Source organism: Eublepharis macularius, chromosome 6 (assembly GCF_028583425.1).
Source record: "Eublepharis macularius isolate TG4126 chromosome 6, MPM_Emac_v1.0, whole genome shotgun sequence".
Taxonomy (NCBI): Eukaryota; Metazoa; Chordata; class Lepidosauria; order Squamata; family Eublepharidae; genus Eublepharis; species Eublepharis macularius.
The window spans coordinates 97,240,215-97,312,303 of NC_072795.1; the positions used below are offsets into that span (position 1 = coordinate 97,240,215).

The following is a 72,089-nucleotide window of genomic DNA, read 5'->3' on the forward strand; positions in this document are numbered from 1 at the left end:
TGATGGCCTGTGGCCTAATGATGTTCAGCAGCTCTTTTTAAGAGATATAATCCTACATAAACTGAAACATGAGAGGAAGAAATTATCTGAAACTATGTTGCCCTATGATTAACATTCAATATAAGCAGAAATCTTACATAGGAATACTGTTGACTCGATCACTGGGACTGTTGATAAAGGTACAGTTAGTTCAATACACGTCTTTTGTATCGACTACACGCTGTGACCCACACAGCACCAGCATCAAAGTGAGATGAAATGGGCCACGCAAGAGACAAAGTGGCATAAGTGACAGCAATGGGAATTCTCCCCTAGGTGGGTTGTCTCTTTGAGCTCTGGCGGCGCGGCCGCTTCAGCACCAGATCCCTTGGACAGCTCCTTGCCAGGCGGGCGGACGCAGGAGACCCACGGTGCTACTCGTCCAGCGAGTCCGGGCAAGGAGTTCGCACGCGTCAGCCTGGGAGAAGTGAAGTCAGGCCGAGCTTTTCGGGACACCCCCCTCCCCACCCAGGGCTACTTCGACAGCCCTCCGGGAGGGCAACGCTTCAGTCCCCTCTCAGGTCCCCAGCAATCCAAACTATGGCCGGGAAGAGGGAGCAGCAGCCGGAGCAGAGAGACGAGGAACTGCCCGCTTACTTTGCCGCCCTCGGCACCGGCAGCCCCAAGCCGCGGCAGAAATACGGGGGCATGTTTTGCAATGTGGAAGGCGCCTTTGAAAACAAAACGCTGGACTTCGAGTCTCTCCGCGGAGCAAAGCGAGAGAGCCTGCAGCAGTCCCGCCGCGCAGAACTGCCTCAGCTCTCCAGCGACTCGGAAGGGCAGAGCGAAGCCAGCAGCGAGAGCCAAAGCGCTCCTCTCCTCACGCCCGTGGGGCCCCAGGCTTGCCCCCCTTTCTTTGGAGTTGCAGAGGAATTGCCCAATGGATGCCATCAGGTAACGGGGGAAAGACAACACTGGGGACGGTCATTGGAAGAAGTCGGTAAAGGACCTAAACTTTAGAGCTTCTCGAGAAAGTAGCGCCCCAGCCGTGACTTCCCTTCCCCGTCGTATTTGTCCTCTCCTGCTTTAAAAACGCCAGTTCCCACTCCCCTCCCCAACCTTCGGGAGTGTATTTCATGCCACCCGGCGCTTTTGAGTAACTCTGAGGCAAGCAGGGGGCAGGAAGGGAGCAGGATTTCGCTTCTGGATCAGAGGCACTGCACTGCTTCCGCTGTGCGCATGCTCAGCACCAGGGAGAGCGACACGGCCAGGAATTTAGTCCTAGCAATAAACTCTCGGCATCCACACAAGCCCCACGAAAGAAGGACGACCCACGAACTTCGGGGCCGCGGGAGCAGACGATAAGTTGCATATCCTGAACAGCGATGGGATTCTGAAATTAATACAGATTAATCCTGTATTTAATTGCATCTCGCTTCAGAGAATCAATGGCAGTCCCAAGAGGGCTGGGGATTGATTTGAGCGCCGCTTTAAAAGGGTGTCTGGGTAGGATTCCCTAGTGATACTTCGCATGTGGCTTTTGAGAGCAGCTTTCACGGAGCCTCGCTAGAGTTCGCTGTCCCATTGGTAGGAGTGAGCAATTATTTATTAGGCAACTGAGAAGCACCGGGGATTTTTGCTTTAGTCCCAGTCACCTGCATGCTCAGTGGAGCCCCCCCACCCGCTCACGCGTCCAAACAATGCTACTTCTACCTTTAAAGCCAATGGGAGCAATTTCAAAGTTTTAAAGACATGTGAATGGAAAAGACACCCCCTAAAATGTGCGGGAGAGGATGGAAAGGGTATGAAATAATACGGGTTGGATCTAGTAGTAGACGATTCTACTCTACTTGGCTAAGCGACAAGGATGCGGTCCTTCACAGACCCACCTCCCCTTCTGCATCCCAAAGGAACCGGAGCGCTTAGCGGCGCGCCTGCCTCTGTATTCTGATAAACGATTCTTAATAAAGAGCTGAACAAAGGGGAGTGGGCGCCGTTCTTAAGAAACCGCTCCTAGGAATTTGAACAGAAGGATTTTTAGAAGTGACCCACTATCCATTTATCTGGTGGGTGGGTGGCCACCCTGCAAGATCACTTACAGTCCCGGTTCAGGGAGATTCTACCTCAGGTAAAGAGCACCGCTGCCTTATCTCTAGGGTCCCTCCAGGCCAGCACCCCGTTTCCAACAGAGGGCAGTCAGATGCCTCTGGAAAGCATTCGCTCCAGCACGAAGACCTCCACAGGATCTTACCAGCAACTGGTCCTTAGAACAATTCCAGAGGTTTCCCTAACTTTTTTTGGCCAAGCCATCAGAACTAAAGGTCATTATCATATCTTGTGGCGTTGAATTCCGTAAATCAGTCGTGTGAAACAGGCAAGGGAGTTTTTCAGCGGATTGAACCCAAGTGTCCGTATTGTATTCCCAGTGGTGCTCAGGAGGGAAGCTGAGCTTCCGTACCTTCCGTCAACTCCCGCCAGGGCAAACCAGTCCCTCAAAGTTTACTTGGGCACACGAGGTGGAGCTTCTCGGTAAATGTGTATAGGACCGGGCGGCAAAGCACGCGACACCTCGGCGGGGTTGCAGATTATCAAGCTAGTCGGGGGAGGGCGGCGGTGGGGAGCCGAAACCCCGTTTCTCGGAGGCAACCCCCGCCTCAGAACCTGAGGCGGCGAACGGTCAGCGACGATTTGGCTCCGAAACGGAGGTTAGCGACCACAACCCACCGCCCATAAAACCGCCGGCTGAGTCCCGACCGGGGGCGAAGGACAGCCCAGTGCCCGGGAATCCGCCCGGCCAGAGCCCCGCGGACACTCTCTGCCCCGGCCACGTGCCCTTTGTCTGCCGGCGAGGGGCGGCGCAGGGGAGCCCCGGCAGAACCGCCTGCCCGCCCGCCCGCCGTCTGGGGCTCTGTCTGCCGCCGCACGCCGGCCGCATGCTAATCAGGCTGTGCGGGGCGGCCAGGCCAGGGGGAGCCACCGAGCCGCTCTCGCTCGCTCCCTGCCAGAATCATCCGCCGGGCGGCGAAGTGCGCACGCACACGCGGCCCCGCGCCAGCCAGCCACCAGCCAGCCAGCCAGCCGCTGCTTCCCCGGCCGGAGCCCCGCCGAGCGCCCCTCGCCCCACGGCTCGAACCCTCCCGGCCTCACTCGGCCCGGCCCGCAGGGAAGATGTCGTACCAAGGCAAGAAGAGCACCCCTCGGGTCACGGTGAGAGAGGCCAAGCGAGCCCCTGCGGGTTGCTGTCCTGCAGCTGCCAGGCCGGGCGAGGGAGGCGGATGAGGAGGAGGACGGGCGCGGGCTGGGCCGCGGGCAGCCGGGAGGGGTGGAGCGGGCTAGGCCAGGCCAGGCCAGGAGGGGGTGGGGTCGGCGGAGGCTGCGGACAGGAGAGGCCCTCCGCCGCCCCCCTCCTGCTCTCCTTATTGCGAGGCCATTGGGGGTCGTCGCTTAGGCCAGTCCATGCGCTCCCGGGCAAGGGGCTCCTCTCACTAGAAGAAATGGGGTGGTTCCCAGTCTTGTTTATCTCCAGAAGACGCGAAGCATTCGAGTCCCTTCTCGGGGCCTCAGATTCCCATCAGAAAACGACGGTACTGGAAGCCCTGCAAGGCGCCTTTCTTTCTGCTTCGGGGCGGGAGTTCTCTTAGCCCATTGTTTACCCTCCTCAGGCCCCCAGCCCGGCTTCTCTTGAAAGGATTTCTGGCTCCCACGGAAACAGCAGCGTTGGATATCCTTATGATTCTGGGTCACCCTGCAAAGGGCATCTTCTCCTAGCTCCTCTCCAGAATTTAGTTTCCCGGGCATATGTGGGGGCCAAATATATATATATATATATATATATATAAAGAATGTTCGAAGGTCAAGGAGCATAATTTAGTTTTAGTGCCTGGAGTGTCTCTCACTGGCAGCAGTCAAGACAGGTTATTAGGGCAGGATTTTAATAGAGGAGTCTTACTCTTCTGTAAGACCTCTGGGATCTCTTCAGCTATCATGGGCCGTGGATTTCATTTCTGGCTTGCAATGGAACCTGGGTGGGTGCATGGAAGCAACAGCAGGACAATGCGAGTGTATTCTGGATCTGGCATTAAGTGTTGTGCCCCCCCCCCCGGAAGAGAATTAATGTGCTCTTTTCTTGACTGTAACCTCGTTTGAACCCAAATGGATTTATTTTATCCTCTGTTAGAGGCCCTTCATAACAGCAAGAGTGCTTACCTGTTAATTGAGTATCAAAGGAAAAAGGCAACATATACGTTTTACGTACTTGTAACCCCAGCTAAATCTAAATGTTGTTTTCAAAAGAAGTTGTGTAATGGGACCTTATTCATGAAAGCTTAGTCACATCAAACTCCGTTAACCCACAATAAAGTCTGGCCGTCTGCATCTATTGTCTGCCAAGCTTGTTCTCTGTTATGAGCACTCCATTTTGTCTGAACTTCTGATTGCCACACAAAGATAGCTGGAAGGGGATTTGGGGGGAAATGCCAGAATATTTTCTGCTTACCTGTTAATTGAATTTCAAAGGCAAAGGCAACATGTTCTTTTTACCCATAACCGAAGATAATTTTAAATGTTGCTTTGGAAAGAGATTATTTAATGGATATGAATGAATATTTCCTGCTTCCCTGTGAATGGAAATCTCCGGACACAAATGGTCAGCAGTTGCTGTAACTGTTCAGTTATTTGCCCTTTATCCCACTCAGTTCACACACGCAAAGCTGCATGTGCATGCTTGCACATGTATGTATATGTATATATTTGTTAAGTTATATTAGTGAGTTAAATGAAACAAGCTGGGGGCATTCAAAGACTTGCAGGAGGGCATTGCAATTTGGAAATTCTGCCCCATCACCAAACCTTTACCTGCAGGAGTCTGTAAACTTCCACGGGCTTGTGGGGACTGGTTTTTCCTCCCTCTCTTTTCTTTAAATGACACTAATTTGTTTTCAGCATTCTGTAGGATACTTACAGTTCCATCCAAAGTAGAATTATTCCAGTCTAAGGCCATTGAAATCAATGGCCTTAGACTGGAGTAACTCTGCTTAGGATTGCACTATTAGTCTCATCCAACTTTTTTTTAATTTGAGCTAATTACAAAGTAATATTTTCCTGCATACCTAAGGACTCCCCCCCACAAGTATGTATATGCCCCTACCCTATTTATTTTGTTACTTTCATGATTGAAATGGGGGACGGTCAGTTTCTGTCCAGATGTAGCGATTGTAGCAGTTGGGAAGGGGATAGCTACTGAGATACAAATGTGAAACAGAGTACAGTACATTGGTCAGGCTCCAAAGTACTGTGAAATGAGTTCCATGAACACAAGAGGTTTCAGATGTCTAGCAATTCCACTCCTTTCCCACCCAACTACCCACCTCCAACTCCAACTCCAGCACTGTTTGACAAATAGCTTTGGAAAATGGGGAGGGTTTAAAAAGCAACTTATGATGTGTCATGGAGGGTCAGCTGTTCAAAAAAAAAAAAGTCCAGCCTCCCATGGAACTAAAGCAGGCATCTTGCCTGCACCTGGGTAGCTCTTCAGATGTCACTTAGTTCATGTTGAGTTGATCTCCAAATGAACCATATAATTCAGGAAATGGCAATTGATTCTTGGTTCTTGTGATCCTGTGTTAATGGACTTACCTTGTAAACAGGGGGTGGATTGGGTTGTTAAAAGAGCTTTGGAGGAAGCAGAGCCAAGGGCAGGGCTGGATTTAGAAATGCTTAGTTTCCTAAGCTTTGTCAAGTTGAAAAGGTCCCAAATGGGTCTTGTTCTAGCATGGCAATTGAGTAACATATTTGTTTGTAGAGGCCCCCTGTAATCTGAGGGCCTAGACTGTAGCTTGCTTAGTTTGTGCATGAATCCGGGTCTGTTAGCACTGCAGGAGCCGCTTGGCTTGTGCTCGGGCTGTCGTGACCATGACAATAGTGAGTTCTCATCCATTGTTATGGTCTCTGCAGCCTGGGCCTGAGCCAAGCATTCCCTACAACACTGCCCATAAAGGGCTGCTTGGCTCCTGGTTTCCAATGGCTTACCAGGAAATTTCCCTCAGATACTTCTGTGCACAAGGGTGGTGACACTTTTCTAGCCCTCCACAGCTCCTCATTCAGTGAAAGTTTGGGTAGACTTCACTAAATCTCCACTCTTTCAGTACTATTGTGTTTTATTTTTCATAAAAGCAAATGTGAAGAGAGGAGTGTATCTGGGCAGAGTGGCTTCTCCCCCACTCTCTGACAACTGAAGGGTCTTTAAAATTCTGCTTTGTTTGGCCATGTGGAGCCGGAGCAAACCAGCCATTCAAGCATAGGATGAAAAAACGCCAGTGGAATAAAAGCTGGCTGACCGCATCTGGCATTCTAGGTTGTTATGGGAGAGGGTTTAAGGCGAGTTCGACAATTGCTAGCTCAAGAGGCCTGAGGGGGAGGGGTTGAGAGGTCAGGGAAGCTTTTCACCATTTGTGAAATTGTGAAAATATCCAATTGTTCTCTTTGAAAAATTGATTTAAAGTACATTTTCCATAACAGATTTATTAACACATCCCACAATTGGGGTTTTTAAAACAATTGCCTGTATTTTCCTGAAGCAACCTATAAAAGCCCTAGAGAATCTGATGACATTTCAAGGTGTACTTCTATCCATGCCGCAATCTCCCCAAATCTGGACCTAACATAAAAAGGGATCGCAGGAGGAGTATCAGACATGGTTAGTTTTTTAACTTGAGCAGAAAGTTTAACAAGGGAGGCCGTAGTATATGTTGTAGAACCAGCATGGTGTAGTGGCTGCTGTTGGGCTAGGACCCTGGGAGACCCAGTTTTGAATCCCTGCTGTGCCTTGGAGGCTCACTGGATAACCCTGGACCAGTGAATTTCTCGTCCTACCTACCTCACCAAATTATTTTTAGAAGATAAACTGGAGGAAAAGAGAATAGTGTAAACCACGTTGGGTCCCTATTGGATAGAAAAGAGGGATATGAGGGATATAAATATTTATACAAAGAAATGTGTCTTCAGATGTTTATTTTGGTAAAAATATGCCTTTTGTTACAGGACTTTTGTTTTTTAAAAAGGAAATAATGGGAAAAGGTGATATGGGACTCTCTGACGTTGTATCAAGCAAAGATATTACCAACTCCCTTAATGTTTGTATTTAGCTTGATTTCTTGTTTAATAATTTTTTATGGCAGGCACCTTTTAGATATTGGATCTGGCTTGAATAAGCTCTGGGACAAACAACTGTACAGTTTCTGTTTGGCCAGAAGCAAGTCTTTTTCACGTGTGCCTAGGGATCAGCAATCGTGGTGGGCTATGGTCTATTGCTTGGGTGTGTGTGTGTGATCATATTTTAATTACAACATTGTGAGACCAGTCTTCTCCTCTGTGCTCAGTTTGTATATCTGTAAATAAATAGATACTGTAAAAATCCTGCAAATATTCACGTTATCAATTCTACTGATCTAAGAAAAAATCAGAGTAAGGAGAAAAATTTGGAACATCTATTTTACTGGATCCAATCCATTTTAATGGAATGGATAGGTTGGAGCAGTGTCTTTCTCTGCCTCCTCTTCTTAGCACCAAGCCTTGTCTGCAGTAATTTTGATGGGTATTTCTCTGGAATGGCTAAGAGAGGTTAGCTTCAAAGGAGGCACCTTTAAGCAAATTGTCGGTCTGATTCCTGTGAGGTCCTGGGAGATGCCGGGTGGGGGAGGAGGGAACAAAGCAGTGTTTCAAAGCCATGCTGTTTGATTGGGAGAGTTGAAGGATGTGGGAGTGCACTCTGCCTTTTCATTTTTAGCCATCTGAATTGAGACCCATCTGTCCAGCATCACATTTTAAAAATCAAAATGTTAGTGGGCAGGATTGTTACATCTTCAAATGTTTCAGTCCTTCACATCCTCTTAAAATTATAATTATGTTCTTGGAGAATTGTTTTCTTGCTGTTTCTCTAAGGCCGATGCAATCCACTTTGGGTAGAGGTCATGAACTCCCCTCCTCTTATGCTCATAAGGCACTGTAAGGGCTTTGCCTGTACATTTCTCATAGACCCAATTCCTGTGATTCTATCCTTGTTAAAAAGGGATGAAAACTAGTGCCCATCAAACCTACTCACATATGGCAAAATCCACCAAACATCACACTACTTTAAGAGGACACAAGCTACTGCAGAAACTGGGTTTGTGGCTTGGGCATCTCTGACCTGCTTTTTTTTATGGTCAAAGTACAATTGATCCTCAGTTGCATGTAGTTACCTCCTTTTTTAAAAAAAAAAATCAGCTGTGAAGGGAGCAAAATTTCAGTCTCCAGGAGCCCCTCTGTTTTATCCCCTGCAAGAAAAAACATCCTTAAATAGGGCCAGAGGGAAAAGGGTTGTACTGGTCTTTTACTTCCTGTTGCAGCCTGCTGCATTTAGTGAAAGTAAAATAAATGTCAGGGAGAAATGGCATATGTGTCATTTGGCCTTCAGAGTAATGCAGTTCTATATCATGGAGGCAGAAGTATTCAATGAAAGCAAAATGGGTCACAGAAGACACATTGCAATTTTCCTTTGATTCATTTCCTCTGTGGACTTATTCTCCACTCAATGAACACTTTTTAAGTGTTTATCTTTGCGCTGGTATAGTTAACTTTTACGTAGGAATTAGCAAAATTCAAATGTTGCTGCAGAACTTGAAATCTACATGCTTTAGATCAATACTAACAGCTGTTCTAATCTACATTCTTATTTCATCAGGCATTTATAATAACATGTTTCTGAATAAATGTAAAACGGCAGGTTAATGAATTCTAGAACAAAAGTCATGTGACACCTTTTATTAAGAGCACCAAAAATATCTCCAAACAGTGCACATCACAAAATAGTGTGCAAGCTTTAGAGTCCTTTCGAATTCTTCAGAAGGCTAGGTGTTCGGTACAGAAGGGCGGAGTTCTTTCAAGGCATGATGGCAAGACCCAGAGTCTGAATTGTAGTATTAAGTTGGAAAACAAGATACAATCCGTATCTTGAAACTTTGATTTTGCTACTGTGTCTTGAAACAACTTATTTTCTCTCCCTGACTCCCTTCTTTGTATCAAACAAACACCCTGATGCTTGCTGTTCTGATATTTTAGTCGGTCCCAATAAAAGGTGTTACATGACTTCTGTTTTCCTTAACTTTTCTGTGTGCCAGCATAGCTGCTTGAGAGCTCTGTCTATCATGTGCAGGAAATCTCTAAGTTATCTTGGAAAACATTTTTGTCTTTTATTAGAGCGATCGGTTGCTCATCAAAGGAGGGAAGATTGTCAATGATGACCAGTCATTTTATGCAGATATCTATGTGGAAGATGGCTTGATTAAGTAAGTTGATGGAAAATATTCTGTAGTACAGTTTTGTATATTTTCATGTCACATGAATTGAGGAACTTTTTCTAAACCCAATTTAATATTTATTACATCCATCCAAACAATCCTAAGCAGAGTTACACCCTTTTAAGCCCATGGACTCTAACTCAACACAACTCAAACACTGGATGTCTGTAGGTTATTTTAAAAGAAGTCAATAGGAATAGGTTGCTGGTAGTATTCATTGAAAAGCAAGTCGAAGTGCAAGTCACACTGGGGAACTTCAGTGTTGAAGTATGACCCACAATCCACAAAACACTTTCCAGCATTCAGTTCCTGAAAACAAAGTCAAAAGTTATCTTTGGCTCAGGTATCAAAATTACTTGCCCCATTGTAGTCACATTTGGCCCAACCCAGTGAATGGAAGGGATATTGTGTGCATGGAACTGCTTTTCTCTTCTTGTGGTTCTCTACCAGATTGGGCTGTGCATGCCCAATCCGGTAGTAGCATCAACTTCCTTCCACATGCAGAAAGTCCTCCAGGATCCTGCTGGACATGGGTAAAGGTATTGTTATCCACATGTACTCCCCTTTACATGTATTCTTAGACACATGCAGGCTCTTTAAATTAGGTTCAGCACTCACACCTAGAACCACAACCAATGTGGGGAAATTTAAGTTCATTGACAGGGGAAAAGCTTTACCCATTTCGGCAGCCTGACTAGCTTGGAAAACTGACACATTTGTCAGTTAGGGAAAGCAGAATGTATGATTTTGGGATCTTTACTTAGATAATGCACAAATAAACTCAGAGTGCCACTAACCCCCAAACAACCAGATATTTTCCCAAAGAAGTGTTAGAATTTATTGAGGAAAATATAGGGGCACAGGAATTGAAAGGTACTTAAGCATAAGAATAGTGAAATTGTTGTGTTCAGAAGGACATGTGTATGAAGAGTTACATGAGAGGAGTAAAAGTGAAAGACAGCCAAGTGTCCGGACTGAGAGGGAATTCTTCATTGGGGAATAGCCACAAGGAAGAGTGGGAGAATGAAGGATTTAAAGAAGGGGAAAGGAGAGTCTTTAAAAGAAAAGAATGAACAGAGGAGTTTAATCTGCCCTCAGTCTGCTGAGCTGGGTAGAGTATGTTGTTTGCTTCAGTGACTCAGAGACTGAGAGTGGGAAATTTTAGGCAGTTTCCAAAGGTAGATAAGGCAGTGTGGTAAAGACACTCCGATGTGGTAAAGAGACATCTTACCATCCCAAAGAAACAGCAGTGGAGTTGGCAGTCTCTGTTCAAATGGAAAGGGGAAAAAATATCACCACTCAGGCTGGCAAAGCGGTGACAGTTATAAGAGCCAGCACAAAGGAATACAAAGAAATAAGTGTGACGTCCAGAATGAACCTCTGTGAATTTCTTGGCTGTGACTGAGTTGTGTGTGTGTGGGGGGGGGGCTTCCTAGAAAGGCAAAAAAAAAGAACCCATGAGGAGTTGTCATAAATTGAATGTGACTTTACAGAAATTTGCAGAGCAATCCTAAACAGAATTACAGCCTTCTAAGCTCATTGAAGTCAATACTGTCTTAGAAGCGGTAACTGCTTAGAACTGCACTGTAAATTATGTTATTAAGGGCATGTCCAGATAACTCATTCCATTGTTATGTCTAATTCCATTGTTATCATTGTAATCATCCTGGAGAAAAGAGATCAAATAGGCAAAAAAAGAAGAAGACTTTTTCAAAAGCAGTATCAGAAACAAAACACGCTGACTGTATACCGCCTTGACGGTATCTATTAATACCATTGCCATTGAAAAACTCTCTTAATGTCATTTTCAGACAAATTGGGGAAAATCTGATTGTTCCCGGAGGTATAAAAACATTGGATGCCTATGGCCAACTAGTTATGCCTGGTGGAATAGATGTACACACTAGATTACAGATGCCCGTGATGGGAATGACCTCTGCTGATGACTTCTATCAAGGCACAAAAGCTGCTCTAGCAGGAGGAACCACCATGATACGTATGTACCATCTCTGGCACGGGCAGTGTTGAATACTGTCATTAGATGGTCATTGCAGAATGTTTTAATTTTCCATTGCCATATCAGAAAAATCTCATCTATTTCCAGACTATCTGGATAAGCACTTAGAACCACATTTACATGCTGAGTATATTAGCTGAGAACATGTAGATTTAACTCAGTCTACCAGTGACATGGTTATGTGATTGCCTTACAACATGCATTACTCTTTGGGAGTCGAATTAACTGCAAAGAACATAGATCTATTCAAAAACAATTATGAAAAACTATGGACTCAGATAGAGAGAGACTTGATTAAATGGAATAGATTGAATTTGTCATGGTTGGGTAGGATTGCAGCAGTTAAGATGAATGTGTTACCAAGAGTAATGTTTTTGCTACAGACAATACCAATCATCAGAGACTCCAAACAATTTGAAAAATGGCAGAGGAAAATATCAGATTTTGTTTGGGCAGGCAAGAAGCCTCGAGTGAAAGTGAAAGTTTTACAAGATGCAAAGGAAAGAGGCGGAATGCAACTGCCCAATCTGAGACTTTATCATGATGCAATCTGCCTAGTTTGGTTGAAAGAATGGATGACATTAAAGAACAAGAAATTATTAGCCCTAGAGGGATATAAAAAAATATTTGGATGGCACGCATATTTATGGCATGACAAAGTAAAGGTCAACTCGATGTTCCTGCATCACTTTGTTCGGAGAAGTCTATACATAATCTGGAAGAAGTACAGAATTTATCTACAAGAAGGAACCCCTTTGTGGGTGGTTCCATATGAGGTGATAGACCCGAGAGCTGTTGATAATGAACAACAATGTTTAACGTATAAAGAAATAACTAAAACTGAAGCATCCAAACTTAGAATAAAGACACAAGAGGAACTATCACCTAACTACGATTGGTTCCAGTATAGACAGATCAGAGACTTATATAATTCGGACTCTGTAAAGGGAGGTATACGAATAGAGAATTCGGAACTAGAGCAGACCCTTCTTAAAGAAGATAAGAAAAGAATATCCAAGGTATACCAAGTACTGTTGAAGTGGTATACCGAGGATGAGATAGTTAAAACACAAATGGTGAAATGGGCTATAAACTTTAATAAAGAAATAACAATGGAGGCATGGGAATACTTGTGGAAAACTACAATGAAGACAACGACATGTATTAATATCAAAGAGAACATTCATAAAATGATCTATCGTTGGTACATGACACCAAAGAAGATTGCGCTAGGGAATTTGAATACTTCTAATAAATGCTGGAAATGTAAGAAGCATGAGGGCTCCCTCTATCATATGTGGTGGTCGTGTGAGGTAGCCAGGCAGTACTGGGGGGAAATAATAAGAGAAATGAGTGAAATTTTACAATTTCAAATTAATAAGAACCCAGAACTCCTGCTACTGAACTTGGGAATGGAGGGAATTCCAGCCCAACACAGGACGTTGATATTTTATATGACAGCAGCAGCTAGACTTTTGTATGCGCAAAAATGGAAAGTACAAGAAGTGCCAACTATTGAAGATTGGACTTACAAATTGCTGTATATGGCTGAAATGGACAAGATGACAAGAAAATTGAGAGATCTGGACTCAGGGCAGTTCAACACAGATTGGGAGAAGCTGAAACAATACCTGGAGAAGAAATGGGAGGTGGGAGGAAAACTGTGGCAGTTTGAGAACTACTGAAGTATTGAAGTAGAGGGGGGAGACTTTACCGGGGGGAGAAGAGATAAATGTGAATTAATAAGCAGTCAGATTAATAGATTGACATATATATAGATATATATAGGTTAACAAACAGAACATAGAGAAAATAATTAATTATAAGGATTAAATATAAGGAGCGATTAACTAACAATATTTTCTTTTTTTTCTGACAAGTTTTGTACCAAACTGAATGTCTGAAGATATAGATGGGTCAAATTGATTGACTACGTGAGGAGAGATATATAGAACTATTATAAAAAGATAGAATGAGTAATATATATAGAGAATAAGTCAAATTGTTTGATATAAACGAATGTATGATCTATATGGTTTATGATATATAGAAATACCTGAAATTGAAAAATTGGGATAAATTGTTTATCTAAGATAGAAACAAAGGCTTACAGTTTGGGCATATAATGTTAAAAATAGTTAAGGATGTACTGCTTAGAATAATGGAGAATATATATTTGTTTTAGATAGAGGAAGCTAATAAAAGTAAGGGAAAGGGGACAAAGGGTTGGAAAGCTGTTGGAAGTCAACAAAAAGGGGGGGGGGAAAGGGAGGGGGTTAGAGATGAAAAAATTGGGGAAAATTGAATGTAAATGTGGAAATAATGGATTCTAACCCAATAAAAATTTTTCAAAAAAAAAAAAACATGCATTACTCATGACTTACTCATATTGCCATGTGCCCAAGTCAGTCCTGGTACAGTAAACCCATATATGATTGCCCTGCTGTCTTTTTGTCTATCTGTCACATTTTTATCCCACCCTTTCTCTAAGGACTTCAGGATGATGTTCCTGGCTTTCCCAGCTTCCTTTTTATCTCACAACAACCCTGTGGTGTAAATTAAGTGGAGTGACTGACTCAAGGTCACCTTGCAAGCTATCGGGGGGGGGGCTTTAGGGGGAAGGGTTGGATCTTCTCACTCCAGCACAACACTAGCTCATTTGACTTGTCACATGAATGAATTCTCCTTAGTTCATATGTATGTATCACACCCTTCAATAAAATGCGTACTGTTTGGTTATACATAGACATATGTATCTGCATTTCATTATAGCCTCATAAGCAATAAATCCTGTTTCCTGTTTTACAAAACACTACTGGTATATCCATGTCTCTGGACATCATCTGAATAAGAAAGTTGTCCTAAATACCTTAATGGGCATTAGAAAACCCTGATACGTATTTCTTGACTGGACCACTTTTTTTTTAATGCATACCAGGCAGTTAAATTCTTGCTGATGCTTTTGGTTTTCTTCTTCCAGTTGATCATGTGTTTCCTGAATCTGGAGCAAACCTCCTGGCTGCCTATGATCAATGGAGAGAGTGTGCTGACAGTAAGGCCTGCTGTGATTATTCACTGCACATTGATATCACTCGCTGGCACGAGAGCATAAAAGAAGAGCTGGAGGCTCTTGTTAAAGACAAAGGTAGGATCATAATCAGTTTTGTGGGGACTCTGGAGTGAGTACCAGTTGTGGTTGGGTCATAGCTCTCTAGCTGCAAATGAATTAAGCTTAAGGAAACGTTATTGCATAAGCTGATGTTGGATGAGGGGTTATGCTTGGGGTGCGGACTCTTTGTATGCCACTCCACACATTTTCCCAAGTGGAACCTGCTGGGAACCATCACCACTAGGAAGAACTCCAGTTGCTACCTGAAAGCCTTCCAGATAGGCATGCATCTAAGATGGAACTGTTGTATGCAATCCCATGGCTCAGGTACAAGCAGGAACAGAATGAAGTCATGAAGCCAGGGATGACATCTTCTGAAGAAACTGCTAACACCTCTCCCATCAAAATTTAAGTAGCCAAGTTTAACTTAGTGGGTCATTCTGATGTTAGACTTTTCATATTTACTTAATTATTGCAGTAAATTCCAATAACTTGATTAGAAACAGGGTGGAGAGAGGTTGTCCAGTTGAGCAGGATGAGAAATAATACACTGGAAGTAACACAGCTTGAAGGCTGGGTTCTGAGTAAAGTGGTCTACTACATTGCAGTGTGAATTGTCTACACATTGTGATTCCCAACTAATTGCACTATGATACTGGGGAAAAAATTCTTTGTGACAATGGACAGGAGTATTTCATATAGATGGGTCATTCAGATATACTAGTTGGACACAGACCAACATCGCAAATGAATATCAGCCTTGACGATAGGTGAGGTTGGGGTTGGGAAGGAAAGTGGGTATTCAGAGCCACTGCTTCCCATACTGGCTTTTTCATTAGTTGTGATTCCGCCCCTCAGCAGTTGCTAGCAAAATATATGAATGCTGCAGAATTTGTAGGAGATGCTGTTTATATCTCTAAAAGAAGTTTTAATTATCTCTGGCTTTACTCAGATGGTCAAATCTCTGCATGTATTTAGATTACTAATCTTAAATCCACTCCATTGATTTTTAGGTCATTTGCACATGCTGTTAAAGGGATGTCCCATTCACTGAACACTGGTGGCTTTTCCCCAGGAATCCAGACATCTCTGTTTGCAAAACATTTGCGGGCTGTTTGGCTTCCACTTTTTCAGCGCTTTTTCTGGGAATGCATTTTCTGTGGTCACAAAAAAGGTGCCGAAAAAGCAGAAACCAAATGTCCCACAAATGTTTTGCAAATGGATTTCTGGGAAAAAGCTACCGGCATTCCATGAGCGGGCCATCCCTGTAAGGGCATGTGGAAATGGGCTTAGTAAGATTTCCTTCTGAGTAGTGGTGCTTAAGTCACACAGTACAGATTTTATTCAACTTTGTTTTTCTAATCTACGCCTTAACTTTTACCAGCTATGAATATAAATTAGCCAGTACATGTTGCCTGGAAACCAGCAGTCTTTCAGTTGCAGGCATTAATTCACTTCTGCTTTTGTTCAGGTGTGAACTCCTTTCTTGTTTTTATGGCGTATAAAGACAAACTTCAGTGCACTGATGCTCAGGTAACAGAGAGATAAACTAGGATTCAAGTTCCCTTTTGTAGTTAATGCCACCCCCCATCCAAAGACTGAGATTTTTTTCCCCTTTCATTTTTGGCAGATGTATGAGATATTCAGCATCATTCGAGATCTGGGTGCCATTGCGCAAGTACATGCCGAAAATGGAGACATCATTGATGAGGTAGTGTAAATGCTTCAGGACTCACTTAAACTTACAAGAATAGATGGTTTGCATTCTTCTGAGGTAGGGATGGCCTCTTTCTTAAGCCTGAGGAATCGGATGGTGTCGCCTGCAGCTCCCTGGGAGCTGGTTCCTTCATCTCCCCCCTCCTCTGAACCTGGTGGGTCTTAAATATAGATGGTGTCACCCGTGGATGTAACCTGTGTAGGAAGAATCCACTGTGATCATTTTCAGTAGCTCTTAAGATGATGCTGGCTAGATTCAGTAAGTCACTTTGAGAGCAATTGTAAGCAGATGTGCTTAGAAGCAAGTCCCAATTTATTCCATGTGGTTTGCTCCCAGGAAAGTGTTCTGCTCTCAGTTCGTGGTGCTGTGAACTCCGGAATTAATTACCTGGATCCCATAGGTTGTTTCTGAATTAAAAATAGAACCCTTCAAGGGCCCTGTCCCCAGTGTACATTTTAGAGGTTGACAATCCACTTGTGGGATCTATTCCACCATTTGAGAATCAGTGCCATAAAAGGAAATATTGGGCAGTTGCCAGTGGCCTGACAAAAATATCTGGATCTATTTGGCAAGCCCTAATCCAGTGGCTTTTCAAATGGAAGGGAGAGCAGTTAAATGTGGTTGTGCTCATGTGCACCAGCCTTCTGTGTTTAGATCTGGAGTCCTCTGTGTTTTATAACAGGAGGATTTGTGTTTCTTTCTTCCATGTACTTTTACAGAGAGCCTTGATGTTGATGCTCAAGGTGCCCCTACAGCATCAGGCTGCAAACCCGCAAGTTCCTCTGAAGATATTGATTTGTTTAGAATTAGAGAATTTCTGTTCACATCTAGCCAACATGATCCAATTCACATCAGAGGGGTGCCTTCAGAGAGTTTTTAAAATGTTCCACATGACAGCATGCAAGCCTGAAGATGAACTTCAAGAGTATTTGCAGAGAACTAGAAAAATGTTGGACAAGTATCTCCAGAGTGCTTCAAGGACGAAAAGATTAACCCATGCATATAAAAGATAATGTGATTTTGAAACTCAGTCATGGAGATGTATTGCCCGTCAGAGTATTAGCTCTTATGACTGGGAAGAGGCAAGGCACCTTGGCATGTTTGGATGTGAGACATTTGCTTCAAAAACACAAGACCAGATGTCCCTTTTTTTTTGCATCTGGCCCATCCCAGCCTCTGTCCTGCACAGATCTTGGTAAACAAGATTCTGGTCACAGTCTTAGAGAGGCGATGTACCAATTGCAACGGAGACAGCAGTTACAAATCAGGGGATTCATTCCTTCTCATAACGAAGGGAATAACTATATGAGTCTTAATTCCTCCATAAAGATTGGCTGACAGGAGATGATTTCAGCATAGGAGGGGCTTGAATGATGCTGTTCACTGGACTAGAAGAGATGTTAGGATGTTGTGGTGTCATGTCCCAAATTCATTAGAAATTGGTATTACCCAGGGCTCGGAAACTCTAACAGAAAGTAGGGTGATGTAGCTGATTTCCCACTATTGCTGCAGGCCTCTGCCTCTCCCCTAATTCTGTTCTGAGGGGGGCAGTCCCCCTGTGTAACTCTGTTCTGTCATTCACAAGCTGCAATCCTGAGAGAAGAGTTTTCAAACAGCATTGGTGTCCTTACGGAATTCTGATGTGGAAGATCAAGACGGATGTTAGAAAGACAGCTCTTTATACATAATTAACCAGGCAGAGCTGGCTACAGAGTTACTTGACAAAATACATTTCTCTTATAGCAGCCTTATTTTTCTTTTCTTAGTTTCATGGCCAACCTTTTGCCCTAAGACAAGGATTCCTGTAGCAACTTTGCAGGTTGCCTGTTTAGCCTTTTGGTGTTAAACTAGCAAGGCATAAAAATGCAATGGTTAGACGGAGATCCCCCAAGACAGTTTACTCTTGCCAAGTTGCTCATACAATGAGGAATCATAAATCTTTCTAATTGTCATGGATGTAAATAGCATGTTTTGTATTCTGATAGTTTCAGGTAGGCAACTGTGTTGGTAGAACAGCAGGATTTGAGCCCAGTGGCACCTTAGAGACCAACAAGATTTTCGGGGTATAAGTTTTCAAGAGAAAGGAGCTTTGACTCTCGAAGATTATACCCTGGAAGTCTTGCTGGTCTCTAAGGTGCCGCTGGGCTCAAATCCTTGTATTCTGATCTTTCATGTTACAGTTTAGTATACTTTAGGATATACTGGCAATAACACTGCTTAACTATTGCTTCTCCTGTGTGTCTTTATAAATATAGGAGCAAAAAAGACTGTTGGATCTTGGGATCACTGGTCCAGAGGGTCATGTGCTTAGTCATCCAGAAGAGGTAATGTTAAGTTAGTATCATGGAATTGCTTATACAGTACAGGGAAATTCCATTTTCACTCCCACTTCTTTCTGTTTCCTCCCTGCTCTGGCCTCTTTCCCTTTTCTGCTGTTCCACCCCCTAGTCATCTCCTTCCGCCTGGCTTTTATAGCCCAGTGCAGCCCAGTACTTCCCAGTCTGCTTTCAACTGACCCATTAAGGCCCTCTAGGGCTTCCCAGTCTGGACATGGAGCTGCAGCCTGAGCAGGGGCAGCTCCCTAGGCCTGGGCCACATACAGCTTCCTCTGTACTATTGCTGAAGTCAGCTGCTTTTCAGCCACACCCATCCCCAGGTAAGGTTGGTCATTTGATGCTGCTTCTGCAGGGCTGACAAATGCCAGGTGGCATCTTGGGGGTGGGGGGGGGACTAATTGAAATTCAGCTTAATGTAATAGTTGTCTGATTTTAAATTTTTTATGACTGTAAAAGTCAGTAATATGATAAAAGTAATGCTAATGTTTCCATATTTTTCCTGTAAGTGCAATTGTTTTTTTTAAATTTTTTTTATTAGATTAGATGTCATTAAATTGTACATTACAATCAATTTCCCTTAATTTTTCCAATTCTAACCCCCTCCCTTTCCCCCCTTTTGTTGACTTCCAACAGTTTTCCAACCCCTTGTCCCTTTTCCCTTACTCATTTTAAATTTATTCTATCTGTCAAACGTAAACTTTCACTTTCTTCTAAGCTTATCTATATAACACAGTGCTCCTTCTGTCTTCCTACTTACTTTAACAACTAAATAATACATAACTAAATAATACATTCTTGGCATATTTTCTTTTGATAATAATCATTTAGCTAATTTTGGTACTCTATACTCTATCTTATAATCTCATCTTCAATATGGGACAAACAATTTATCCCTCATTTAGCATAATTTTAGATACTTCTATAAACAGTACATTCAATATAAGTCAACCAATTTAACTTATACTCTATATATTACTTTTTCTACATATCTTATCTTCATACTGTTTTAATTATATAATTATATTATTCTTTCATTATGCAACTATCCACCAAAAATAGTCAACCAATTTGACCCATATATACCTCCAAACCAATTCAATCAATTTAATACATGATCTATACATTAATATATATTTTCCCACCTTACTTAAATTCCTTCATTGCAATTATAAAATTATCTCCATTATACAATTATTGCCAGAAATGAAATTAATTAGTTTCTATCCTTATAATTAGTTAATTTCTATCATTATAATTCTTGTAATAACACCTATAATACTTAATGCTATATATAATAGTCTAATAAAATAGTTGCTTAGAAATTCTCATTTACCTCTCCACCCCCCGGTAAAGTCACCTCCCTCTACTTTTATTGTATTTCAGTAATTTTCAAACTGCCACAGTTCTCCTGCCACCTCCCATTTCTTCACTAAATATTGTTTCAGCTTCTCCCAATCCGTGTTGAACTGTCCTGGATCAAGGTCTCTCAGTTTCCTTGTCATTTTGTCCATTTCCGCCATGTACAGCAATTTATATATCCAGTCCTCAATAGTTGGCACTTCTTGCACTTTCCACTTTTGCGTGTACAAAAGTCTAGCCGCTGCTGTCATGTAAAATAGCAATGTCCTATATTGTGCTGGAATATCCTCCATTCCCAAGTTCAGTAGCAGGAGTTCTGGGTTCTTATTAATTTGAAATTGTAAAATCTCGCTTATTACTCTTATTATTTCCCCCCAGTACTGCCTAGCTACCTCACAAGTCCACCACATATGATACAAAGATCCCTCATGCTTTTTACATTTCCAGCATTTATTAGACGTGTTCAAATTCCCTAGCGCAATTTTCTTTGGTGTCATATACCAACGATAAATCATTTTGTAGACATTCTCTTTAATATTGGTGCATGTCGTGATCTTCACTGTATTCTTCCACAAGTATTCCCACGCCTCCATTGTTATTTCCTTATTAAAGTTTATAGCCCACTTCACCATTTGCACTTTAACTGTTTCATCTTCAGTATACTATTTCAGCAGCACTTTGTATACCTTAGAGATTTCCTTTTTATCCTCTTGTAAAAGTGCCTGTTCTAATTCCGAATTCTCCATTCTTATCCCTCCCTTCACACAGTCCGAATTATAAAGATCTCTGATCTGTCTGTACTGAAACCAATCGTAACTTGGAGACAACTCGTCCTGCGTCTTTATTTTGGGTTTAGAAAATTCCATTCGGGTTATCTCCTTGTATGTTAAACGCTGTTGTTCATTATCGACAGTTCTCGGATCTATTACTTCATATGGAACCACCCATGAGGGGATTCCATCTTGTAGGTAATTTCTGTACTTCTTCCAAGTTGTGAATAGGCTTCTCCGAATATAATGATGTAAGAACATAGAGTCCGCTTTTACTTTATCATACCATAAATATGCATGCCATCCGAATATTTTTTTATATCCTTCTAAGGCCAGTAATTTCCGGTTTTTCAGCATCATCCAATCTTTCAACCACACTAAACAAATTGCGTCATAATAAAGTCTTAGGTTGGGCAGTTGCATTCCGCCTCTTTCTTTTGCATCATGTAACACTTTCATTTTCACTCGAGGCTTTTTGCCTGCCCAAACAAAATCTGATATTTTCCTCTGCCATTTTTCAAACTGCTTAGAGTCTCGGATAATTGGTATTGTCTGGAACAGAAACATCACTCTTGGCAACACATTCATCTTAATTACTGCAATTCTTCCCAACCATGACAAGTTCAGTCTGTTCCATTTAATCAAGTCTTGCTCTATCTGAGTCCACAGTTTCTCATAGTTGTTTTTAAATAAATCTATATTCTTTGCAGTCAGTTCAATTCCCAGATATTTCACCTTACTTGTTACTTCGCAGTCTGTTATTTCCATTAATAGTGGTTGTTTTTGTTTAGTCATATTTTTACATAATATCTTTGACTTCTTTTTGTTTACATAAAATCCTGCCAAATCTCCAAACTCCTTAATCTTCTCTATTACTTTTGGCATATTCTCCATTGGATCTTCCACAATTAGCATTATATCGTCCGCAAATGCTCTGACCTTATAGGAAAAGTCCTTTATTTTTATTCCACGGATTGCATTGTCTTCTCGTATCTGTATCATCAGTATTTCCAAAACCAAAATAAACAACAGTGGAGACAACGGGCAACCTTGTCTTGTTCCTTTACCTATAGTCAATTTCTTGGTCACCTCGTCATTCACCACAATTGCTGCACTCTGGTCTCTGTAAATTTCCTTTACTGCTCTTATGAATCTTTCTCCCATTTGTAGCTTTTCCATGGTGGCAAACATAAAGTCCCAGTTCAAATTGTCAAACGCTTTTTCAGCGTCCACGAAGAAGAAACCAACCTCCTTGTCACAACGTTTGTCATAGTATTCAATAGCATTTATAACTGTCCTTAAATTGTCTTTGATTTGTCTATTTGGCAAAAAACCAGCTTGCTCCTCCTCAATAACTTCAGAAAGCCATCCCTTCACTCTTTCCGCCAGTATCTTCGCAAAAATTTTATAATCATTATTAAGTAACGATATAGGTCTATAGTTTTTCACGTTAGTCAGATCTTGCCCCTCTTTGGGGATCAGTGATATATTAGCTTCACTCCAAGTGTCTGGGATCCGTTGATCCTTTAAAACACCATTAATCACATCTTTTAGGAATGGTGCCAGTTCATTAGCCATTACCTTATAAAATTTGGCTGTAAGTCCATCCGGTCCTGGCGCCTTTCCCAAGTTTGTTGACTGTATTGCCTTTCTTATTTCTTCCTCCGTTACTTCATTGTTCAATTTGTCTCTCCAAGCTTCCGAAATTACTGGGAGCTTCATTTTCTCCAAATATGTCGCTATTGAGTCTTTATTCACCTCTTTTTTATTATACAATTTGGCATAAAATTTATAAAAGGCTCTGCTAATAGCTGTCTGTTCCAGGTACACTTTATTGTCCTCACAGATTTTATTTAATATTTTCTTCTCCTTTCTCTTCTTCAATTGCCATGCCAAATATTTCCCAGGTTTATTTGCGCCTTCGAACGCCTTTTGATTCATTCTCTTAAGATTCCATTCCAATTCTTTGTTATTCATTGCTGTCAGCTGTTCTTGAAGAATTTTAATGTCCTGGTAGATTTTCTTTTTCCCTGGTCTTTTCTTTAACTGTATTTCTTTGGCTTTTATTTTCTCCGTGATCTCCTGTCTCTTCTCCTCTTTTTTTCCCCTGGCTCTTCCATTTAAGTCCATTAATATGCCCCTAATTACTGCCTTGTAGGTATCCCATACATTGTTGGTTGGTACTTCTCTATTCATGTTATATTGTATGAAAAACTTTGTTTCTCTTCTCAACATCTCCATATTTTCTCCCTCTTGCAGCAAATCCTCATTTATTCTCCATCCTTTCCTTTTACTCCTTTTCCCCAACTTCCACATAATTGGATTATGATCTGAGCCTACTATAGGTATTATTTCCACATCCTTAGTCCAAAGCGCTAAGTCTTTTGAGGCCCAGATCATATCGATTCTTGATAGCGTAGAGTGTCTCGCGGAGAAAAACGTATATTGTCTGCCTTTGGGATTTTGTCTTCTCCATACATCTAAAGTTCCCTGTTGCGTCAATACAAAGAACGTCTTTGGTAATAGTCCTCTTTTCTTTTGTGCAGTTGCTGACTTTGTATCTAGTTCCAAGTTTGTCACTCCATTGAAGTCTCCTGCAAGAATTATCTGGTCATAAGAAAGTTCATCTAATTGCTTCCTCAAGTCCTCAAAGAAGCTTTCTTTTGCTCCGTTAGGTGCATAGATTCCAATCACCAATACTCTCTTTAAATTCCATATACATTCCACTGCTAAAAATCTGGCTTCTGCATCTTTCATCACTAACTTGGGCTGTAGCTCCTCTTTTATATACAATACCACTCCCCTTTTTTTCTTATTAGAGGCCGCTACAAAATCACTGCCCAATTTATTCAATTTTAGATACTTTGCATCCTGTTTTCTAATATGAGTCTCTTGCAAACATACAATATCACATTTTTGTTTTAATAGCCAGTGGAAAATACTTTTTCTCTTATTCGGTGAATTAAGTCCATTTACATTCCAAGATAAAACTTTGCACTCCATATTCATAATCTTGTTGCTGGTAAGTCCTTTTCATTGTCCCTTATAAACTGCTCCATCTCTGATTCAGATCTAATGCGCTTTTTCGCTCCTCCAAATTCAAAGGACACTCCTTCTGGTAGTTCCCATCTGTACCTTATTTTCATGTCCTTCAGAATCTGAATTAGAGCTTTATATTTTTTTCGATCTAGCAACACCGATCTGGGTAATTCCTTCATGATAATAATCGTCTTGCCATCAATCTCCAATGGATCTTGAAACTGTTTAGTCACAATCTTCTCTTTTATATTTCTGGTCATGAATTGCACAATCACATCTCTTGGTAGTTTCCTCTGGGTTGCGATTCTTGAATTTACACGATATACCACATCTAGGATAGCCACAACTTCCTCCTCCTCCTTCCCCAGGTATTCAGCTAACACCTCAGTGATCTGTTCTTGAGCTGTCTTTCCTTCCACTTCCGGCAAGCCGCGAAACCTCAGCTGCTTCTCCATATGTTTACTTTCCGCAACCGCCATTCTCCCCCTCATCACCCTCATCTCTGTTCGTTGCGTATCTGCTAAGTTCTCCACCGCGCTTTCCACTACCTTGACTCTTTGCTGTGTTCCCTGCAGGTCATTTTGCATTGTTTCCATACCTTTCTTCACTTCTGCCAGCTCATTTTTCACTGTCTCTTTAACCTCTTTAACCTCTTTCACCAACTCCGGTTTCATGTCCTTGAGCTCTTTAATCACTTCTAAAAGTTTTTTATCCAAATTCTCTATCGCCGATTGCCACTCTTTTTTCGACATCGTGGGGCTTGCTTTGGCTCGCTCCCACGAGTCCGCTCTCTTCCTTAGCTCCGTGGCGTTTAATTTAATGTCCTTTTAGTTTAAATGTCCCGGTCTTTCCAAAAAAAAACTTTTAAAGAGTCCAAAATGTCGGGCGTCTTTTCTCTATGGTTCCTCTATGATTTTTGTAATCCAATATGGCTTACTTCCTCTTTCGCTGAAGCCGCGGCTCTTCCCCTTTCAAAAATGGCGATTCCCTACTTCCTGCCCTCTGGCAAGGGCCGCCTCTCTCCAGCAACTCTATTGTTGTTACGTACTTCCTGTTTCCCGACTTCCCACAGCAATTCTCGCGATGGTGAAACTTTCTCACAGCCTGATATCTCCTTATAGCCACAGGTATTCAAAACAATAGTCCAATTTCTTTAATAACTTCGTTTAACTTAGTCCTTTTTCTAATATAATTCTTGCCGGGTCCTCCCCTCCTTATACTTAGTCTGTTGCAGTTTAAAAGTCTACTTTAATTCTTCTTTACTTTAAGTAATCTGTCCCGTTTCAAGAGATAGTGATCTTTACCTTCTCATTCACTTTCCTTGGGTTGTAATCGCTGTTTCAATCTTAGATTCCCATCCACTCTTCCTTCCCCTGTTGAAGCTTGGGCATGTAGGTCTTATGCCAACCGCATTGGCACCAGGACTGCCGCAGAGATTATAGCCGACCTGTCTTAGGGTGGGACCTCAAGGGTCGGGAGAGGATCCGTTGCGTAGGACCCCCCCTCGCCCGAGATCGACGCGCCCTGAGGTGCTTGAGCGTTCTATGCCTGTTCTCCGCCTGAGAACAGTCGGCCGCGGGCTTGATTTTGCCCCGCCGGCCGCTTAAACGGCAGCCCGGTCAGCTCCACGATTAGAGCTGCGTTAGACCTTCATGGATCCCAAACCGGAAGTCTGTAAGTGCAATTGTGTTGTAAGTTCAGTTAGACAGAGAAAAGTCATATAAATAGTGTATAATGCAATGTATCAACAATTAGTTATACCACTGCTAGTTGGAGTATAGTGTCTGGGTCTGCCCCTTCAGCTAATAAGTGACATAGAATCACAGAATCACACAAAGTTGGAAGGGGCCATACAGACCTTCTAGTCCAACCCCCTGCCCAATGTAGGATGAGCCTAAAGCATCCCTGACAAATATTCATCCAGCCTCTTTTTGAAAACTGCCAGTGAAGGGGAGCTCACCACCTCCCTAGGCAGCTGATTCCACCTTTGAACTACTCTGACTGTGAAAAAGTTTTCCCTAATATCCAGCCGGTACCTTTCTGCATGTAATTTAAGCCCGTTGCTTCAAGTTCTATCCTCTGCTGCCAACTGGAACAGCTCCCTGCCCTCCTCCAAATGACAGCCTTTCAAATATTTAGAGAGAGCAATCATGTCCTCCCTCAATCTCCTCTTCTCCAAACTAAACATTCCCAAGGCCCTCAGCCTTTCCTCGTAGGGCTGTCTCCAGACCCTTGATCATTCTCGTCACTCTCTTCTGCACCCTCTCAATTTTGTCCACATCCTTTTTGTAGTGAGGCCTCCAAAACTGCACACAGTACTCCAGGTGTGGCCTGACCAAGGCAGTATAGAGAGGGACTATGACCTCCTGTGATTTCAGTGCAATGGCCCTTTTGATACAACCCAAGACTGGGTTTGCCTTTTTTGCCACCACATCACACTGACCGCTCATATTTAGTTTACAGTCCACTCTTACTCCAAGATCTCTTTCGCATACACTACTACCCAGAAGTGTATCCCCCATCCTGTATTTGTGCTTCACATTTTTGTGGCCCAGTTGTAGTACTGTGCACTTATCTATGTTGAATTGCATCCAGTTCGCAACCGCCCACTTCTCCAGAGTATTCAGGTCTTGTTGGAATTTAACTCTATCTTCTTGGGTGTTGACATCTTGAACACAAAGTCTTGAGTGTCTTTCTGTTTCCGCAGGTTGAAATTGAGGCTGTGTACCGTGCTATTATAATAGCAAAACAAGCAAATTGCCCTTTATATGTCACAAAAGTCATGAGCAAAGGGGCTGCAGATGTTATAGCTCAAGCCAAGCGAAAAGGTAAGCACCCTTTCCTACTTTGATACTAGTAAGGACTATTGGCTCTAGATACTCTGTTTGCACAAATGATTTCCAGCAGGCTTGAAGATGATCAAAATATGACATTTGTCTTTGGTTATTAGTCTCTGCTGAACAGGAGTGGAGCTAAGTTAAATCCAAAGGGGCTGGCACACTGATAGGCAAGATCATGCCCTCCCATCTGCACATCAAAGCTGCTTCACACATGATGTTTTCCCAGTATCAATATGGAATCTATGTTAGTTGAGGAAATGGCTCATATGGCTTGATCCTCAGATGCAACCCCATTAAAACTCCTTTTAATGAAACCCTGGGTGTGCTTCTCCTGCTTTTTTGTGTTTTGTGCTTACTTACTTAAATGATATCGCTTTAATAGGCAACTGGCCACAAGCAGCATCACACTTAATAAAACTTAGCAGCCCCTCATTAATCATAAGCATCTTTTGATATAGCAGAAATTATCTTTGCTATGCTAAAGCTGCCAAAGATTTCTAATTTAGCTCCACTTTGAGGACTTTCCCAGAGACACAATTTGGCATGCTTGATATTCTGCGGAGAAATTGTGTTAGTAGTTGGTCAATTGATTCATCTACCACCTCAATCAAAACCCCAATTGCATATAATATTTGGGGAGTTACTGTGGCTTTAAATGCTTTAATTGCTCCGAGCATAAAATTCCCACCCCAAGTATGAAAAAGGTGAATTAAGGCATTGGTGAATACTTTCACTTTGTGTTTAATACTTTTTAGATGTAATTTCCAGCAGAGATTTGCTTGAAATATAATAAATACTCAGATAATCAAATTGTCTAACTTGATCAATTGTCTTTCCATTAACTTACCATTTGTATTCAGGAATATTTCTTGCTTTGGAAAAGACTATGATTTTACATTTCTGTGTATTTATAGAAAGTCGCTCATTTAAACAATATTCAGAGAAGGCCTTAAGTAATTTATGAAGGCCTATTGGGAAGTAAAAAAACATTTTCAAGTGAGGGTGCTGTCATTATTGGTGACATCACAGCACCTTCCCTTCTTTTCCTATAACATAATTGAGAAAGCGGGTTTCCAACGACTCACATGGATTCCACTGCGCAGGCTCCCTCTCGCGCGCCCCTAGTGGGGATAAGAGTCTCGGCAACAGGGCTCACCGAGGAGGCAGGAGCAGGAGCGTGCCCCACTGCCTGCTCTCCTCTCTCCCTGCGCCTCCAGCCAACAGTGAAGCACCCTTCCACCAGACAAGCCCCAGCTGGGCTGCAGGAAGGGCTGGCATGCTTCTCAGCTATTCCCCACCAGGATTGGCAGTGGAGCGCCCTCCCATGTGACAAGCCCCAGCCGGGCTGCAGGAAGGGCTGGTGCGTTTCTCAGCTATTCCCCGCCAGGATCAGCGGCGGCAGAGCACCCTACAGCCTGACAAGCCCCGGCTGGGCTGCAGGCAGCGCCCTCCTGCCTGTCAAGCCCCAGCCACAGGAAGGGCGGGCGGGATTGGTGGGGGCGAAGCGCCCTCCCACCTGACAAGCCCCAGCTGGGCTGCAGGAAGGGTGGGCATGCTTCTCTGCCATTCCCCACCAGGATAGGCAGTGGCGAAGCACCCTCCCACCTTACAAGCCCCAGCCAGGCTGCAGGAAGGGCAGGCACGCTTCTCAGCTGTTCCTCACCAGGATTGGCAGTGGTGAAGTGCTCTCCTTCGTCTCTCTGCTTGATTTCTCCCCTCTCCCTCCCCCATTGCAAGCCCAGCGCTTGCCAGCCTGCTCCTACCTGAGTCTCCTTGCTTGTCTTCTCCCCTCTCCCACCCCCGCCAGGCCCCCGTGTCTGCCAGGCACCTGGTTCAGCCCCCAAAGGGTATGAATCTGGTGGCTAAAAGCTGCATCTGGCTCCAACCTAGGGATTGCCAGCTTCCTGGTGGTGGCTGGAGATCTCCAGGAATTGGAAGAGATCTCCAGGCCACAGAGATCAGTTGCTCTGGAGAAAATGGCTATTTGGAAAGGTGGACTCTGTGGCATTATATTGAGGGGCCTCCTCTCCTCAAACCCTGACTTCTCTAGACTCCACTCCCCCAAATCTCCAGGAATTTCACAACCTGGAGCTGGCAATCCTATTCCAGCCGCCCGGTTCGACCCCAATGGGGCCAAACCAGGTACCTGCCAGCTGCACGAGCGTGCCAGGCTGCTTGCCTCTCCCCCACCCCCTGTAGTGCTTCTGCAGCTCCAGCCACCTGGTTTGGCCCCAATAGAGCTGAACCAGGTGGCTGCCAGGTGCAGGAGTTCTCCAGGACTCCTGCCCCCCCCATTGGGGCGCTGGGAAGTGGGCAATGCCAGGCCTGGCCACCCTGCCCTCCTCTGTCTCAATCGGGGCATTGGGGAGGGGGCAATGCCTGGTCCGGCTGTCCTGCCATCCCCCTGCCCGATGAGGCAGGGCAGAGACAGCAATGCCTGGCCCACTTGCCCTGTCCTTTCTAGAGTCCGTTGTATTGTTTCCCTACAACGGGCTTTGTTACTAGTTTAGTATAAGTTTATAGATTGATATAAGGGCTGAATTTTTTAACTTACTTATAATAAAAAATGAAAACTAGGTATCCAGTTTCTTTTATTACAACATTAGGTCAATCTATCAATATGAAATTGATTATTTAAAAAAAATCAAAATAAAACTGGGAAAGGATGGGGGGGAAGGAGGGGTTTGAAAGTGATAACATCCACTCATCAAAAAGTGGGTTGAAAGTGGGTGGGAACAGAGGGGACAAATAAAACTGAAAGAAACATTGCTCATGAGGGAAAAGATTGGGCTAAAAGTTGTCTGAAAACAAGTGAGGAAAAAACGGGGAAACCAAAAAACTTAAAGTCAAAAATCAAGGTGAAAAAATCCATGCAGAACTTAGGGGATAAATTGAGATAGTATGGCACCAGAACCAATGGGAAAAAACCATGCAAAAAACCTCTATAATTAGATGTTACTACATATGTGTAGCTGCTGTTTAAAACAGCAGACCTGTCTCTCTTTCTCTCTCTCAACAACACTTAGTATACCAAATATATACCATGACATTACAGCATGTAAATTTTCCCATTCCTTCATTGGCTAATACTTGAGAGGATGGGGAAACTCAGTGTGATGCTGCCAGATCATATGATTTGTATTGTAATTATTACTGGGGAAGAGTGAAGGTGGAAACATGGGACTGCCATTTTCAGGGCCAGCGACTCATGTGCCATAAACTCTAGTTCTTGCCCACGTTCTAGTATTTGCCTCTTGAATCATTTTTTCAACAGTGGAATTCTTTTTAATGTATTTCCATGGAGTCTCATGATTGCTGTTTCTTGATTTAGGAACAGTTGTGTATGGAGAACCAATCACAGCCAGCCTTGGCATTGATGGCTCACATTACTGGAGTAAGAACTGGGCAAAAGCTGCAGCTTTCATTACATCTCCTCCCATTAGCCCAGACCCTACAACCCCCGATTATCTGACTTCACTGCTATCATGGTAAGTTACCCAAGGTGAAACATCCGTTCATGGAATTTTCAAATAAAAGGCAGTGGCTCTAACACAGAGATTAGAGGAACTAGTGGCTGTTCATGGCCGGAACCCTCCAGGTGGCCCTCACAACTCTTTGGGTTTGGTTTCCTTGTGTGCCAGTCTTCTTTTGTGTTTTGATTATAGCAACTTCAGAGAAGAGGTTGTCCTCTGGAGAAGGCATATTGGGTTAGATCTGCAGTCAGTCTTTAGATATGGTCACAGTTGAAGCCACCAACTATGGCTTGCATTCTGGTGTTCATGGGGTCACCATTTTGAAAGGTGGCTTTTTGTACAGCTGTGGTTGGGGAAACCATAAAGGGGAGCAGGGCCCCCAGGGTCTTTCCTCACAATAGCAGGTGTCTCTTGCTCTGAGTGTTTCTCACTGAAACCCATTTTCCCTACAAGTTAAAGTGTGAATGTATTCTATTCAAGTGACCAATGACTGGTCACTTGAAAGGTCCCTGGTGGCCACTTTTGAGACACCAGAGATATGTGCAGTGCTGGCTATACAGGCTGTTAACTGTAACACCAATGCATCTTTCAAATACTGTAGTGTTAATAGGAGAGGTGCATCTTGGTATGACAGAGAGATGGATTTTTTAATATATGGCCTGTTAATCCGCAGTAGAGTGGGAGGTACCAGAATGTTATCGAGTTCAACTGACCACTGAATACATCAGGCACTTACGGAGCAGCCTGCATAATCCCTAGACAAGCGGTTGGGACCCTCCAGTAGGCTGTGAATCCCCATCTGCTGAGTCCTGAGCCACTATAGAGCTGCCATTTTTGTTGCTTTTTGAAGATCTGTTGCTAGTGTGCTTGCATAAAGAGCAAGAGCACCTTGTCTCCTGCATTTCTTTGCACTCGGGCAAATGATCAGATTATCCATCAACAACCATTACCTATCAGGAATTATGAGAATTACTTTTCTTAGCCTTCAGTTCAATTAATTTTATTTAATGAATGCACCCTTTCTGCTAGTTATCACCCTTGCCCCTTACATTATTGCTCATGAAAAGGAACATCATAAGGGAGAAAAATCTAAAAGAGTCCAGTAGCACCTTTAAGACTAACCAACTTTACTGTAGCATAAACTTTCGAGAATCACAGTTCTCTTCATCAGATGCGTCATCTGACGAAGAGAACTGTGATTCTCGAAAGCTTATGCTACAGTAAAGTTGGTTAGACTTAAAGGTGCTACTGGACTCTTTTCAATTTTGCTACTACAGACTAACACGGCTAACTCCTCTGGATAAGGGAGAGAGTGGGTTCCTGTGGGGTTGTTTTGCAAGCACCTTTGTTGAGTGCTTGCAAAAAACCCAACAGGGATTTTCAAATATCCAGTGGACAAAACATTGGTAAAGATGGGGACTGGACTAGGGAGAATGTTGCCTACTGCTAGTTTGTGGGACTTTCCCAAACCACTGCTTCTAGCAGTGCATTGTGAGCAACTTTTAAAATTATGGTAATTTTCAATGGCTTTGGCACTGTGATTGTAAAGTGCAGTTCCTCCTCTGTCTGACAAAGCAAGCAGTGACTCATGAAAGCTCGTTTTGAAATAAATGTTGTTAGTCTTCAAGGTTCCACTGGACTTCTGTTTTATTTTGGCACTGGGGCCCGTGGCAGGGAGAGTCCATTAAAAGCATGGGTAGTTGAGTGGCTTTCTCCTCCCCTAACTTTGTATAGCAGCCCTGACAGACACAGGCTACCTTTTTTTTTCCTTTTCAGACTTCAAAGCACTGTGACATTCACCTTGTCGCTTTATGTTGCTAAAGTCTACATGACAGTGTATGTGACAGAGTCAAAGTTGATGATGAATGTAAATTTGCCAACCTGTTTCCCTTGGCACTGCTTCCATTGTCTTCTCTTATAAACTGTACAAACGTTGTATTGCCGTCTGTTGTTACATACAAGAAGCAGAAGCAACGTCTAGTGTTTGTGGCTTGGCACAAGGCTGGTTATGTAATGAAGAGCCCTGTTGATTCTAATGGATGGTTTGTTTTCATCAGTGGAGATCTTCAAGTAGCAGGGAGTGCTCACTGCACCTTCACCACAGCACAGAAGGCAGTGGGGAAGGATAACTTCACCCTCATTCCAGAAGGAACAAATGGCATCGAAGAGAGAATGTCCATCATCTGGGAAAAATGTGTGGTGAGTTCCACAAAATTCAGTGTCTTGTGGAATGCATGGCTGAAGAATGTTGGCATTCCTTCATGCTGGGGTTCATCTCAGAGGCTTCTACAAAAAATTAAAGCATTTCAAAGCACGCTTGCCGTGCTTGGGTGGGGAAACCTTTCCTCTGCTTTTTTTCCAAAGCAAGCTGCTTCCCAGAACTGTAATAATGGAAAAAATGCATTGGAAAAAATTGCAATGCAATGGGGAAAATCCTCTGTGTTTTCCCTGGAAGAGGCAAATAGGAGCTTTGACATAAGGGGAAAGAGCCAATAGGATGCTAGAGCAAAGCAGTGTGTGCGCGCCATGCATGAAGGAAGAGGAGAAGAGGTAGATGGGAGCTGGTGCTGGTGCTGTTGTTTTCCCACTCAGAGGAAAGGTGGGTACATGTGTGCATGCACCACCTTCTCCTTTTCACTGAAGAGAAAGTGGGGAGAAGCTCCTGTGGCAGCATTAAAGGGAAAGATTAGAAAGTTATTACAGCAGCACTGGAGGAGCTATGGAGAGCATCTTTTAACTGAAGAGTGATTGGTCACTCTCCAGTGACCTTCTGCTCCCCTCTGAGTTAGAGTATGTAAAATCAGACTCTGAAACCCTGCTTTGAAGTTGGGTTTATTATTAGTCATACAAATATGGTGCAGACATCCTGACTTAATTGTGGTTTGTTCCCCCTCCGCACAATACAAGCTGGAATACCAGCTGGGTCTCTATAGGAGAGAGAGCAAAAATGATGGATCCTACCTTTGTTGAGACAAACCAGGATTTGAATGATCACTGCAAGCCAAATCCTGGTTTCACAAACTAAACATAGTTAAAATAAATCCTGATTAAACATTATGAGTAGCTCTCCACAATACTTTTGACACGGGTTCGGGTTCTTCACATGTCAGGAGATGCAATGTTAGCTGGGAACTGTAGTTTTAAAAGACAGAGCCTGCAGAGATTGCTCTGGAGGGGATGGATTATCTCACAGTCCTCCGCTGCCTCTGGCATCTCCCCTTCCAGAGCCTTTGCCCTGCTGAGGCTCGGTTAATTCAAAGGTTTAAGCAGCAAGGGTGGCAGGGTAGAAGCTCTGGATGGGGGAGACAGTCCAGCACGTCAGAGGCAGTGGAGGACTGTGAGAGAATCCATCTCCTCCAGTGCGATCTCCACCATCTCTGTCTTTCAAAACTATACTTCCCAGCAAACATTGCATCTCCCAACACTTGATGGACACGTGCCCTGGCATCTGGTCTGAATCGTTAGGTGGCATTAGCTACTTTTTCTTTCTTTCTGGGAGCTTTTTCCATATTGACTCATCTGTCATAGAATCTTGAATGTCTGCCAGGGAGAACATTACATAAGATTCTAGGGCATGTTCATGCATAGCACAGGCCAAACATGTTTGGCCTCTTCACTGTCTGCATAAATTGGGAGTGTGATCAAGAATAGGGGTGTGCACCCCCAAAAGATTCGAGTTTCCTGCTTAGGGTTTACTGAAGCAGGAAAAAGATCTGGAAAAACTCAATTCCCGAAGCAGCAAGTCGCTTCGGGATTCAGGTATCTAAACCGCTTTGGAAAGCTTTGGGTAGAGCTCAGAGCAGCACTTTTCTTGGTGTTTGCAAACAGCAAGAAGAGTGCTGCTTTCAAGCTTCCCACCACCTTTTTTTACCCGATGGCAGGGGGAGGAGGGAACTCCCTCCTCTCATCGGGTAAAAAAAAAGCAGCAGGGGAAGGTCTCCCTAAAGCTCTCCCTAAAGCTTTTGAAGCATTCCGAAGGGCTTTGGAAAGCTTTGCTTCGGTATTTCCGAATTGGCTCAGCAATACTGGGGCTGATTTGAAAATACTGAATCATTCTGAATGGGGCCTGAATCGGGTCGTTAACTCAAGTCAGAAACCAAAAGTGAACACCCCTAATCGATAACAATGACTTGAGAACATGATATAGAAGATATAATTTGGGAACATGCTCTAGAACATACTCATTTTTAAGTTTTCATTTTCTGAAGTCCATGTTCTCTAATTTCTAGGCAACAGGGAAGATGGATGAAAATGAATTTGTTGCAGTGACCAGTACAAATGCAGCAAAGATTTTCAATTTTTACCCCAGGAAAGGACGGATTGCTGTTGGTTCTGATGCTGATTTGGTTATTTGGAATCCAAAAGCTACAAAGATTATCTCTGCAAAAACTCACAACTTGGTAAAAAAAATTTTTTTTCTGTCTTCACCAAATTAAAGTTACAAGTGGAGAACTTGCAATGACTTGCAGGAGGCATCTCATTTTCACCTCCCCCACAATTTCCCTTCCTTTAAAACCGCCATAGCCTTCCCCTTTTCCTGCCTCCTTCTTCCCAGCCACCACCCAACTTTTATTTATTTTCTCTCCTGTCTTCAGTTTTACTCTTTCTCTTCACCAGCAGCCTCTATATGAGAAAACTATAGCTCTTCCTTCCTTCCTTTGACCTATAGGTCTTAAGTAGTATTTATCAAACATAACTGGGAATATGAGGAAGAAAGGAAGAATTCTTCAGCATGGTGCCTGTGGCTGGGCACTGTTGCACGGCAGGTAACCTGAAAGGACTTGAAGGGGGTACCTCATTTCCCCCTATATCTCCTTCCAAATGCTATTTACTCTTTCCCTCCTCTTGGCACCTCCATATCCTCACCTTTCCCAGTTTCCTTCTCTCCTTCCTGCCCACCCACCTACCTTTTACCTGCCCCCGTTTTCAGCTATATTTGTTTATTTACTTCATTTATACCCTACCTTTCTCCACAATTGGGAACCAAAGGAGCTTACATCATTCTCCTCTCATTATTTTTATCATGACAACAACCCTGTGAGGTAAGTTAGGCTGAGAACGTCACTGGTGCAAGGTCACTCAGTGAACTTCCATAGCAGAGTGGTGATTCAGCCCTGGGTCTCCCAGATTCTAGTCTGAAACTTGAAGCACTGCACCACACTGTCTTTTGTGGGGTAGCTCCAGTTGAACAGTAGCAAACAGCCAGTCTGGTTGAGTTATGAAAGTCATGTGGTAGCAAGTCACCTGTTGGTAGGGCTGCCAGACCCCCAGTGGGGGCGGGGGATCCCCCATCCCCACCCTGCCACCCCCGCCTCTCCCTACCTGGCCAGCGGGGGGGGGGGGCACGCACCTTCCATGCGCGCCCCCCTGCGGTGCTGCAAGCCCCCACGCACAGCAACCGGCAGGATAAGGCCTGTTTTGGCCTGGATCGGGGCCCCTGTAGAGCGCGGGAGCGTTCCTGCACTCCGCAGGGGCCCACAATGGGCCCGATCTGCACCTAAACGGGCCCAATCCGCGCCCATTTTGGTGTGGATCAGGTCCGTTTCAGTGCGGATCGGGCCCGTTTTGGCACGGATTGGGCCTGTTGTGGGCCCCTGTGGAGCGCAGGAACGCTCCCGCGCTCCACAGGGGCCTAAAACGGGCCCGATCCATGCCGAAATGGACCCGATCTGTGCCAAAACGGGCGCGGATTGGGCCTGTTTGGGCACAGATCAGGCCCGTTGTGGGCCCCTGCAGAGCGCAGGAACGCTCCTGTGCTCCACAGGGGCCCACAACGGGCCTGATCCATGCCCAAACAGGCTGCGTGGTGACATCACTGATGTCATCACACTTGCAGGAGTGCACCCCCCCCTCCAGGTAAGAGCTGGGCCCCAATCTCCCGCTGGGAGATCGAGGGGGCCTGGCAACCCTACCTGTTGGTTGCTGCTGGGCCTGGTTTTCCCTTAAAGGCCAGAACAGCCCTGCACAGGACCTAGCCCCCTTCTCCATGCCTTTTACTGACAGAATCCCAAACTTAAGCTAGCAGTACTGTTGTGGTTGCCTAGAAATGACCGTAGAACATTTGTTTCTTAAAGCTACAGTTGCTGCTTCTATTCTTTTGGGGGCATTTAACACCTCCACCCCATACATTTTGCTTTAGATTGCAGATTTTTCTACAAATCTGGTATGTTTTTCATGCTTGTAGAAAGATTTGTCTTGTTTGTTCATGGCTGCAGTCTCTGGATTTAGTAGCCACAGATTTTGGCCATGTTAAGACTTATATATATTACTAGTTTGTTTTAATGGAATATGATCTAGTTAGGGTAACCAGTTTTTCAACCACTTTCTGTAGTTGTGCATTTAGGAGAAGCTTGGTCTGCAGAATTTAGTAGGTGATAACAAATATTTCTCTGCTTGTGCTGACAAGCTTCACATGCCTGGTGCTGCATGTACTGACTTAACAGTGGCTGAAATGGATTTGTTCATGCTTCAGATGATATTTAATGTCCTGGAATGATTTAAAATCATTTCTTGTGAGCTTACCAAACTAATAGCCCAATCCTGGTAAGGCCGTCAAATCTCATTTTTATTTTTAAAAACCCTAATTGTTCATATTAACTTTTTCTTACAAGCCAATAAATATATAGATTTCTAATAATGGGTATGTTGGGCTAAGTGTGAGTAGACGTGAAAATACATAACCACTGAAGGAGAATATGCACAACTTAGCACCATTGACAAGTTATTATGTTCACTGGTTAGTCAGTATTCATCATAATCACAGGACAATGGTGGAGAATGTGAATTGATACAAGCTACATTGTACGTTAGCCAGATAATATGCATAATTTTCATTTAAATTCCATCTGTTTGCCAGGCAGTAAACATAGCCCTCTTATTCAGTGATATGCAGTGTCTTGGGAGCCACCTGTGGCCTTTCCTAGCACTGGTCCCCAGTGTGGCACCAGCCTCATGTTTCAGGAAAGTGAGCAAGGCCCTTGCTCAATGGGCCTTCTGGTTGGCAGTTACTTCCCATATTGAAACAGCCACTTCCAGAGAAGCAGGTAAGCTGAGAGCCTCCCTGAAACGCAGGCCTCATGTGAGGGATGGAAGAAAATGTGGCTCTTTGAGTTGGTGGTAATTGCGCATTTGGCTTCCCATGAGCCATTAAGTGAATACCATGGACAATATACGCAATACACCATGTATATTGAAAAGGCATTTACATCCACATGGTAATGCACATAGTTCCCAGCGTATGTGTACGTTCTCTGCTCCGTCATCTGAATGTGTCCAGTTTTCAGTGTCTATGTGCATTCTTCATTCAGTTTGCATTGATTGCATTTGGGGGGGCTGTACCTTTTTTGACCTTAAAGCATGAAACTAATTGAAACTTTTGTGTTGGTTTTGCAAGAATGTGGAGTACAATATATTTGAAGGAACAGAATGTCATGGAGTCCCTACCGTGGTTATAAGCCAAGGAAAGGTTGTGTTGGAAGATGGAAATCTGTTTGTCAGCCAGGGCACTGGACGCTTCATTCCTCGAAAGACCTTCCCTGATTTTGTTTACAAAAGAATAAAAGCAAGAAACAGGGTGAGAAGTTTTTTATTATATGAAAACCCGCTGCTTAAATAATCTTTTGGATGCGAATGCAATTTGAATTACAAATGTGCTATCAGAATTACCAGTCTGGAATAAGCTAGCCAGAATAGTTGATCTGCTTTTTGCTGAGGCTTCTAGAAGTAAGCCTCTAGGAAAGATGTTTACCAAGGACTGTTTGCATACTTTCAAAAAAGGAGATTTAATATGACATGTCACATGTTCTGACAAATACGAACATGAAACTGGCAGACCCATATTTTCTGTACCATCTTTGATTGCACAAGTGGTTCTAGTACTTTAAAAAGAACCTATTGTCTGGAACAGCACTATCTCATCAAAATGGGCCTTATTAAGGCTTGAAGGTGAAGCTGGGGCACCTAATTTAGTTAGATGGCTTCCATATTGAAGAAAGGTAGTTAACACCTAAAAGTGAAAATTGCTTCTTCCATGGGCTGTCTCTGCTCCTAAAGACCTGCCCTTCTCGCTGTGTGAGCAAGTACCAATACTAGATAGTTGTGGAACCTTCATTAATCTCTGAATCCTCTTATAAGTGATCCGGAATTAAGGAAGAAAAGTATTGCTATAAGAAAGGGTCCCCAGGGCAGGAATAAGTGAGGAATATTACAGTTTGATGAAACCTATACCCCAATCTTATCTGATTTCCATTGAATATGTCCCATTAAGGACAGACATAAATGTTAGAACCTCAGGGCTGCCACTAAAAAAATAGCATCCCTGTGTGAAATAGTCTGCCTACCCTCAGTAAACTGTAATATCACTCTGTCACTTTCCCTTTCCCAAACTACAACGTTGGTGGCTGATTGCAAAGGCTTGTGGAAACATGTGAAGGAATTAAGTCATTGGAAAGTTTTTTTAAAAAAAGAAGCCATATTTCTGTCACTGAAGTATTAAAAATTATGTTGCATCCTTGCATCTTCTTAGATTTTGTAGACTTGGGGAGCCAATTTTTTTTCTGGGAACGATCAGTGTACCTTTAATTCCCTTGTAAGAGGTAAAATTCAGCATCCATAGCCATGCTGGGAATTGCAATGTTGAATTTCTGTCTCCTGTGCAGCGTGTTACAGCCCTGCCATGGAAAGGAATGAGAATCCTAAGTAAAGTATTCCTGAGACCAGGGATGGAAATGATGCAACTGTGCCAATGTTAAGGCAGTTGTGTGCCACTGACACAACTCGATCAGAGCATTGCCTATTATAATGTTGGATAGATCAGACACGTATACTTTTTTATATCCCATCCTTCCTCCGAGGAGGTCAGCACTTATGTGTTATTTTCCCAATTTATCATCACACCGACCCTACAAAGTAGGTTAGGCTGAGAGACAGTAACTAGCCCAAGGTCATCTGGTAAGCTTCATGGCTGAGCTAGGGTTTGGATACAGATTCTTTTTGTCTCTATCTAGCACATTTTTTCCTCTCTGTTCTTCTAAGGAGCTTGGGTGAGTATACATGGTCCCCCGCCCCTTCCCAACATGTTGTCCTTGCAGGTTAGGATGAAAGAAAGTAAGTAGCCCAAGGCCACCCAATGAGCTTCATGGCCAACTGAGAATTTGAACCTGGGATGCTTACATCCTAGTCAAGCCACTAATCATGCTGTCTCTCCACGTGCATTCTAGCTAAACCCTACATCTTTCTCCCATTGCTTCTGTCTTCATTTTCCTGCATTTGAATTGCATTATCAGAAATCGATTGTAAAAGTGGGATCGAGGATTTGTTACAGGTAGAAAAAGATGGCATCTGTTTCACCTTCAAAGCTCATTATTTGCACTTGCCTAGCATACTTTGTGCAGACAAATCCAGAGAGCTCAGTGAAATTGCTTTGCTGTCTTGGAACCTGGCCAGAGGGGAACATTAAAAAAATCAGTCAGATTAATTCAGTGTCAGTAAGTCCTGTTCTGCCCTAGATCTGTACAGTCAGATCTAGGATAATCAGGATTCCCAAGAATGAGCTTCAGCATCCATTCCCAAGATGGTGTGATCCCTTTGATACAAGTCAGTGAGTAGCAAGCATTCTTATACATTCCAAAGCAGAAAAGCATTACTGTATTTTATAGCAGGACCTCCTAATTATAACCTCTGTTGCTCCTTTTCAGAAGTCTAAAGCTGGTTTACATGTGCAAGAAAATGTTGTAGGAAGGTAAAGTGGTAGAATGGACTGTACCACTTCATTCAGTAGGTGGTGCGTCTGAGCTTTCATTGTTCCTTTACTTTAAAAAAACTCCTAACAAATAGAAGCTTAGCATAGTACTTAGCATTACCCCCTCTCTGCTTTCTGAACTGGTTATCCATTTATAGGGAGCTATAGGGAACATTCCAAAATATCATATTTCAGTGTTACACACTTTGCGTGCAGTTGATTAGTGCACATGTGTACAAGCATTTGAACATCACTTGTTCCATGCGTTGCACTACCACAGGTTTTTGGCAGCCTGAACCCGTGAATGGTTCCATCTTAAGGTAACACAATCCTCCCTTTAGCATAACACTGTGCATGTGAGCAGGTTAAGGGGAGGGGACTTCCATCCAAGAAGCAGAGCATATGACAAGAGAGTTGTAGGGGACAAAATGGTGCAGGGGAATGGGATACTCCCCTTGATTTTTGCATAACTATCCCACCCTACCTACAGTTGCCTAGAAAACAGCAGCCATTCCTTTATTCATAGGGAACCCCATGCATACACTCTGAGCTTTAGATTTCTCTGCCTCACTGACCTTGTCTTCAGTTTTGCATGTATTTGGAAGAGCAAGACTGGGTAGGAAAAGCAATTTCTGTCCTTGTCTGATTCCAGCTGATGTGCTGAAAGTCCTGTGGGGTGTTTGCTACCAATCAGATTGAGTTATGTTTGAATGAAGAAACACACTGTGTCATTTTAAATCATTCCAGGAATGCAGTCCTCACTAAGTATACATTTTCACTTATGCTGAGCTGGAGGTTTGTAGGCTTCTTGCTCACTTGCAATTGGGCTTCAGATCACAGCTGATTGCTTGTGATGTTAATTCATTTGGGCAGTCCCATTTGATACTCTGGGCACTTAGAGAGATGGCCTGGATTCTCTTTCTTGCTCCCTTGTACAACAGCAGCTTCTTGGAAAGCAAACATGGTCACTAGCAGTAATGGAAAACACTCTGCCTCTTTGTGACAGCCCTCAAGTGCTTCATCAGTCTGCCAAGTAAACAATGAAACAAAAATTCCCTTACCACATGAAAAACACTTTTGGATCTCATGTGACATCTTCTCTGTTCACAAGTCCAAAGCTAAATATCACCTGCCTGTTACCATTCATTCTATTTTATGCATTGCTGTATGGCAAAATGTTACAATGTGCTTGCATCTGAGTAGTTTCTTAATAAGGCCCCTTCAAACACATCCAGTGGCATCCCATGCTACTGGGAGTTATGTTCCATATTGGGGCCACAGTTGCATAGTTCTTTCCCATTCACTTGGCACCCTGCCAGAAAAGATGGATTGGGCAGAAAAGGCCCACATGATTAGCCCCATCAATATGGTTGCTTGACTCATGGGGGCAGAGCTACCACAAGGATATCTTTATGTGTGTGTGAAAGGGAGAGAAAAGATCTAACATGCAATAAATATGTATCTCCTTGGGCTTCTGAGACCTCCAGTGGGCCTCCAAACAAATGTTTCCTCTGGGTGCCCCCTCACACCATCCAGATCCAACCCAAAGATCATATAAAAACAAATTTAATGTCTTAGCCTGCTCCTTGAGCTCCCTGGCCCACAGAATTTTGGCCCTCTCATTCTCATCTTTTCAGCACCTCGGATAGCTCCAACTAGTTTCTTGAAAGTTGAGGACACTGAAATTGTGTCATCTCCAGTTGCATTGAGCTGTGACCTATCAAAGGAATGCTTAATATTTGTCACTTTTGTTGTCAAAGAAGAAAGAAACTACAGTTATTTTTAAGTGGCAGTCCTAAAATGCTTGCATCTCAGGGAACTCTGAGGAATATCTGTTGATTCTTTCTGTTACTGTTTCATAGCTTGCAGAAATCCATGGCGTTCCTCGGGGACTTTACGATGGACCGGTTCACGATGTCATAGTAACTGCTAAAGCTGTGGCTCCAACTCCTACCTCAAGAATAGCTCCCTGTTCAGGCAAAATACCAGCTCCTCTAATTCGTAATCTACATCAGTCAGGCTTCAGCTTGTCTGGTAAGGAAATTAAGCTGCCAGTTGAGATTCATAAAGAGAACAAAGGTGTATAAAAAGTTTATTTTGTAAACTGCCATGAGCAGGCTGTCTGGTGAGACAGCATAGAAATTTCTAAATATTTATTTATTTATTTATTTATTTACTTTATATTTTTATTCCTCCCTCCCCATAAGGCAGGCCCAGGGTAGATTACATCAGGTAAAAACATCAATATAATTTACATCAAAAATTTAGAATGACAAGAGTAGAACAGTATGGTATAAAATATAAATATAAAACAGTTGACACCCAAAATAGCAGGAATCAATTCACTAATCAGGCTTGCTAATTGGAGGCAGTCGATCCACCAATTGGGAAGAGCTAGATGGTGGATGATTCTAATAGGGAGGGATCAGTTCTTCATTTGCCCTCTATCAGGCCAGCAAAGGAAGTCCACAGTTTGTTGAGAAAGTGATAATGACCCGGTACTATAGTCAGCCATTTAAGCAGACCCATGGTACAGCCTGAAGTCCTTGATATTCTGTAGAGGAACTTCACAGAATTGAAATGTGGAGGATAAAATGATATTGTTATAAAGTGCTCAATGCATCAAAAATATTTCTGTCTGGGTCTGAATTTTTAAAAAACGTTTATAGTCTGCCTTTTCACTGGGACTCAAGGTGGATTACAAGTATGATAGAACTATTCAGTCAATCAGTAGGCCGATTCTAAAATATAACATTTGAATGGTAACATTTGAATCTAACAGCAAAGATTGCTAGTAAAACGGAGCTGTTCTTGCACATTTTATTTTGCATGGCAATTAAACTACTTAAAGAGATTCTGTTTTGTTAGATTAAGCCTGTCTCTAACACTTTGGCAACCCATTGCTAAGGCTGATCGCAGATGCAGCTACAGCTGCCGAACCTACAATTGCATTGGTGTAAGCTATTCAGCCTGTTTTACCCTGTGTGGTGGCTTAGCGTTTGCTGTGTTGAGCTCTTTGAAAGCAGTCCAAAGCGGCTCTGTTCAGAAAGAAACCCACTCAAGTAAATTCGTTTTGGGTTTACTCCCAGGAAATTCTTCTTACGAGGGCATGGTTAGTTCAGTATGCTTCAGCTGCAGGGTTAGCATGCAGTCCAGCACTGTCACTCATGTATTTGCCCTTGTTTTGGGTCAATTCATGTTTCATAGATCCAACATTCCACTAGTACAAGGAGAAGTCCAGCTGTTTCTATTTCCCTTTGACTCTCACTGGCTAGTAAATTGTTTGTTTTGCAGTGCAGCAGCTGCTAAAAATCACCTCCATGCAATGAGGACTGTTACGCAATTGTGTTAACATGTAAGACCCCTTCTTTTGTGAGTTTGCCTGATTATGTGAAAATTACCCTCACAGGGACCGAAAACAAAGGTGGAACCTGAGGAAGGTTGTGTGTACCTATGAGAATAATTCTGGATTAGAGAAGCAGGTGGAAATGTGCCTTTGTGATCCTCAGTCCTGCTGCTACCCACTTTAAACCTCCCTTTTTAGGTTATGGGCCACATAGGCAGTTCAGGGCTGTCACAAGACCCCTCATTTCTAATCCTACTTATCATGTAGAGAGCCATTACCCAAATCCACACAGGGTCCCCTCTCCCCTGTTCCCAGAGACTTCAGCAAACAGGCAGCCATGTCCCCCAATTCACTACCCTCACTCAGTTGAATGCTCGGGGCTATTGGAGTTAGGGAACTCGGTATTACCTCCCCTTTTATGCTGTCAAGTAATCCTTTCCTCCGACTGCCTTCTCTGTCCCTCCAACTGCTTTAATGGATCTCAACTGCCACCAGGCCCAGCATTCTGCCATTTCTCGTTGGCCATTGTCCCAGGGAGAGGTGGAAGCTGTCCATCAGAGCCCTAAATTGCATTCATTAATCTTATAGGATTCAAAATTTAACTTTGATTAGCACAAAAAGGTTGTTTTCATGGAAAGTTATATCATTTCTATATTTCATTCGACTGAATTTGCCATTATACATTTTCTTATGCCATAATTGTTTGGGGCAACATTTTATTTTCTCGCAATTCAAGCAAGCAACTACAGAAGTGTTTAATCTTGCTTGGCTATTAAGAACTGTTCTACAATACCTATAGGTATGATCCAACCAGTTAAATTCTCATTAATTTCAATTTGCTGAGAGGGGGCATTATGTATGTTATAAATCTCATTGAAATTAATGTGATTGCTAAAAGTGTTTAGCTTTATCTAGAACATACCTTGAGTTTTCATTTCCCTTTAGACTGTAAAATGTAATCTCTTTTATCAGAATATAATGGCTTGGTTTCCACAAGATCCTATTTCAGTTGTACTGGGTAAAATCACCCATGGTACTATTGTGCTAAAGTCTCCAGTAATGGTGTTGTATTTAAATTCCCCCACTGCTTCACAAAAATAACCATACTTGAATTAATTCGGATTTATTTGTGACCATAAACATGTCTAAAAACTCCTCCTTTTAATCAAACACTGATTATCCAAAAAACTGTGTATCTTTTATAAAAATAAGACTGCATGATATTAATGGTATTTGTTAATCTACTTATTTACCCATGTTCTTTTCTAGGATCTCAAGCAGATGACCACATTGCAAGGCGTACTGCGCATAAAATAATTGCACCCCCAGGTGGACGTTCCAATATTACATCTCTGTCATAATGTTTTGAAATTAAACATATAACATTGATTATAACTGTTTGGACATGATTCAGCCATACTTCAACACATAAGTTCCATTGGTTTACATAGCATCTTCTCCCACTTACACCAGTGGGGTTTAAAAGCTCTGGTTTGTGTTTTTGGTTTCCACTGGGGAGCTGCATTGTGCATTACTTTTAAATTACAGACATTGTATCATTAACTACTCTGCCTTGTCACACTCCCCAAGAACTTCTTGCTTTATAAACTACAATTAGCAAATTTGTGGTTTTAGAGAAAGACTTTTAAAAATAATATGGATATTTTACACTGCCAGATTAAAAGGCTTGGATGGAGTGTACAACATGGGAATAAGAAAATAATTTGCCTTCTTACTCAGGATAAAATTTCCCATCCGTTCTTCTCTGTGGAAAACAAGTGTATCCTTCCTCAATGTATAAATCTCGTCAAATATTATAGTTACATCCTTCAATTTCCAGCATATTTTCAGAGATATGCATGCAAAGGTGTGAACTTCTAGTGAAATACTGTTAAATTGTGTTCAGAAGAACACCTAGCATGCCTGATCGAAGCATACCTGAACCTGAATACAGATTTGGGATTTGCATCTGTTAATAATCATTGTGCTTTCTATAATGAGGACTTTTATTGGGGAATAAACCTTGTTTTAACATATACTTTTAGCTTTTTTACTGAGAGAAACAACTCAGAAAACACTGAACACTGTGTTGTCCCACCTGCCAACATAATGCTTAGCCTTTATTTGATTTCTTTCACCATGGTTAACTCTAACATTTGAATAAACCGTGGTTAGGGATTGATTACAAAACAGGATGTGAAAGCAACATTTGGAATGGGTTTTGCAAACAATGGTATGAGATAATCATGGTTTAAGTGATATATTTGCACTAGACAAACCATGATTAATACAGTTAATCCAGCTCTGTTTACAAGAAGACAAGAAGTCTCAGTAGTATGTTACGTGCCCTTTAGGGGCAAGACTTAACTCAGCCAGCTAAGCTACTTTTTCACTTAATTAAGGTTATGGCAGAAATCATGGTTGTCAACTTATCAGTAATCATGGTGAAGTATTCAGTCTGCACTAGGCCCTTGTAGGCCTGAAACACACTGCCAACATCTTCCTTGACCTATAGTGCTCCTACATTTGGTGCTCCTATTTGGGCATTGTGCTCTAAATCTGATGGTTGCAATTTAACCTGTAGGGGAACAAAATAGAGGGGTTAAGTAACAACCTAAAAATATATTAGAAAATATTTATTATAAATGTGCACAAATGTAGATTAAAAACAAGTTTAAAACATAGGGCTTGAATGGCAGGCTACATGTATATGCTAAAACTTGCTAAAACATCTCAAGGTACAGATGATGGTACAGTGCAATGACCAACACAAATAGACCAAGGTACAGTAAAAAATGATGTGTTTCAGCCCTAAGGCCTTCCTCATTGGTCAGTTGTAAACAATTTATAATCAAACACACCCACACATATAGAAACCAATCATGAAATGCTCCCAGTGTTTTATCTAGTACTCTAGTATTGTGTGATAAAATACAATTATTTCAGTAGACCCGGTACTGCATTCATACAATACTCTTCATTTATTGTTGTACTCTGAGGCTTGGTTTCCAATGTATAAGGGTGTGTTACATCAATCTGCATTTCAGTTGACCACTGAGGAAGGCCTTAGGGCTGAAGTGCGTCTGGTTTTTACTGTACCTTGGTCTATTTGTGTTGGTCATTGCACTGTACCATTATCTGTACCTTGAGATGTTTTAGCAAGTTTAACATATACATGTAGCCTGCCATTCAGGCCTTACATTTTAAACTTGTTTTTAATCTATGTTTGTGCACATTTATAATAAATATTTTCTAATATATTTTTAGGTTGTTACTTAACCCCTCTATTTTGTTCCCCTGCTTGTTTGGGTTGAGTTTGTGGGGACTTCTCCCCACACCCCCTTTTTCTTCCTTGCAATTTACCAGTAACCATATCCTAAGCCACCAATGTGTTAGGCTAGACTTCGACTGATTATAAGATCTCCTTGTGAGATCTTTGAGCATATTTTAGGAACCATCATCACTTAATATAATTGTGGCAGCATGGATATAATAAATACAAGTGTGGTCTGAATGTTCATGGAATTAGATGTCATAGTGTCACTTTAGAGCAGGTATTAAAATACATCTAGAGTTGGGGGGGGTAGCTGAATTTTTGAACCTGGACACAGCTGTAGAAGTGCCAGTGTGTTTTTTAGTCTTTTGTTACTTTTTAAAAAACACAGATTATTTATACAGGTTTTTTTCCAGTCACCAAGTATAGGCCTTCTTATAAACCAGAAAGTTGGTATGCTTGGCACTGTTTGCATACAGTAAACTTTTTATAAAGTGTATAACAGGTTTGTTATATTTAAAGCTATGTACAGCAAAAGTGATCTTATATATTCCATAACATTTCCATAAAATTATGCATGTGACTGACCCACTATACAAAATGACTCATTTTTTTGTTCTTGTTGTTTTGGGTTTTATCTTTGTTTTCCTTATTTACATTCAATAAAACTTGTTGAAAATGAGCTAAATGATAAAGCCAGGTGAATGTCCTTGACTTTACTCTTTATAGTCCTATCGATAAATCCAAGTCAGTGAATGCTGTATCAGTATGAATCAACTCTCACCTTTGGCTGTCAACTAGATTGCTTCTTGATTGCAAAGGCCTCAACAGTTCCTTCAAATTCTATGCAGCTCTAGGGAATGTTTTCTGTGAAAAGTTTTGACTTGTGGCCTATAATGCTATAGAGCAAGATCAGGATTCTCTATCCAATTTTATTATCTTAATATAATGTAAAGACAGTAGAGCACTGGATTTGGGGAATAGCTTCCTGACCATGTTATTGATGCATTTCCTAACGGTTCAGTGGCATATATAAATAGACTCTGTCATGCCTAGGGCTGAGCCAAAATGAGTTTTGCAGACAGCTCGCAATGCAAATTTATCCCCAGTGTGGTGCTTATGGGTACCATTGTTGCCCACCAACACCTTTCCTAGAAGCCACCAGGTGTTTTTAGAAAATGAGGACTTTTGCCTCACAAGACTTCTGACTGGTCATTGTAGATTTGATTGACTGTTCAGCTGTCACCACAACACAGGGATCATCACAGTGTGACCAATGGTAAGATTCAGCAGCCATTTTGTGGCTAGCTCTGCCTCTTACAGCAGCCATTTTGTGGCTGTGCCCATCAAGCTGTGTCAGAATTCCAAAGGTGTCTGCACGCTCAGAAAGGACATCTGCACTAGATTACCATGAACCTATAAAGCAGTCTTCCCAAAAGACACACAAACAGCATGATAAGAAGGCAACAACCATGATCCAACTGGGCATGTCATCATTCAAGTATTTGCAGTGAGTGCGATCAGGTTCAGCCTTCTACTTTCCAGATTTTTACAATTGTAGCATATACACATGTGCAGCCCCAGCCACTTGATCAAGCTCTGGAATTGCTCAGGCAGCATCCAATCTAACATACGATTCCTCATTCATTAGGGAATTACATGTATGTGTTTAAGATTGGTAGGTTTCATGAATTTGCAAGGAACACTTTCTTTAAATCAGTAACAACGAGGGGTGTATGTAATGAAAATCGAGAGCTGTAAAAATCATTACTTGAGACTCTTTGGAATGGAAACACTAGTCTTGTCTGCTTGGTAGTCATGAAACTGAGTTCCAGTGCTTACCAGTAATGTAGTGTAAGCTTACATTTCACTTTGAATCTGTACTGATTTCATGGACAGTTTCTCCCTACCAATCAGGTTGTTGCAAGGAAAGAGCAAAGAGCACTCCCTGCTAATCCAAGCTGCAGAGAGCTGCCATTCTCCTTCCTCCCTTCCCTTCCACCCTTCCTTGGGGGCTGGAGAGAGACATTTTTTCTTGTAAAAGTAGAAGAACCTTGGCTTGCTCAGGGGTCCATAGAATCCGAACGTTTTGCCTAAATTGCTTGAAATTTAGGATTTTTTGAAAGGGCAGGCAGAAGACACTCTGCTGCAATTTTGGTGACATTTGGTAGAAAAAACTATTTCAGCCCCTCTGGAAGTCACCCACAGGAAATAACGGGAGTGCAGAGATGGTGAGGGAGAGGGGGGTCCTGCAGTAGAAGCCTTCCTCACATTGTAAAAGGAAACAAACAACAAACCACAACAAAGAAGGAAGGAAAATGCAGAGTTTTCAGTGGAAAGGTATTTTTTTTTATTCTTAGTCACTGTAAGAGCAGGGAAATGAAAGCAGACAGGGATTTGTGTTTTTCAGTGCTGGTTGCTGGCTGGAGCTCTCTTGCTGGCTGGCTGGTGCTTGACAGCCATTTTAGGAATTATTAGTAGAGAGAATTTAGTGCAGCTGTGCAATGAGAGACCTACTTTGGGGTGCTATAAAATCACCCCCCTTTGTTTAGCGTTGGGTGCAATTTTGGTGCCATTAAGTGTAAAAGCAGCTCATCCAGCGCCTCCAATTGGTCCCCACTCCATTTACCCATTGAAAAGAACATCCACAAAGAACGGAAATAAAACAGAAATTTCTACTCCAACCCAGCAACACCCCAACAGAAATCTACCCAATCATGTTAAGCATTTTACTCAAAAGCCCCACATACAAAACCACAATGAAAATTTTCCCGTAGCATGCCTGTAGCAACTGTTTTAACACATTCATAGGAGAGCAGGTCTATCTATGGCCATGGGCTATAACGTTCTTGCATATTTCGATTCAGTAAACCTCTACCAGTGCTAGGGGGCAACATCACAGGGAGGCCTTGTGCTCTTTGCCATCCAGGGCAACTGGATGGGAACTGTGAAAAACAGAATGCTGAGCTACATGGACCTCAGATCCAGCAGGGTGCATCTTGTGTTCTCATTCCTTACCGCCCCTCCACCCATCCCTTAAGCACATGCCATATTCACTGTCATAGTAGGTGAAGCATATTTTTCTGCATCACTTAATGCTGAGAGTGGTTTTGACAATCCACCATGAGCCACGAGGAATCCTGCATGGGAAGAGCTGGACAAATCAGGTTGGTGACATGTCCCATGTAGGAGGGGCATCAGCTGTCACTATACTTTTTTATAGCCAGAAACTACTCTGAAAATGAGCTTTCCTTCTTTAAATGGAAGCTGTTGTATGAAAAACAGCTGAAAAGGGTGCTGGGGGGCATCTCACTTGCCCCATCCTAGCTATAGCTCTGTGTAAAAGAGAGGAGTCTGTGCTGGCTGCAGTTACATAGGAATTAGAGAATGGGAGAAAGGAAATAGAGGGGACAGGGTAAAAGCCGGAACGAGACGGAACAGGCCGGAACGTGCACTAAAGAAATGCCAGTGCCACAAAAAAGAGGGGGATGTGTTAGAGACACTCCAGAACAATATTTTAGAAATGAAAACTCTGGACTGCCCCACTTTTATTAACCCATTCCATGCCAAAAAGCTCCTGGAACAGCATAAAACAGACCGGAATGGGCACTAAAGAAATGCCAGTGCCACAAAAAACAGTGGGATGTGTTAGAGACACTCCAGAACAATATTTTAGAAATGAAAACTCTGGACTGCCCCGCTTTTATTAACCCGTTCCATGCCAAAAAGCTCCCGGAACAGCACAAAACAGCCCGGAACAGGCACTAAAGAAACGCCAGTGCTACAAAAAACAGTGGGATGTGTTAGAGACACTCCAGAACAATATTTTAGAAATGAAAACTCTGGACTGGCACCCTTCAATTAACCCTTTCTATGCCAATATGCTCACGGAACAGCACAAAACAGACTGCAGTTTTCTGCAGACTCGGGACTGAAAGCACACCCAGACCATGTTTTTCGCTTCCCTCCACCCTAACCATTATCTGTTGGTAGCCTGGGACTTAGCCTCAGGCAAAGAGGAGTTACCTGGCTGGATGCTCCAAGTAACAATAAAAAAATATGTCCTATTTTTTCAGTTATTTATTTGTTTATTTATTTGGAAAAAAAATTAAGAGATGTCCGATTAATATATATAATAAACCAAAAAAAGGAATCCACTTTAAGGATTGCTTCCCATAGACCAATTCAGTTAGAGGGTCAAAATGAAGGTGAGTGCAAAAATGATGCGAAGGGTATGTGTGTTTGTACAGTGAACAGTGGATTAATGTGAACAAAATCAGTGATGCAAAAATTCGTGAGAGCTTGGTTGGAAAGCTGCATGAAGTACTGGTATCTGAAGAGGGTTTTGACTAAAGTGTCAGCAGGTGCTTGGAGAGACGGTTCAAGCATACAGGAGGGAACAGCAGAGCTGATTTGAAGAGAAGGAGACTGGGTAAGGTTGCAACTTCCAGATAGAGCCTGGAGTTCTCCTGGAATTTCAGCTGATCTCCAGATAAGAGAGATCAACTCCCCTGGAATAGCTGCTTTGGAGGGAGGACTCTATGACATTATATGCCACCGAGGTTCCTTTCCTTCCTAAACCACACCATCCTCTGATATTACCCCTAAATATGCTGGCACAAGCAGGAGTCAGCAACTGTAAGACTGGGGAGGCTGAGGATGGTGAAGCAGAAAGTATCGTACTCTAGAATGTAACAGATAAAGGGCTTCTAAGCAAGATCAGGTTTGCCATTATGGCCTCTAGGAGAAAATTTCCTAAGGGATGGTGGTCTGGGGTACCATTTGTCTGCACACAACACACACACACGTCAGTGCCCAGGCAGCCAGGCGGGCCAATAAGGCTGGCTAGGCAAGAATCAGCCAGTGGTCTAGTGGTGCAGAAAAGCCTGGTGCTGCAGCTGCTGCCTATCCTCCTCACTTGGCTTGCCTTTGCCTCAGTTGCCCCATCAGTGAGCCGGAGGCGGGGCGGGGGGCGTCGGGGGGAGCGGCGCAGCCGCGACCCCCGGGGGCCCGGCTGTCTTTGTGTCTGTGTCTTCGTCTTCGTCTTCGTCTTCGTCTTCGTCTTCGTCTTCGTCTTCGTCTTCGTCTTCGTCTTCGTCTTCGTCATGGCGGATGGCGGATGGCGGATGGCGGATGGGGAATTTTATTTTTGGCAACCTCTTCTACATGCAAAACTTTTTTCGTACAAAGTTGTAATGTTATAAAATGGTAAAAATTTCATAAAATTGTAATTTTACTAACAATCCAACTCAAATAAGTGTATAGATAATTCAAACAGTATTGCTTCTATAACCATATTAGGCATAAATATTAAACATAACTTTTAAACATTAAGTAAAAAGTATTAAACACTCAGTAGAGATGGGTTGTAGGTTTTATCTTAAATCCTGAGCAGCTTGAAGCCTTCAAGTGAGAACTGAAAACACGTTTCTCTGTTTTAGAGAAACTGCTTTTCAGTACAAAATAAGCGGGATGTATGTTTTTGTTGCACTCTCCCAACCAGGAGACAGACTCCTCCTAAGAGTTTAATGGCTTCTTTCATTAACAAACGCTAGTTGTTTTCCTTACATGAGGTATCAAAATATAAATGTTTATTGAAATAAAACATAGAAAAATAGAACAGATGAACACAACAAGAATTAAGTTTCCTAACATTTCTTAATGAAATCTAACTCAGTCAGATTAACGATGAAATGCATTCAAGTCACTGTAGCACATATTACAAGGGTAAGTTTCCTGCCTAGATCTTCATGAGATTTCTTTTGGCCAAAACCCTGATCTGCTATTTGGATTACCATTTTTATATATTATCTTATGCAGAAATCTAAGATCTTTTCATATGATAACAAAGATAAATATCAAACCAATCATAATTTAATTCTTTTTTACTATTTCCAATCATGTGACATTCTACCTAGCCAAAAGTACCACTATGCCCAGCTGCAAGATAAGAGATATGGATAGTAAAAATGACAAGAAAAGTTACATGACCCGATCATCCTTGGTCTCTGCTAACAATTACAGAACATGTATCTGATACTGTTCACTATTTTTAATTGGCTGTCAAAGATAAAGCACCAGTTATACACCATACTAGAAAAAGAACTACAGTGATGTTCATACAGCGTTATTTAGAATGCATATGTTTCACGAAGTATGTGTTCTAAACCATAATCAGCAGTCTACTGGTTTGAATCCCACTACTGACATGAGCTCAGTAGGTAGCCTTGGGTCAGCCACTCCTCTCAGCCCCAGCTCCATTGTGGGGATAAGAATAACACTAACTTGTTCACTGCTCTGGGTGAGGCACTAATATGTGTAGAAGAGCGGTATATAAGCACAGTTATTATCATTATTTATATTTCCATGACACCATCCCTTGACCTGTGAAATTAAGTATTTTGATAAATATGAAAGTGATACAAAATATAAATGCATTGCATAATGTGTGAGTGTACATATACAAACTTTAAAAATTGTATTGGATAATACCGCAAAGCATGATTACTGAGAAAGCTGCTTTCACTGCTTTCAGTGTGGAGAGCTGCTTGTAGATCAAAACAACCTGACGAGCTGTCTTCATGCAGAGTACACTTGATTCTCTTGGCTTTCAATTCTGCTTTCGTTCACCATGGGTAAATCAATGTGTCAGCAGTAAACATTTGTATCACTCCTCTCTGAATGACCTTTTAAATTTTACTGCCTATCGTGTCAAAGCAATTAAAATTAACAATACAGTTACTAAGCTGCTAAGATCAATTAATGGCTCTTAGGCTTTATCTATTGATCTAGTGACATCTTCAAAACCCACTGGTAACAGACTATACATACTTCTCTTCTATCCACAATATATACACAAGGATTGATTACATATTCTTATCTTCTAAATTACATATTTAAATGACATATTCTTATCTCCTAAAATAAATTAGTCAAACTCTTACATCAAGGATTGGTGACAAGTTGTGGACAGACTATGCTTGGACAGAATGTACACTGAGAATAAATGACATCAAACAAATTGGAAACTAAATAAATCACTTTTATTTAACAAATAAATTTCTTCTGAAGTCTCTTTAGAAATTAAACAATAGAAACAAACTATGTGGCATTCCTCAAATCCACGTGTAGGATGCTATGGAAGTGGTACTTAGAGGGAAATTAATCTCCGTTGCCTCCTGTCATGAAGAGCAAAAAGAAAGCATTAGAAAAACTCAAACTAATTCTGTAAAATTAGCCGATGTATTTGCTGAATACTACCAACCCATTTGTACATCAGACAATCCTGACACTAATCATATTTTAAATTATTTATCATCACAGGAAATTTGGGGAAAAAACCTGACAAGAACATAAACAATATTTGGACCAACCATATTACAAATACTAAATCTTCTCAACCAATACCCTTATTGAATCAAGACCAAAAGATCTTTACAAGCATATTTGCCAAAACATTGTCTAAATTTAAATAACCAACTACAGTCACCTTGACCAGACAATACACGTAACACTTTAACTATAATTAATTTCTGTGAAGCATACAAAACCCCTGCATTACTTCTGGCCTTTGATATAGAGAAGGCATTTGATTAAGTGGAAATACCATATCTAAAACTTTTACTTCCAAAAATGGGTTTTGGCGACCAATTCTAAATTGCCATTAATGCTCTTTATCTTTCTCCAAAAGCTACAATTAGGACTAACAATGTACATTCAATAGATATCCATATAGCAAGGGGAACTAGACAAGGCTGTCCCCTTTCCCCATTTCTGTTTGCCATAACTATAGACAGGGCCAATGCTACCATTAGACCAACTAGGCAGCCGCCTTGGGCACAGACCTCAAGAGGGGCATAGTTTTAAACAGATTACTTTCTTGAAAAAAATGCAACTGAGAAAACCTATTGAGCACCCCCTAAATGGTCCTGTCCACAGACATCAAGCAGCTCAAAGGCTCACCGTAACCTTTTTATTTATTTATTTATTTATTTATTTATTTATTTATTTATTTATTTATTTATTTATTTATTTATTTATTTGATGTATACCCTGCCCTCCTCACAGATGGGCTAAGGGTGGCTAACAACATTAAAAAATACATTAAAATCACAGAAACATAAAATCAATAATATTTTTTTAAAAATAATTAAAACAGTCCAGGAGCAGGCTATTTAAACAAATATTGGGAGTCCGTATGCAGGCATGGCAGATGGCTGAGGGCAGCTCCGGAAGAAATGGTGGTCTTAGATGGAAGAAGAAGGACACTCGCTGGCACTCAGCCAAAGCCCCAGCAGAACATCTCCGTTTTACAAGCCCTGCAAAACTGTAACAGATCCCACAGGGCCCAGATCTCCAGCGGGAGAGCATTCCACCAGGCCAGGGCCAGGGCAGAAAAAGCCCTCGCCCTGGTTGAGGCCAGATGGATGTCCTTTGGGCCAGGGACCACCAGGAGTTGCTTGTCTGCAGAGCGCAACACCCTGCAGGGGACGTAATGGAAGAGGCGGTCCCGCAGGTATGGAGGTCCCAGTCCATGAAGGGCTTTAAATACCAAGGTTAACACCTTGAACCAGATCTGGAACTCCACTGGAAGCCAGTGCAGCTGGCACAGCACATGATGAATGTGCGCTTGGATGGGCGTTCCGGTAAGGATGCGTGCCGCTGCATTCTGGATCAGCTGTAACTTCCGGGTCAGACCCAAGGGCAGTCCAGGATAGAGTGAGTTGCAGTCGTCCAGCCTGGAGGTGACCGTTGCATGGATTACTGTGGCCAGGTCCTGTGGTGAAAGATAGGGCGCCAGTTGCCTGCCCTGTCGAAGATGAAAAAAGGCAGACCTGGCAACAGTCATGACCTGGGCCTCCATTGAAAGTGTAGCATCCAAGGTCACACCCAGACTCCTCACCATCAGGGAAGGTTTCAATTGTACCCCATCAACAGCTGGGAGCCGGTTCCCAGCTCGATTGCCCCATGATCCAGACACAGAACCTCTGTCTTCAGGGGATTCAATTTCAGGCGACTCTGATGTAACCATACCGTCACAGCCTCAAGACCCTTGACCAAGGAATCCAAAGCAAGATCGGACTGGCCATCTGTAATCATTCCAAGTAAATGTGTGCATGTATCTTTAAATGCTTGATGAGATAGGTGAAGAGTGGGGGGTGAAGGAGATGGATGAGTGAGTGATATGTGTCAGGCTATGGCATTCCAGACTTGATAGTCTGTTTCACTCCCTTCTGCAAGAAGACGAGGTCTTTTGATTTCAAAAGGTTTATTGTGAAAGACAGCATTCAAGCCCAGATGTGCATATTCCAGGACTAGAGATCCTGGCCGAGCAAAGCGTTGCTAGGAATGAATCATAGAGCAAAGGTTGTTACATTTCACACTCCCGGAGCCCAGCCTCCCCCCCCCCCGAGTTCATACAGCAAAACTTCTCAGAGGTGTGCTGAGCTGGCCAAGGTCGAAACAGCAGATAAGACAGGATCCTTTCCCATGGAATCGGCTCCTTGCAGGTGTTGCCTGGAGGGAAAGAAGTCTAAACACTACACGATTAAATATGGCGTTACTTAGGTTAAAACAGTTTCTGACAATATGATTGGTTGAGGACTGAGAGGGTGGGTGGAGTGAATGCAGTTTGAGACTGAGAGTAGAGAGAAATTTTTTAGTCAGAAGAAAGCAGGCTAGCTGTGTGCTGCCTGAATATGTTGAAGTGTTTATGAGAGAAATATAACCTGTGTGGAACCTGAACTGAGCATGTTTGTGAAAGGACACTCAGTCAGGGAAAGAGAGGCCAGCTGTGTGAATGAGAGTAAATGAAGTAACTTTAAGAACCGAGAACTACGTTTATGAAACCGATACGCTTCTCGAATAAATAAAAGCTTATTTTTGTTTTGCTATATCCCAGTGTAGCTGTCATTGCTATATCCCATTCCTATGTTCAGGGCCACATAGAACCACGAAGGAGCCTGACGCTTAGGAACGTTACCAAAGGGAAAATTTAAATAAAATATCTTGGAATAAAATATTCCGAGTGGCAGCAGACTACCCAGAGGGTTAAGGGATAGATTAAAAGAAAAATCTACCCTAAAGAAAGTAAAGGTCATAACACCATCCAGCAGCAGATAGAGCTGAGTGTCATCCGCATACCAGTGACAACCTAGCCCAAAGCTGTGGGCTAACGGGGCAAGGGGGCACATATAGATGTTAAATAGCATCGGGGAAAGAATCGCCCCCTGAGGGATGCCACATACCAAAGAATGGTAAGCAGACATCTGTTCCCTGAGTGCCACCCTCTGTCCTAGATTGTGAAGGAAGGAGTTCAGCCATTGCAGGGCTGTTCCACGAATCCCCACATCGGCAAGGCAATGGGTCAGAAGATTATGATTGACCATGTCAAATGCTGCTGTAAGATCTAAAAGTATCAGCAGTGCCGACCCACTCCGGTCCAGGTGTCGCCGCAGATCATCTGTGAGGGCAACCAGAGCCGTCTCTGTACCATGGCCAGGCCTGAAGCTGGACTGGAATGGATCCAGGATAGAGGCATCACCCAGGTATACCTGCAGCTGTTCTGCTACCGCCCTCTCAATTACTCAAAGTTATCTCAGAAGTCTCAGTCAACTTGAGAGGAACAATCCTTAGTGAAACTACTCCTTTTTAGCTCTCCAGAGAGCCAGCTAAAAAGAAGAAAGCAAACAAATTAAGTAACTGCAGACAAAAGTATCTCCTTTTCAAGTACAACACAATTCTCTCTCTCATTGTCTCACAGCAAACATGAGAAGGGGGTGGGAGTAGAAGACGCTGTTGTGCCAGCCAGGAAAAAGGTGGGGAAATAGCTTCCAATGATAGAAAAAGAAACTTTTCAGCAACTTGAGGAAGCCAAGCAAGAAGTGAGAAGGAAAACAAAAGGGAAAAGGTGGGAAACTGCCTCCAGAGCTAAGAAAAACCCCCACTTCTTAGAGCAAACTGTATCCCAGCAACACCAAGAGAAGAGGCAGAGTGGAAAACACTAAAATCTTCACAGCTATTCTGCTGTGTCTGGAAAGAAATGGGCAGAAAGTCAGCTTCATGGCTGCAATAAAAGGGAGGAAAGTAGGGAAATTCTGCTGTAGCAATGCGCATAGCATACTTGATGCAGGGGAAAATACCTCTGCACTAGAACCTACAACTATATAGCCAAGCGTTTAAGGTTTCCTCAAAATCTGAAAATCCTTTAAAGAGTTATGATGACCAATCCTTAAGGCCACTTTTGGTAGGTGCTCGAGAGGGAAAACTGGTCAAGACCAATTTGTCATCTAAACCTTGGTTTGCTCAAAGCTGTATTTGTGCTAAAAATGCTTTAATCTATGCCTATAAGCTAGCACTGAGAGCTGATGAAAAGACCAGACAAGATGCATATCGTTCTCTTTCATTTTTAAAAAAGAAGTATAAATCACTGGTTGCCCGCTGTAAGAAAGAACATACCAGAAAACTGTGGGCCAATATAACTGAAGCAGCTACGAGCAAAAACTCAGTGGTTTTCTGGAAACTAGTGTCAAACCGCGCCTCCACCACCGCCTCCCCCTTGGCTTCCGCTATCCCCCCAGATAAATGGACTTCTTTTTTCCAAAAAATGTATGATGATCCTATTCAACCCCCTCCTGCCCTAACAATAGAAAATCTGGCCAAATGCCCCCCAGTTCATGCCGAAGAGGTAAAAGCTTATATTAGCCAGTTAAAGAATGCAAAAGCCCCTGGGCTTGATGGAATATCTCCAGAATTACTAAAAACAAATAAGGACTGGTGGGAAACTTTTCCTAGCCTCCCTGTTTACTTATATTGATGAAACCGGCTACATCCCCAATGACTGGGGAATGGCTATAGTAGTCCCCTTCCATAAGAAGGGAAAGAAGGAGGATCCATCCAATTATAGACCAATCAGCTTACTAAGCATTGTAAGCAAGTTGTCTACAAAACATCTGCTGAAGAAATTTTTAGACTGGCTAGAACAGGAGGATATAATTGCTGATGAGCAAGCTGGGTTTAGAGCTGGCAGGTCAACAATAGATCACTGCCTAGTAATGCAACACCTTGTAGAGAAATACGCTACAGGAGACCAAGCATCACTTTACCGGGCATTTGTTGATTTAAAAGCAGCTTTTGACACAGTCTCTAGAAATAGACTTTGGAGGAAACTGCAGGCCTCCTCTATTGACAGGCGACTGCTGTCTCTTTTGGGGGCTATGCACAAGCAAACTGCCCTGAGTAAGGTGCAGCCGAATTGAGCATTTGACTGACCCCATTCAAACTTACAGGCAGGTGTGCCTTCTAGCCCCCTTTCTGTTTATCTTCTACATCAACAATTTGGTAAACCTTTTGAATGACCCTGGATTGCACCCTCCCAAATTAGCAAATAGGCACATTCACGTACTGCTCTATGCAGATGATGCTGTATTACTTTCTAGGACCCCCATAGGGCTGAAACGAGCCCTAAAAAAATTCTCCCAATTCTGTGATACTGAACACCTTCTAACTAATTACCAAAAAACTAAGATCCTGGCTTTCGGTAAAAATCCAAAGATCAGACGATGGGAGCTTCAGGGGCATCAGTTAGAACAACTTACCAGCTTCAAATATTTGGGTGTAGTTTTGCAAGCCTCAGGTACCAAAACAACACATAGCAGCTTCATTGCTGATGTGGGAGAAAAAACAGCACACGGTATACTGAAATTCTATCGATCACAAGGGGGGCAGTATGTGTTAGAAATAACAATGCCTGGTGTACTGCAGCAGCAAGAAGTAAGAAGAGCCTACCATGCAGGGGGCAGCAAGGATCACTTAGTTAGGACAGTGAGAGTAGCACCTCTCTTGTTTCCTGGGGGTCATTTCCTTGTCTTGTCTCCTATTGGGCTAAACAGGGCAATATCCTGCTTCTTCTCTCTCCTGCCACACTTCTTCTCTGTCTCTGCAAGATGTAGTCAGATAGCTTGGATCTATCTCTCCCCCTTTCCCTCAAGTATGTAACTTCCTCAAATAAAGCTTTTGCCTCTCTAACCAGCTCGGCGTTTAATTCCGCAGCGTTGTTTAACACTCGCTCTAACAGGGTAATGGGCCACAGAGGCAATTAACGCAAGCTGAAGTTAAGAGAGAGCAATAAAAGTTATGCCGTAGCCGCAGGCTAAAGCACAGAGGGCAGACAATAGAGGAAAGATGGTGGACTCCTGGGGAGCACAGCAGGGGTTCCAAGTCGACCGACTAGGCGACAACAACTACGATCTTTGGGCAGAAAGAATAAAAGCGTACCTCATACAATTGGACGTCTGGTCTGCAGTAACAGATGAAAAACCGACTGGAGATCCATAGAAGGAAGCCAAATGGGTCAAGCAGGACAATAAGGCAAGATCTATTATCATTAATGCTTTAAGTGATAAACAATTGATAAGAGTTATTCATGAGCCCACTTCTAGACAAATGTGGACGTCTCTTCTAGAAATAAACCGTCAAGAATCAATTAAAACTAAAATTTTGCTAATGAGGCAATTGTATCGGATTCAGATGAAGCCACAGCAACAGCTGAAAGATCATATTGCAGATTTCATGGAATTAACACAGAAATTAAGATCCCTTGGAAAGGAGATCCAGGATGAGGATCTAGCTATAATTTTGCTAAACAGCCTTCCTCAATCTTATACAAGCATAGTACATGTTTTGGAAATGAGAGAAAGTCTAAGCTTAAACTATGTACTTGCAAGACTGCAAGAGGAAATTTTTAGCAAACTGGATCATATAAGTGAGCCAAAAGAGCTAGCTTTAAGAGTCAGTTCAAGAAATGATTTCTCCTGCAGCATCTGCAGAAAGAAAGGACATTTAAAGGAAGACTGTTGGTTTCGTGATTCACAGAGAGTGAGCAAACCGCCACGAGGGACGGAAACAAAAGGCTTTAGGAATGCTAATGCAGCCATTAAGTCACCTAATGCCGATGGTCAAAGGAAAAACAGATCTGATAAGAATTGTTTAAATGTTGGTAAAAATGATCAAAGCATATGCAAATGGACAATTGACAGTGCGTGTACTAACCATCTATGCAATCAAGAAAGTTTCTTTGATGAAATGAATGAGTATCATGAGAAATTGTATACGGCAAATGGAGAAGCTTTAACAGCGCGGGGACAAGGGACTGTAACTGCATGTTGTGCACTACCCAGTGGCCAAACTAGAGAAGTGCAGATCACTGATTGTCTATACGTACCTGAAGTTAAGACTAACCTATTATCTGTATCTGTCATGGCGAAGAAAGGAATTGAAACTGTATTCAAAGGAGAGAAATGTTTTATTAGCAATGAAGGTGAATTAATTGCACAAGGCACATTAGAGGATGGCCTGTATATGCTGGATTGCTCTGAAGGCGCAGTGAATTTAATTGAAAAGTGCACTCACAAGAATTGTACTAGTCTTATCCATAGAAGGCTTGGACATGCTAATATGGAATATATATATCAGCTTGAAAGGCAGAATCTGACTAATGATTTGCAAATGAGAAAATGTCCTGATGCAGAGAAATGTGTTTGCTGTATTCAAGCCAAAGGCACAAGACCTTCTTTCACCAAACAGAGTGAGAAGCAGACGACAAGACCACTGGAGCGGATTCACAGTGATGTCTGTGGACCCATGGGAACAGAAACACCCAGTGGAAGTAAGTACTTTCTGACTTTTACTGATGATTTTTCAAGATTTACTGTGATTTACCTGCTCAAGGAAAAGAGCCAAGTACTGGAAAAATTCAAGGTGTACCTAGCAATGGTGCAGAACAGATTCCAGAGAAAACCAATAGCTATCCGCACAGACAATGGAGGCGAGTACGTGGGGAAGGAGATGACAAGCTTCCTAGCAGCTGAAGGAATAGAGCATCACCTGACCGTGCCATACACCCCCGAACTCAACGGGATAGCGGAGAGGAAAAATCGTTCTCTCACAGAAATGTGCAGGAGCATGCTGCAAGAAGCACAGCTACCTCAAAAATATTGGGGAGAAGCTATCAACACTGCTGCCTATCTGCAGAACATGCTACCTACAAAGGGTGCAAGCAGCACACCATTTGAACTGTGGTACAACCGCAAGCCCAATGTAAGGCATCTGAGAGTGTTTGGATCAAAGGCCTACACTTATGTTCCGAAGGAAAAGAGGTCTAAGATGGATCCCAGAACAGAAGAAGGCATATTTGTTGGATATGCACTGGGATGCAAGGGATATCGAATCCTCAACCCAGAGACAGACACGGTGAAGATCCGCCATGTGGTGTACATTGATGAAAAAGAGAAGGCAAGCAAGCCTGACACCAGAGAGTCTACACCAAACGAAGCTGATGCAACACAGCAGCCAGAGATTGTGCAACTCTGTGGCCTGACTGAGACGCAAGAGACACCTGCAGAGCCCACAGAAAGAGAAGGGGAAGCAGAGCCAAGTGTCAGACGCTCAGACAGAACAAACAAAGGAGTTCCACCACTGAAATTCTCTTACCTGGCAAAAACAGAAGCTGTACCAGAACCTTCTAGCTGGGAAGACATAGAAGGAATGCCAGCAAGAGAAGCAGAGAAATGGAGAAAAGCTGCAAAAGAGGAAATTGACTCTCTGATCCAGAACAAGACATGGATTCTCACAGAACTACCACCTGGAAAAAGGACAGTAGGATGCAAATGGATTTTCAAAACCAAACTTGATGCAGATGGAGAAGTACAAAAGTACAAAGCAAGACTAGTTGCAAAGGGATATTCCCAGAAGTATGGAGAAGACTATGATGAAACCTTTGCACCAGTAGTGAAACACACTTCAGTAAGAACACTACTGAGCATAGCAGCCGCAAGGAAGATGCATGTGGAGCATCTGGATGTGAAAACTGCTTTTCTTCATGGAGAACTGGAAGAAGACGTGTATATGACACAGCCTCCTGGATTTGAACAGTCCAAAGACAGAGGACTTGTATGCAAACTGCAGAAGAGCATTTATGGACTGAAACAGGCTGCAAGGGCCTGGAACCAGAAACTGAACCAAAAGCTCATCAAAGAAGGATTCAAGCAAGGCGGGGCAGAACGCTGCCTGTACTCAAGAAAGAAAGACAACAAATGGACTTTTATTCTGATTTATGTAGATGATATTCTCCTTTGTTATGAGGATCAACAAGATTGTGATGAAATAATTCAGCACCTGAACCAAGAGGTTGAAGTAAAGCGTCTTGGAAATGTCAGCTTTTACCTTGGAGTTCAAATAGAGCGAGAGGAAGATGGAAGCTATCTTCTCAATCAAAAGCAAAAGATCATGGATTTCCTAGACTACATGGATATGAAAGATGGAAAACCAACATGTACTCCAATGGAAACAGATTTCCTGAAACAAAGTGGAAACAATGAACCTCTGAGAAACATCAAAGTATACAGAGAAGCAATTGGAAAACTGCTCTACATAAGTACAGTGACCAGACCTGACATAGCAGCAGCAGTTGGAATACTGTGCAGGAAAAGTGCATCACCAAGTGTGAATGACTGGCAAGCAGTCAAAAGACTGGCAAGATACCTGAGAGGTACTGCACAACTGAAGCTCAAGCTACCAGCAAGCGATAATCCCAGACTAGTGGGATTCATGGATGCTGACTGGGCAGAAGACATCACAGACAGAAAGTCTACCAGTGGACGAGTATTCTTTTATGGTGGAGGAGCAATCAGTTGGACAAGCAGAAAGCAAGACCTAGTAGCGGCATCAACTACAGAAGCTGAATACATATCAGCAGCAGAAGCATGCCAAGAACTCAAGTGGATTCTACAACTATTAGAACACTTTGGGATAAAGGAACCCAAACCTATACAACTCCTTGAAGATAATCAATCTTGCATAAAGCTTGCAAATACAGAAAGAATTGGATCAAGAACCAAGCACATTGACATAAAGAATCACATTGTGAGAAATATGCAAGAAGAAGGGCCTTTTGAGCTACAGTACTGCCCTACAGAAGAAATGATAGCAGACATCCTCACCAAGCCACTTGCCAAAGAGAAATTTCAAAGTCTACGAGAAAGACTGAACTTTGTGGACTTTGTACACTAGACATTGAGAAGGGGTGTTAGAAATAACAATGTCTGGTGTACTGCAGCAGCAAGAAGTAAGAAGAGCCTACCATGCAGGGGGCAGCAAGGATCACTTAGTTAGGACAGTGAGAGTAGCACCTCTCTTGTTTCCTGGGGGTCATTTCCTTGTCTTGTCTCCTATTGGGCTAAACAGGGCAATATCCTGCTTCTTCTCTCTCCTGCCACACTTCTTCTCTGTCTCTGCAAGATGTAGTCAGATAGCTAGGATCTATCTCTCCCCCTTTCCCTCAAGTATGTAACTTCCTCAAATAAAGCTTTTGCCTCTCTAACCAGCTCGGCGTTTAATTCCGCAGCGTTGTTTAACACTCGCTCTAACAGTATGTACCGGCTGCACTCAGTTTGTTTAAAGCCAAACCATTGGCCCAATTAGTATACGGATCATTCTTGGGGCTGCCATCCTCCTCTTTCTCTCAACTTGAGAGAGTGCACTCCAAATTCCTTAGAGCTCTATTACAAGTGCCCAAATGCATGCCTAACTCATGGGTTAGACTGGAAACAGGAATGTTAAGGGTAGAGGCCAGAATCACCATCCTTTCAATTTTCAAATGGCTGTCAGGACGTCTAAACCCGCAAGGTCTGCTCCCTCTGTTATTCCAAGACAATCTAATTGGCAAAAGGCGACTCTGAAATCCCTGGGAAAATTGGGTCTTTCCCCTCAAAGTTTGCTAGTCATGGGGTTAGACCGAGCAAAATCATTCATTAAGCAGAGAGTGACAGACATTGAAAGACAAACATTTTCTTAGAGCACCAGGTTTTATTTCTTCAGATACTACTAAATATATTGCCGCTCCTGCAGCCTATTTTTACTTTCTTGAATCCAGTAACTCCAGAAGGGCATTTGCTTTAGCTAGAAGTTCAACTCTACCCTCTGCCGTTCTGGAAGGAAAGTTTAAAGCTGTCCATTACTCTCTTAGGCTTTGCTCCTGTCCCCTAAGAGAAATTGACTCAATGGAGCACATCTTCTTCAACTGCCCAAGTCACAGTAAAATTAGAGCAGAAACCATCAGTCCATTAGTAGAAAGATTCCCTGGAAGTTCAAATAAAATCAAACTTGATTATCTTTTGTCTGATCGGAATCACCAGACACCATGTCAAGTAGCAACATTCTGTGCCCAGGTCTACAAGCAACGTAAATCACATAAAGCAGCTTAAACAACTAATTTCAAATAACAACTAATTCCAAAATCAAAGACTAATTCCAAAATCAAAGACTGTGACCCACCAAGGCTCAGGCAGCCAGAACCGAAGAGCTCACCAACAGCCAAGTTCAGAATACCACAATTGTGACTAGCTAATCCCATGCTAGCTGCGGCCTTATAAAGGGAGTTTCTCCTACAGGTGAGGCTGGGTTAGGGAGATCAGTTGTAATTTGTGGGGATCTCCAGGAGGGTTGACAACCACAGTGTCATCAAGCCAGGTGGCCTTAGCATGGACCTGCCTGCTGCCAGACCTGCCACTGTCTCCCAAAGAACCCCAAGAGCAGCGAAGGCTGAGGGTAAGGGCAGAGGCATGGACCAAGCACAGGAGCGCATGCCTGGCAGCCCACGGCCTTCCCCCTGCTGAGGAAATGTCAGGAGAGCCAGTACAGGATCTGATCTACTCCTCCTGAGTAGCAGAGATTAGCCAGCTTGGAGAAAGAGGCTTAATGAACCCAGCCTCACCTGTAGGAGAAACTCCCTTTATAAGGCCGCAGCTAGCATGGGATTAGCTAGTCACAATTGTGGTATTCTGAACTTGGCTGTTGGTGAGCTCTTCGGTTCTGGCTGCCTGAGCCTTGGTGGGTCACAGTCTTTGATTTTGGAATTAGTCTTTGATTTTGGAATTAGTTGTTATTTGAAATTAGTTGTTTAAGCTGCCTTATGTGATTTACGTTGCTTGTAGACCTGGGCACAGAATGTTGCTACTTGACATGGTGTCTGGTGATTCCGATCAGACAAAAGATAATCAAGTTTGATTTTATTTGAACTTCCAGGGAATCTTTCTACTAATGGACTGATGGTTTCCGCTCTAATTTTACTGTGACTTGGGCAGTTGAAGAAGATGTGCTCCATTGAGTCAATTTCTCTTAGGGGACAGGAGCAAAGCCTAAGAGAGTAATGGACAGCTTTAAACTTTCCTTCCAGAACGGCAGAGGGTAGAGTTGAACTTCTAGCTAAAGCAAATGCCCTTCTGGAGTTACTGGATTCAAGAAAGTAAAAATAGGCTGCAGGAGCGGCAATATATTTAGTAGTATCTGAAGAAATAAAACCTGGTGCTCTAAGAAAATGTTTGTCTTTCAATGTCTGTCACTCTCTGCTTAATGAATGATTTTGCTCGGTCTAACCCCATGACTAGCAAACTTTGAGGGGAAAGACCCAATTTTCCCAGGGATTTCAGAGTCGCCTTTTGCCAATTAGATTGTCTTGGAATAACAGAGGGAGCAGACCTTGCGGGTTTAGACGTCCTGACAGCCATTTGAAAATTGAAAGGATGGTGATTCTGGCCTCTACCCTTAACATTCCTGTTTCCAGTCTAACCCATGAGTTAGGCATGCATTTGGGCACTTGTAATAGAGCTCTAAGGAATTTGGAGTGCACTCTCTCAAGTTGAGAGAAAGAGGAGGATGGCAGCCCCAAGAATGATCCGTATACTAATTGGGCCAATGGTTTGGCTTTAAACAAACTGAGTGCAGCCGGTACATACTGTTAGAGCGAGTGTTAAACAACGCTGCGGAATTAAACGCCGAGCTGGTTAGAGAGGCAAAAGCTTTATTTGAGGAAGTTACATACTTGAGGGAAAGGGGGAGAGATAGATCCTAGCTATCTGACTACATCTTGCAGAGACAGAGAAGAAGTGTGGCAGGAGAGAGAAGAAGCAGGATATTGCCCTGTTTAGCCCAATAGGAGACAAGACAAGGAAATGACCCCCAGGAAACAAGAGAGGTGCTACTCTCACTGTCCTAACTAAGTGATCCTTGCTGCCCCCTGCATGGTAGGCTCTTCTTACTTCTTGCTGCTGCAGTACACCAGACATTGTTATTTCTAACACCCCTTCTCAATGTCTAGTGTACAAAGTCCACAAAGTTCAGTCTTTCACGTAGACTTTGAAATTTCTCTTTGGCAAGTGGCTTGGTGAGGATGTCTGCTATCATTTCTTCTGTAGGGCAGTACTGTAGCTCAAAAGGCCCTTCTTCTTGCATATTTCTCACAATGTGATTCTTTATGTCAATGTGCTTGGTTCTTGATCCAATTCTTTCTGTATTTGCAAGCTTTATGCAAGATTGATTATCTTCAAGGAGTTGTATAGGTTTGGGTTCCTTTATCCCAAAGTGTTCTAATAGTTGTAGAATCCACTTGAGTTCTTGGCATGCTTCTGCTGCTGATATGTATTCAGCTTCTGTAGTTGATGCCGCTACTAGGTCTTGCTTTCTGCTTGTCCAACTGATTGCTCCTCCACCATAAAAGAATACTCGTCCACTGGTAGACTTTCTGTCTGTGATGTCTTCTGCCCAGTCAGCATCCATGAATCCCACTAGTCTGGGATTATCGCTTGCTGGTAGCTTGAGCTTCAGTTGTGCAGTACCTCTCAGGTATCTTGCCAGTCTTTTGACTGCTTGCCAGTCATTCACACTTGGTGATGCACTTTTCCTGCACAGTATTCCAACTGCTGCTGCTATGTCAGGTCTGGTCACTGTACTTATGTAGAGCAGTTTTCCAATTGCTTCTCTGTATACTTTGATGTTTCTCAGAGGTTCATTGTTTCCACTTTGTTTCAGGAAATCTGTTTCCATTGGAGTACATGTTGGTTTTCCATCTTTCATATCCATGTAGTCTAGGAAATCCATGATCTTTTGCTTTTGATTGAGAAGATAGCTTCCATCTTCCTCTCGCTCTATTTGAACTCCAAGGTAAAAGCTGACATTTCCAAGACGCTTTACTTCAACCTCTTGGTTCAGGTGCTGAATTATTTCATCACAATCTTGTTGATCCTCATAACAAAGGAGAATATCATCTACATAAATCAGAATAAAAGTCCATTTGTTGTCTTTCTTTCTTGAGTACAGGCAGCGTTCTGCCCCGCCTTGCTTGAATCCTTCTTTGATGAGCTTTTGGTTCAGTTTCTGGTTCCAGGCCCTTGCAGCCTGTTTCAGTCCATAAATGCTCTTCTGCAGTTTGCATACAAGTCCTCTGTCTTTGGACTGTTCAAATCCAGGAGGCTGTGTCATATACACGTCTTCTTCCAGTTCTCCATGAAGAAAAGCAGTTTTCACATCCAGATGCTCCACATGCATCTTCCTTGCGGCTGCTATGCTCAGTAGTGTTCTTACTGAAGTGTGTTTCACTACTGGTGCAAAGGTTTCATCATAGTCTTCTCCATACTTCTGGGAATATCCCTTTGCAACTAGTCTTGCTTTGTACTTTTGTACTTCTCCATCTGCATCAAGTTTGGTTTTGAAAATCCATTTGCATCCTACTGTCCTTTTTCCAGGTGGTAGTTCTGTGAGAATCCATGTCTTGTTCTGGATCAGAGAGTCAATTTCCTCTTTTGCAGCTTTTCTCCATTTCTCTGCTTCTCTTGCTGGCATTCCTTCTATGTCTTCCCAGCTAGAAGGTTCTGGTACAGCTTCTGTTTTTGCCAGGTAAGAGAATTTCAGTGGTGGAACTCCTTTGTTTGTTCTGTCTGAGCGTCTGACACTTGGCTCTGCTTCCCCTTCTCTTTCTGTGGGCTCTGCAGGTGTCTCTTGCGTCTCAGTCAGGCCACAGAGTTGCACAATCTCTGGCTGCTGTGTTGCATCAGCTTCGTTTGGTGTAGACTCTCTGGTGTCAGGCTTGCTTGCCTTCTCTTTTTCATCAATGTACACCACATGGCGGATCTTCACCGTGTCTGTCTCTGGGTTGAGGATTCGATATCCCTTGCATCCCAGTGCATATCCAACAAATATGCCTTCTTCTGTTCTGGGATCCATCTTAGACCTCTTTTCCTTCGGAACATAAGTGTAGGCCTTTGATCCAAACACTCTCAGATGCCTTACATTGGGCTTGCGGTTGTACCACAGTTCAAATGGTGTGCTGCTTGCACCCTTTGTAGGTAGCATGTTCTGCAGATAGGCAGCAGTGTTGATAGCTTCTCCCCAATATTTTTGAGGTAGCTGTGCTTCTTGCAGCATGCTCCTGCACATTTCTGTGAGAGAACGATTTTTCCTCTCCGCTATCCCGTTGAGTTCGGGGGTGTATGGCACGGTCAGGTGATGCTCTATTCCTTCAGCTGCTAGGAAGCTTGTCATCTCCTTCCCCACGTACTCGCCTCCATTGTCTGTGCGGATAGCTATTGGTTTTCTCTGGAATCTGTTCTGCACCATTGCTAGGTACACCTTGAATTTTTCCAGTACTTGGCTCTTTTCCTTGAGCAGGTAAATCACAGTAAATCTTGAAAAATCATCAGTAAAAGTCAGAAAGTACTTACTTCCACTGGGTGTTTCTGTTCCCATGGGTCCACAGACATCACTGTGAATCCGCTCCAGTGGTCTTGTCGTCTGCTTCTCACTCTGTTTGGTGAAAGAAGGTCTTGTGCCTTTGGCTTGAATACAGCAAACACATTTCTCTGCATCAGGACATTTTCTCATTTGCAAATCATTAGTCAGATTCTGCCTTTCAAGCTGATATATATATTCCATATTAGCATGTCCAAGCCTTCTATGGATAAGACTAGTACAATTCTTGTGAGTGCACTTTTCAATTAAATTCACTGCGCCTTCAGAGCAATCCAGCATATACAGGCCATCCTCTAATGTGCCTTGTGCAATTAATTCACCTTCATTGCTAATAAAACATTTCTCTCCTTTGAATACAGTTTCAATTCCTTTCTTCGCCATGACAGATACAGATAATAGGTTAGTCTTAACTTCAGGTACGTATAGACAATCAGTGATCTGCACTTCTCTAGTTTGGCCACTGGGTAGTGCACAACATGCAGTTACAGTCCCTTGTCCCCGCGCTGTTAAAGCTTCTCCATTTGCCGTATACAATTTCTCATGATACTCATTCATTTCATCAAAGAAACTTTCTTGATTGCATAGATGGTTAGTACACGCACTGTCAATTGTCCATTTGCATATGCTTTGATCATTTTTACCAACATTTAAACAATTCTTATCAGATCTGTTTTTCCTTTGACCATCGGCATTAGGTGACTTAATGGCTGCATTAGCATTCCTAAAGCCTTTTGTTTCCGTCCCTCGTGGCGGTTTGCTCACTCTCTGTGAATCACGAAACCAACAGTCTTCCTTTAAATGTCCTTTCTTTCTGCAGATGCTGCAGGAGAAATCATTTCTTGAACTGACTCTTAAAGCTAGCTCTTTTGGCTCACTTATATGATCCAGTTTGCTAAAAATTTCCTCTTGCAGTCTTGCAAGTACATAGTTTAAGCTTAGACTTTCTCTCATTTCCAAAACATGTACTATGCTTGTATAAGATTGAGGAAGGCTGTTTAGCAAAATTATAGCTAGATCCTCATCCTGGATCTCCTTTCCAAGGGATCTTAATTTCTGTGTTAATTCCATGAAATCTGCAATATGATCTTTCAGCTGTTGCTGTGGCTTCATCTGAATCCGATACAATTGCCTCATTAGCAAAATTTTAGTTTTAATTGATTCTTGACGGTTTATTTCTAGAAGAGACGTCCACATTTGTCTAGAAGTGGGCTCATGAATAACTCTTATCAATTGTTTATCACTTAAAGCATTAATGATAATAGATCTTGCCTTATTGTCCTGCTTGACCCATTTGGCTTCCTTCTATGGATCTCCAGTCGGTTTTTCATCTGTTACTGCAGACCAGACGTCCAATTGTATGAGGTACGCTTTTATTCTTTCTGCCCAAAGATCGTAGTTGTTGTCGCCTAGTCGGTCGACTTGGAACCCCTGCTGTGCTCCCCAGGAGTCCACCATCTTTCCTCTATTGTCTGCCCTCTGTGCTTTAGCCTGCGGCTACGGCATAACTTTTATTGCTCTCTCTTAACTTCAGCTTGCGTTAATTGCCTCTGTGGCCCATTACCCTGTTAGAGCGAGTGTTAAACAACGCTGCGGAATTAAACGCCGAGCTGGTTAGAGAGGCAAAAGCTTTATTTGAGGAAGTTACATACTTGAGGGAAAGGGGGAGAGATAGATCCAAGCTATCTGACTACATCTTGCAGAGACAGAGAAGAAGTGTGGCAGGAGAGAGAAGAAGCAGGATATTGCCCTGTTTAGCCCAATAGGAGACAAGACAAGGAAATGACCCCCAGGAAACAAGAGAGGTGCTACTCTCACTGTCCTAACTAAGTGATCCTTGCTGCCCCCTGCATGGTAGGCTCTTCTTACTTCTTGCTGCTGCAGTACACCAGGCATTGTTATTTCTAACACATACTGCCCCCCTTGTGATCGATAGAATTTCAGTATACCGTGTGCTGTTTTTTCTCCCACATCAGCAATGAAGCTGCTATGTGTTGTTTTGGTACCTGAGGCTTGCAAAACTACACCCAAATATTTGAAGCTGGTAAGTTGTTCTAACTGATGCCCCTGAAGCTCCCATCGTCTGATCTTTGGATTTTTACCGAAAGCCAGGATCTTAGTTTTTTGGTAATTAGTTAGAAGGTGTTCAGTATCACAGAATTGGGAGAATTTTTTTAGGGCTCGTTTCAGCCCTATGGGGGTCCTAGAAAGTAATACAGCATCATCTGCATAGAGCAGTACGTGAATGTGCCTATTTGCTAATTTGGGAGGGTGCAATCCAGGGTCATTCAAAAGGTTTACCAAATTGTTGATGTAGAAGATAAACAGAAAGGGGGCTAGAAGGCACACCTGCCTGTAAGTTTGAATGGGGTCAGTCAAATGCTCAATTCGGCTGCACCTTACTCAGGGCAGTTTGCTTGTGCATAGCCCCCAAAAGAGACAGCAGTCGCCTGTCAATAGAGGAGGCCTGCAGTTTCCTCCAAAGTCTATTTCTAGAGACTGTGTCAAAAGCTGCTTTTAAATCAACAAATGCCCGGTAAAGTGATGCTTGGTCTCCTGTAGCGTATTTCTCTACAAGGTGTTGCATTACTAGGCAGTGATCTATTGTTGACCTGCCAGCTCTAAACCCAGCTTGCTCATCAGCAATTATATCCTCCTGTTCTAGCCAGTCTAAAAATTTCTTCAGCAGATGTTTTGTAGACAACTTGCTTACAATGCTTAGTAAGCTGATTGGTCTATAATTGGATGGATCCTCCTTCTTTCCCTTCTTATGGAAGGGGACTACTATAGCCATTCCCCAGTCATTGGGGATGTAGCCGGTTTCATCAATATAAGTAAACAGGGAGGCTAGGAAAAGTTTCCCACCAGTCCTTATTTGTTTTTAGTAATTCTGGAGATATTCCATCAAGCCCAGGGGCTTTTGCATTCTTTAACTGGCTAATATAAGCTTTTACCTCTTCGGCATGAACTGGGGGGCATTTGGCCAGATTTTCTATTGTTAGGGCAGGAGGGGGTTGAATAGGATCATCATACATTTTTTGGAAAAAAGAAGTCCATTTATCTGGGGGGATAGCGGAAGCCAAGGGGGAGGCGGTGGTGGAGGCGCGGTTTGACACTAGTTTCCAGAAAACCACTGAGTTTTTGCTCGTAGCTGCTTCAGTTATATTGGCCCACAGTTTTC

At 42.7% G+C, this 72,089-nt stretch overlaps 1 protein-coding gene across 2 annotated transcripts; it reads left to right on the forward strand.

The window, feature by feature from the left end:
- Positions 1 to 576: 576 nt before the first annotated feature.
- On the forward strand, positions 577 to 44,420 carry DPYSL4 (dihydropyrimidinase like 4). Of its 2 annotated transcripts, none has more exons than XM_054982618.1 (14): positions 577 to 933; positions 9,214 to 9,302; positions 11,126 to 11,310; positions 14,312 to 14,476; positions 15,912 to 15,973; positions 16,071 to 16,151; positions 18,413 to 18,481; positions 26,369 to 26,489; positions 29,833 to 29,989; positions 32,032 to 32,173; positions 34,204 to 34,374; positions 37,368 to 37,547; positions 41,576 to 41,747; positions 44,329 to 44,420. In XM_054982618.1, exons 1-14 carry the CDS (start codon positions 580 to 582, stop codon positions 44,418 to 44,420), a joined length of 2,040 nt encoding a protein of 679 aa, XP_054838593.1. In that variant the 5' UTR covers positions 577 to 579. The 2 variants fall into 2 exon arrangements, with proteins under 2 accessions (XP_054838593.1, XP_054838592.1); XM_054982617.1 differs by lacking the exon at positions 577 to 933 and adding an exon at positions 3,148 to 3,186.
- The last annotated feature ends 27,669 nt before the right edge of the window (positions 44,421 to 72,089 follow it).

Bases quoted from the DNA above. Each gene is read 5' to 3' on its own strand.
- DPYSL4 (XM_054982618.1), top strand. From the start codon at position 580: ATGGCCGGGAAGAGGGAGCAGCAGCCGGAGCAGAGAGACGAGGAACTG. The intron at 26,490-29,832 runs GTAAGCACCCTT...TTCTTGATTTAG, and splicing joins AGCTCAAGCCAAGCGAAAAG to GAACAGTTGTGTATGGAGAA. The intron at 29,990-32,031 runs GTAAGTTACCCA...TGTTTTCATCAG, and splicing joins CTGACTTCACTGCTATCATG to TGGAGATCTTCAAGTAGCAG.